The following is a 72089-nucleotide window of genomic DNA, read 5'->3' on the forward strand; positions in this document are numbered from 1 at the left end:
ATCGGTGTAGAGGATGAAAGGTTGATGGTAATCTGGGTATGCCAGAACCTCTTCTCCGGTTAGTGCCTTCTTTAGTTGTTCAAAGGAGTCTTCCCTTTCATCGTTCCACTGAAAAGGAGGGTTTCGGTTTGAAGGTTTCTTCGTCTGCCCTACCAAGGCGTCTTGCAAGGGTGCTGCCAATTTGGTAAATCCTTTTATAAATCTGCGATAGTAACCCACCAATCCCAGGAATTGCCTCACTTCTTTTGCGTTGGTAGGTCTTGGCCAATCCCTTATGGCGCTTATTTTCTCGGGATCCGGTGCTACTCCCTCCGAACTCACGATGTGTCCCAGGTACTGTACCTTTGGCTTGAGAAGGTGACATTTGGATGGCTTGATTTTCATGCCATACCTGGATAAGGCTTCAAACACTTCTGCCAGGTCTATTAAGTGTTGTTCGTAAGTCTTTGAGTAGACGATCACATCATCTAGGTACAGGAGGACGGTCTCGAAGTTCTTGTGTCCGAGGCAGCATTCCATCAGCCGCTGGAAGGTACCGGATGCGTTGCAGAGTCCGAATGGCATGCGATTAAATTCACATAGACCCATTGGTGTGGTGAATGCCGTCTTTTCCTTATCTCTCTCAGCCACAGGGACTTGCCAATACCCGCTTGTTAAGTCTAAGGTGGAAAAATAATTAGCAGATTTCAAAGCAGTCAAGGACTCTTCTATCCTAGGCAAGGGGTAGGCGTCTTTATGGGTGATGTTATTAATCCGCCGGTAGTCTACGCACATTCTCATGGTTCCGTCCTTTTTTTTGACAAGCACTAGAGGGGCCGCCCAGGGGCTACAGCTGTCTCTTATTACCCCGGCCTGTTTCATCTCCCTCAGCATATCTTTTGCACATTGATAGTGAGCGGGCGGTATGGGTCTATATCTTTCTTTTATTGGGGGATGGTCACTGGTGGGGATTGTGTGTTCTACCCCTTCTATCCGTCCGAAGTCCAGTGGGTGTTTACTGAAGACTTGTTCATATTCCGTCACTAGCCTATACACCCCTTGTTTTTGATGGGTAGGTGTTGAATTTATGCCCACGTGTAGCTGTTGACACCAATCCTCCAATTCTCCGTCTGAGCCATTGCCACCTGACAGGTGCCACCTTCCACCTGACAGGTTGGTTCTAAGGGCTCAATGGTTGTGATGGCATTGTTGTCAACAGTATATAGCTTTGCCACTGTAGCATACCTTGGCAAAGTGACCTCTTCCTCTCCACAGTTCAAAAGTCGTACCGGCATTCGTCCCCGGTGTACCTCGACTACCCCTCGTGCTGTGAGTATAGTGGGCCTGCTGTCGGTGTACACTGGTTCTATTAAGGCTTGATAATCTCGTCCCTTAGTACCAATGGCTGCTCTACACCATACCAGCATTTCTGTTTTTGGTGGGAATACAATAGATGTTGGATCACTTACCCTCACACTGCCGATTTCTCCACCTGCAACTTCTACCTGTTGCCTTAACATCAATACTTTTATTTCCCTTTGGAGAACTCTCTGCTGGCAGGATTGGGCAGTTTCAGCAATTTGCTGTAAGACAGAAATAACTTCGGAAAAGCAGTTCTCTAACACATTCATTCCTATCAATACAGTTGGTTCACAGTTCCGCCGGTCAACATCAACAACAATTATACCCTGTTTCTTCAATTCTACTTTACCAATCTTTATGGTCATCTCCCTGAATCCTAGTTTCGGTACCAACTTACCATTACTGGCCCATATATCTAGTTCAACATCAGAGGGCCCTTTATCAATATCTGCATCAGCCCAGTACCTCTTATAAAGGATATACGGTATAGATGAAATCTGGGAACCTGTGTCCAGCAAAGCGTTGAGGGGCATTCCGTCCAGCACGATAGGGATAATGGGTCGTCCTCCGATGTACCTGTCGTGCCAGGGTGTTGGGCCTTGAAAGTTCATTCCTGCGAAGCGGCCCGCATTCCCAGGGGATTCCCGTTTAAATCACAATCTCGTGCAAAGTGGCCTGGCTGCTGGCAACGGCGGCAAATGGGCTGTCCATCCGGTTGGTAGCGGTCGCGGGGTCGTCCTCTCCATGTCGGGTATCTCCGGGGTCTCATCCATGGAACATCCTCTCTACGGTTTGGGAACTCTATCTTGGGTCCTCTCATCTCCTGCATGGTTTTAGCCATTGAAGCAACAACATCAGTTAAAGAGTCAAGCTTTTGTTGAAGAACCTCATTAGTACTGGGCCCTAGGGGCTTAGCAATGGCCCCGGACATAGCTGATGTCACTGGCACTCCCTGTTGTTGAGGAGCCTCTGCCATGGGTTGCGCAGGATCCTGATCCCGAGGTGCCTCTGCCAGCTGGAGACGTATAGCGCTCTCCTTTAATTGGGCAAATGTCAATTCAGGGTTCTTAAAAACAAGCATGCTCACATGCCCCCGGTGAGAAGGGGTGTAGAGTCCCTCCATAAATTGATCTCTTAGCAGTTTATCCGCTCCGGTGTTAAAAATGGGTTCAGCCAGTGTAAGTGATTTAAGGGCTTCCTGCAGGTTTAAGGCAAAGTCTCTCACACCCTCATTAGCTTTTTGTTTGCAATTAAAGAATCGTACTTTAGCTTTGCTGCCGGCAGTGGTTTCAAATGTAGCTTTTAATCCAGCAAGTATGCGTTCAACAGTGCCTTTCAGATCAGCTGCCCATGCTGTGACTTCTCGCTTAGCATGGCCACTTAACTGCATCATCAGGAGACTAACACGCTGAACTTCACCCACGGGGAACATGTCAAAATGGGCCAGCATCTTTTCTCTGAAATCGTCAAGGGTATTAGGCTCACCTTCATACATTTGAAGCCACGGGCCACCTGGGGTATATGGCATCAGCACCGGCATGATGGGCGCCACTCCTTGCACCGCTGCGCTACCAGATGCTCTATCGACACTCTGTCTTTCAGCTGCATTAGCGCCGCCGGGTGCTGCGGCGTTTCCGTGCTGCGACATACTGTGCCCCCTTAGTTAATCCGGACCCTTCCGGTCCTCCGCTTCCGTCGGGATAGTGTAGATTCGTTCTGCTGTGCAGCAGGATTGGTTTTCCCCTTGCTCTGACGTCAGAGCGCTCAGCTTGGTGCCACCCACAATGACACGCCCCCTGCTGCTCCCGCCCGCCGCGCGCTCTGTAATGGCGGATTCTGAAGTTTTTCAGTTAGACTGGGGCTCAGGTAATGGCGTAGCTCAATTAACAGTCTCGCGCCTAACGGTTATGAGGTGATTACCTCAGGGGATGGCGGCCATCTTTACTCCATTATAACCAATGGGGAAAAGTCACTTTCAATAGTTTTTAATGGGAAATGGAACTTTCTTTAATAAAGTCAATTTTCACGATTTTTCATCCAAGTTTTCAAAGTTTTGGGCTCCAATCACGGCACACAATACCCGGTATACGGGCTGGCTAGATCCTGTTCGTGACGCCAATTGTGACGCCCAGGAGACCGGGATACCCAGCACCGGACCAATGGAGTCTGTCTCTTGAGGGGGATGTCACGGGTGGCTTGACCCGGTGCTGTGGCCTCAGGCAATGCACAGTGTAAGGGGTATCGTGAGGGGACAGGCACTTACTTGATCAGCAGCAGGTTCTCCCAGCGGCGATAATCCCGATCCTGGATAGATGGCTATTGTCCAAATGAAAGACTGAGGCACTGAAACGTTTAACCAGTTTACTTTAACATAAAAGGATTTACAACCAGTCCTGTCACCGGAGTCTGTATGGGAACGCTGAGTTACTTTGACCCTGCCGGGGTCTTTGCCTCTTATTGTGCGCAATTTCTCTGTGGCCCTGCTGCTGTATGTGAACTGGCTGCCGGCCCAATCTGTCCCCTCCGGGTCCTGGTTCGACGGGCAACCCGAGTCCTTTTATCGGCTTACCCCCTCCAGGAGTACCGCTGAACTCTGTGTCTGTTGCTGCGTCCGACCCTAGTGAAGCTGATATCACCTCACGTTTTTCCGGTTGCTGTATTATATGTAATGAATACAGCCACGGATCCGGTATCCGTCTTTGCGCCTGTTCTGGGTAGTGATTAATGCTACCCGGTTCTCACAATGTCCTTTTTCTCTATCCCTTTTCTCCTCAGGCCGGTGATTTGGGCCTGGAAACCGTCATAGGGCTGTTAGAAATTCAGCTGTATGACCTCTCACTTTCAGCTCCTTAGCCCAACTGCCCAACTGCCAGTTCTTCTCTCAGACCAGAATGGATCAAGGGGAGTCTCTGGAGCTCCCCCTTCTGGCCGGAGGAGGTAGTGCAGTCTTGCTATTTTAGTATTTGTATTCAGTGTCAGTAACTATATTTGTGGCAAATACCTCTAGGGGTGCCACAATTACCTAATGTTTAAATCATTTTTTTTGTTTTAAATTATTATTTTTTTTATAATTTTGTTTTACATTTTTTTCATATTACAGTCTGTATTGTAATCTTGCAATTCTCATACCGGCCACTGAGATTTTTTTTACACTCTAACTTCCTGTTGTTTCATGAACTGCACATGTCCATTAGCCACAATGAAAATACTTCAACCCTATCTTAGGTAGTGAAGCACCTAATGAGCGTGTGCAAAAGTTAACGTGAAAGAAGGGGAGCTGTGACATCGCCTGTTGTGGTTGGTGGGTCCTTTGTTATCAGCTGCGTATATAGGTTATCATTCATTGTAATTTTCCTTCTGATGAGGAATTTGCTGAAAACTCTGGACAGAAAGTTGAAGTCTAAAATAAAGCCCCAGTGGCCACTGTACTTGTTGGCAGATTACTAATTTGTTCTGTGTTCAGTGATATTAATTGAAGGAGCGACCTGCCTGTTATGTTATACATGGCAGCAGGGACATGGAGCATTGTTAAGAAGAAAGTGTCAGAAATCAGATCATGTACCAGAGGGCACCCAATCTGAAAGAAAGAAACAAAGAAAGTATCACTGCAGGACTAGTTGTCATGTGCACAGCAGTCTGGCAAATCTGTGTAACCCTTCCCCCACCACTGATTGGCAGCTTGACTTAGTGGGCGGTGCTATACACAGCTCAGCGTTCTGATCACTGTTACATCTACAGAAGAGAAAACTGGGATTCCAGCGAAACTGCACCAAGCAGCCCAGTTAGTCACACCGCTGGACACCGTGGTTCTGCTCCTACGTCATGCTGCTCTCAGATTCCATAGCAAAAAAACTGCTGTCAGATTCTGTTTAAGTGGAAAAGGGTAAAAAAAAAGTCCTATCAGATCTAGGTTAGAAACTGCATGGAGTTGAGTGGTTTGGAAGAGAATGTACACTGAGGAGCGGAAGGGTGACAATGTTTTGAACTCTTGACGTTCAGGCTCCATATCTCACCGTCCACTACTGCTTTGATTGTGAGACGACCATCATTTTACAGACAATCATCTTGGCTATCTGATACATAAATGTGACTTGCAGCTATTTAGCATATGGTTAGTTATACAGATTCTTGTCATGTCACTACATTGTTACTGTTTTGCTCCTAACAATATAAATTTACATTTACCATATATACTCGAGTATAATCCGACCCGAGTATAAGCCGACCCCCCTAATTTTGCCACAAAAAACTGGGAAAGCTTAATGACTCGAGTATAAGCCTAGGGTGGGAAATGCAGCAGCTACCGGTAAATGTCAAAAATAAAAATAGATACCAATAAAAGTAAAATTTATTGAGACATCAGTAGATTAAGTGTTTTTGAATATCCATATTGAATCAGGAGCCCCATATAATGCTCCATACAGTTTATGATGGGCCCCATAAGATGCTCCATAGAAAATGTGCCCCATATAATGCTGCACAAAAGTTGATTATGGCCCCATAAGATGCTCCATAGAAACATTTGCCCCATCTGCTGCTGCTGCAATTTAAACAAAAAAATAACATACTCAACACTTGTCCTGAGCAGGCGTGGACACCGGCTCTTGCTATATTCACCTGTCCCCGTTCAGGCAGAGGGTGCGCACTAAACACGTCGTCATGCCCTCTGACCTGAACGTCAAAGCCAGAGGACACGGAAGAAGGAGCACGGCGGTCTAACGAGGACAGGTGAATATAGCATGGCTCATTCTCCCCTGTCATACTCACCCCGTCCTGGCGCGGTCTCTGCTTTTCTGCAGGGACCTCGCCGGGAGCTGGTGAGTATGATGGGACAGAGAGATGGACTAGGGAGAGAGGGGAGACAGACCGGTGGGGGTGATGAGAGACAAACCGGTGGGGGTGATGAGACAAACCGGTGGTGGTGACAGGAGTCAAACCGATGGGGGTGACAAGAGTCAAACCGGTGGGGGTGACAGGAGTCAAACCGATGGGGGTGACAAGAGTCAAACCGGTGGGGGTGACAGGAGTCAAACCGATGGGGGTAACAGGAGACAGACCGGTGGGGGTGACAGGAGTCAAACCGATGGGGGTGACAAGAGTCAAACCGGTGGGGGTGATGAGAGACAAACCGGTGGGGGTGATGAGAGACAAACCGGTGGGGGTGATGAGACAAACCGGTGGTGGTGACAGGAGTCAAACCGATGGGGGTGACAAGAGTCAAACCGGTGGGGGTGACAGGAGTCAAACCGATGGGGGTGACAAGAGTCAAACCGGTGGGGGTGACAGGAGTCAAACCGGTGGGGGTAACAGGAGACAGACCGGTGGGGGTGACTCGAGTATAAGCCAAGAGGGGGACTTTCAGCCTAAAAAAATGGGCTGAAAATCTCGGCTTATACTCGAGTATATACGGTATATTATTTTGTTGGTATTTTGTAAATCCGCCTAAAACGATGGTCGTCTCACAATTGAAGCAGTAGTGGATGGTCAAATATGGAGCCTGAAAGTCAAAAGTTCAAAACACTGTTACCCTTTTGCTCATGGTGGACCCTGGTGGTTTGGCAATGGGACATCTGAAATATTCTGCCTTAGCAAAAGTATTTAAACAAGGATCTAGGAAATGGCGACAGCAGCAGAAGAGGAGTGTGCCGAATTTATTGGGAGGATCTAAAAGCACGGTGATGAGTATTTAGTCAGATGTAGTTTTTGTTTAAAAGGGATGATGACAATACTAGCAATCATCCGCCACAGAATGTTATAGTAAAAGAAGCAGGGATTCCAAGAGCACTTAAAGGGGTTGTACAGAATCAGGTTATTTAATAGGAAAAAACCCCAAACAGTGTACAGTATGAGTAGTCAGCCTATAATCTTCCATCTGTTGTCAAGTACACATGTCTGGCAGGAGATACTGTTCAAGAGCTGGCAGCTCATGCTGAGACTTCTAGTTCCTAACATCTGGAATCTTAGCAACTTCTGTTCTAATCTGTTGCATTTCTAAATAGATGTCAAAGAGAAGCAATATTATAAGATAGTTGTAAAGACGCTAATGCAAAAATAATGTTGTTTATGTGTTAATTAAGATAAATGATTGCATTCGAGCTCTTCCTAATGATCAGTGATTTCATTAGAGGAGTGTTGCAGGGATCCTGGTGAGGTGCAGTCATCCTGCCTTAATAACTATCTTCATTTTTCAACTTGCGTAACAATGTGGCATGCTGTCAGATGCGTAAGCATGGAATAACTGCAGAAAGGATCATACCGTCGCTGCAAAGACAAAGAATCAGGAGCAAATACCTGTCAAAGACGTAGGCCAAAACACTAGTATGAGCCCTGGCAGGCCGGTGGGTGAGAAGTCAACTGCTGATTGACCCGAGTCCTTGGGCTGAAGTCATTTTGGCATGGACAGTGTCACGGGGTCCTTCTCCGGTATCACACAATCAACACAGCTAGAGTATAGTAAACAATTCCAAGACCTTTATTTAGGCAAAAATATAAAAGGTCAATATACAATCCACTACACAAAGGATAAGATAGTCCAGAAGCCAAATGCAGTTCAGTAACAGGATAAAAGTCCAACAATCCAGCAGACAGAGGATAGCATAGTCCATATACTCTTCTTTCTCTCTGAAGTGCTGTGATCACATCATCATTCCACACAGGACTGACCTGTATCTCACCTCCCTGATATTTACAAGTCTCCCTCCTCATTCACAGGTCAGGAGAGGGAAGGTCTCAGGGGCTCATTGTTTCAACAAGCTAGGTCAACATGTCATTAGCATACAATACCATGCTGTGGGGGCTGATATCAGATGGCAGCAACAGCCATTCATCAATTAGCAAATAACTCCTTCTACAAGAGAACGCCATGAAAATAAGTAAAATAGAAATATACACAAAAATGATACCCACATAGCATATCACACCATCACAGACGGGATCTTCAGAACATGGATTGACAAACGGCCAACTCAGTGACATCTGACCATTTTCCAGAAGGACAGCTCCATATAACTGATGAAAGATGGTCACCCAAATAAAGTGACTTCAATATGTCCAAAGTAGAGTTAAAGGAGTTGTTCACTACTTTTATATTGATCACTAGAGATGAGCAAATCAATTCAATGCAAATTAAATTTCTGTGTGAATTGCCTAAAATAGTTGATTGCATCAGCCACATAAGGATCACATTACCTTGGCCGACTCCCCCCACAATGCCTAGCAGCTCTGACATCACATGATGTAGCACAGCCAATCAGAAGGGACAGTCATAACCTGTATAAAAGTCAAGGCTGGGAATGCAGCAGCCATTCTGCCGTGAATCTGGATCGTCAGAGGATGTGACAGCTCACAGCTTAGTCATAGGGACAGGAAAAAAGGGCCATCAAATTTGTAAGAAACTAGACAGGTAATGTGTGACAGCAGTGAAGACGATTACTGTGTGAGAAAATGAGAATAGTATCAGACAAGTTTTTCAGGTAATTAAAGGCTTTTTAATGAATCAAAAAAATTGGAAACATTCAATTTTTTGGAAAAACTTGGCAAATCTGGTGAATTTAGATGTGAAAATATTTACTAATTTACGTGTCTCAATTGGTAGTCTTGGGATAGATCAACAATATCAGATCTTGTGGGGGTTCAACCCACTGATCAGCTGTTTTCAGATTTAGCAGAACAGGAGATGAGATCCTATTCAATCCATTGGAGTTGACTTGCAGTGGCCTAGTAAATTGTGTGACGGAAATGTGGCGCCCCGCTGTGTATATTGTTCACATTCGGCCGCTGCCATAGCTGGTAGGGTGGGTGTGATGGGCGTTAAAACTTCACCGATCCGATATTGATGACTTATCCTGAGAGTATTCACGAATACTAATGGAAATCCCTTTAAAGAGACATAGTTGCACGAAAAACAAAAGGAGGTGGATAAAAATTTGGCTACACCAACTGCTTAAATGATAATCACTAGTGATGTGTGATGTCGCAGTACCATACCTGGCGTAAAACTACTTGTAATGTCACAGCAGCAACGTGATGGGAACGCACTGGTAGTGGCACAGTAGCTTATCTGAAACTCACGTGTGATGTCACCAGAAACAAACAATGGAAATGCCCTTGTGATATCACAGAAGATCATCTGACTGAAACCTCTAATGTGCCCGTCACAAGAAATGTAGCCTAAAAGCTATATGCAAATTAGCCAGGAAGTGCACCGGGGGCGTGTCCATGCACTTGGAAGAAGCAGTCTAAGTGCACTGACACACCTCTAGTGTTCCAGCCTGACTCTCTTATGGCTTCTACACTAGATTTCTCATGACTGGCAAATTGGATCTCTGCAAAAGAGGGATCATTTTGATTGGGCAAAAAGCACCTATACAGTAAAACGTACTGACAGATTTCACATGAAGCATAACTGCAGTTTTTAAAAACTTTGGACACAGAAACATGTCAGAAGTTTTGATTTGTCAGAGTTCTGAGTGCTGAGACTCTACTGATCACTATATTATAGAAGCAGAATTGTTTTGTAGCTTAAAGGGGTTTTCTGGTCTTGGAGTACAATGTGTCTATGCGACGGCAGACTTGTGAATCCTGCCCTGTGCGCCGTGAGGATTCTCCAGTGCCAACGCCAGGAGCATTGGTTATGTGACGCCTGGTATGTAATTTGCATACTTCCGGCCACATTCCAACTAGACGTGTCCAGCCTGCCTAAATGCACTTGAAGTGCTTAATACGTCTAGTTGGCATGTGATGAGATGTATGCAAATCACATACTTGCGGTCCTGTGCCTGCTGCTCCCGGCGCTGGAAAATCCTCACAGTGTGTAGTGTGTGTGCTATGATGATTCACAAGTTCGTGGTTACATAGAGTGACTAGAAACTTGCCCCCAAGGCCAGACAACCCCTTTAAGACAGACTTAGCACAAAGTGCGTGTTCAGAGTTGGAGGAATGCAGAGCTCAGCAGAACACATCTCCTCCTTCCTTTAAGTAATCTTTGGGTGTCTTAGTTTCTGGTCCTCTACCGAACCGAAATTCTGGTCTTTCTTATTAACATGTTAAAAGTGTTTTTTATATATTTAAAGTACAATTAAGCTTTAAAGGGAACCTGTCATTATGGGTTTATGTATTAAAGTCATGATATGTCTGGCTTGGACTCCTACTTCCAAGTGCAAAGACACGCCCCTAGTGCACTTCCCACCTGATTTGAATATCGTTTCTGCGCTAGATTTCTCATGACGGGAGCGTCAGTTCTCTGCAAAATGGTATTATTGTTATCAGAGGTCAAGCTCTATACAGCCATGCCACCATATGTATATGGGTACTGACAAGCTCCCTTTAAAAGCAGTTGTGATGTCACAGGATATTCCAGATGGAAAGCTACTTGGTGACACTTGTGATGTCAAAGCATTTGTCTACTTGAAAGCCAAAAGTGATGTCACAGTAATTACTTGATTGAAACTCACTTGTGATGTCATATCGGACTACCTAACACAAACACATTTGAGAAAACTACACGCGAAACGCGCGTCAGGGCAGTGCTGGTGGGATCAATTGATCGATCCCTCATTATGAGGGTCCTGATGAAAACCCTGCATTTGTTTGGCCACTTGGAGAGAGATTGGTGTTTCCCACCGGTCCCCTGATGAACCCTGCTTAATGTAGAGGGAAATTTGAACAATAGTTAGTGTGTTCATTAGGGCACTCGGAGACACCAACGTTGAGCGGGGGCGCCATATCGCTAAACATTAGAGTGCCAACCTCTGCGGCAAGATAGGGCGATTAACAGGGAATCCTACGGAATTGATAGGTTTGTTACCATGTACGCTATATCTTAATTACACCCCTATAATTTCATTTTAGCATGTGTTGATATGTGAGTCCTTTATGCTTTTAATATATTAATTGAAGTTTTCTTTTCGGGGTTTATTCTTTTGAAGCTCCATGGGAAGACTCTAAGACTCATACATCCCATATATTTTACTTAGAGATTTATATACATGTTGGGGTGGTAGAAGTCTCACATGAGCTCTGATTTTAGAAGAAACTCCTCTACCACATCATGAGATCCCCTGGCACATGGTAGGTGGAAACATGGCACAGATTTTGCATTGGGATCCAGAAGCTTAAAGTGATATTTTACCGTTGATAATACGACTTTTTTTTTTTTATCAATCGTGACCCGTTTATCAATCCATACCTTAAAATATCAGACCCCAAAAACAAGCATGCCAAAACCGATTAATCAGAAATGCTGAAACCAATGGATTGCAACTGGTCACATTTGTTTGTGGCCCAATGTTCAATTGAATGAAGGACTTACAATCAGAACATCCAGGAGACTCCAAGAAAAAGGCGAAACCTCCTGTTCTCCTGGAGGAGTTAGAACATTACCTGTGTGACATTAAAGTCTACCTTTGATTGCACCCAAGTGCACATTCAAGGGTGTGGTAATCTCGGAGGAAGAGGTGTGTCTCGAAACTCTTCTCTTGGATGGACATTCTGAGAAGTTGGCAAGTTTGCTTATAATGTTCTCAATTTTGGACTCCATCCCAGTTTTGAAACCCCTTTCCAGAAACTTCTTAAAATCTTCGATGTCTGATTTTTTAATATATACATATTTATATTTATAGTAATGACCTCAAATTATCTCGATTAAATTTGTAGAATTTCTAAGAACCTTTATTAAAGTATTTGGAATTTTCAAGAAGTACTTTTCGAATATTGCAAAAAAAAAAGCTGGGAGTTGGGTTCTAAAAAATGTATTTCTCAGTTACAATCTAATTTTCAGGAATACAGCCTTGAATTCTGTATCCTTTTTGTCTCGTGTGCGGCAGTTGTACTCATTTGATTCGAGGCTGTGCTGGCCATGTTCTCCACATGTACCGTGTCGGCTTTGTGTGCTTACAGATCACTGCCTCCAATCACTGGTTAATCCTGTACCTTGACAATGCCGTAACTCGCTGTTGAGTTAATTCTGTAGGAATGCTTCAACACAAAAGCTCACTGTAAGCTATGTGTGTCAGATAGACGGAAATCGAAAGTGATGGTTCCAGGGAAAGTAACTGCACAGCAGCTGATTCACTCTGACTGATTTTATAGTTGGTCATGATGCATACAGTATGTGATGTTCCCATCTGCACGGGTGTCTGCCCACCAGCCACTATGCCACGTTGGCAAAAGTGGCCCCGGTGCCGAGTAGGATCTGAACAGAGCTACAGATGCCTCCATTTCGACCAAATTCATTTTGACAATGTTCACATCCAGTTAGGGCCCAAAGTACTTGTAGTTGTCACTTAGGATCTAGAGTGAGGAAATAGGCCTTATACAAAAAAAAAGTGAAAAAGGATGGCCACGAGATAAATCCCCTCTAGATAAAACGTAGAGTAGAGATTTGACCCATGTTGCAATTTTGGATCTCGTGTGTTTTTCCAAGTTACTCGCTCATGCGTAGGCAACACAGTCGTCCATGTTTAGGAGAATATCATTAGAAAAGGGCCAAAGGGGTTAATTCTAGCCAAGATTTTGCCAAAAAAGTATTAAGATAAAAGTAAACAAAATAGTAAAAAAAAATAAAACAAACCAAAAGGACAAATGAAAAGTAAATAGAAAAGTAAATAAGAAAATAGATAAAATGGAAATACATAAAATAAATTGACATGAGCAAATAAAAAGTAGAGAAGCCTAAAAACGACAGTAAGAATAAATGAGCAAATAAACATAAAAGCATTTAAAAGTAAATAAATAAGAATGAATGAATACATAAAAGTAAATAACTATGAGCAAATACAAAGTAAAGAAGCACAAAAATGACAATAATAGTGAATGAGTAGATGAACACAACAAATAGATTAAAAAGTAAATAAATAAAAGTAAATACAAAGCGAATAAAAAAATATGAGCAAATAAAAAGTAAAGAAGGGTGAAAATGATAGCACAAATACATGAGAAAATAAACATAAAAAATACATTAAATAGTAAATAAATATTAAATAAATGAATTGTAAATACATAAAAATAAATACGAGCAAATGAAAAGTAAAAATGCATCAAAATGACAGTAAAATAAATGCGTAAACAAACATAAAAAATACATAAAAAATAAATATGAGTAAATAACAAGTAGATAAAAAAAAATACACGAATAAACTTATTTTTTTATGGAACTATAACAAAGAGAGTTGGGATTTTTTAAAGAAATTGGATGCTGGATTTGAACTTTATTAGGACAATATACAAAAGATCAATATTATCAATGATACGAGTAAGTAAAATAAATACAATTAAGAAATAAAAGGTAAGTAAAAAATGTAGATCGTTTAAAATAAATTAAACAAATAAAATAAAAAAATATATAAAAATAAATAAAAAATAATAAATATATAAATAAAAATTGAAAAAAAATGTGCAGTGACGACAATGTACAAAAAAAAATAAAAATAAAATATCTTTGTAAGTGGCACAGCATGAGCCTGACAAGGTTTTTCTTGCAGAAGGGATTTGTACTGCTGGCGAAACTAGATATGTACAATATATCATGTTACCTACAGTACATATACCTGTAAGGGTATTGCCCATTATATGCTTAAAAGATAAAAAAAAAAAATTCGAAGGAGGTAATAAGATAGTAATATCCCCTCAAAATACAGCAAATAACTGAATTAATGAAAAGGCTAAAAGCCTCCATTATCTTAGTAGCCAGAGGAATCAATATCTCTAATTATTAAACAAAAGCAGCTTTGAAACATTTTTTATTCCCCGCAGTAGCGGGTTGGCAGAGTTAAATGTGTCTACTTTACCCACACACCCTTGTTTTAATTTCAGCCTATTTAAATTAATTTTTCGCAGTCCCTAAGGGAGAGCAGGTAAATGGCCGACAGAAATTACAGCAAGTAACGTCTCACTGCCGGTAGCCGCGGATGCCATCAGCGCGACTGGGATAATAGCAGAGAATCTTCCAGGGTGAGAGGCAGATGAGTGAGAATCTGAGCCTCTCCTCTAATATCGCATGTGATGTGGGAAGAGTTTTCCTTGTGTGAAGATTTCGATATTTTCATGTTCTTTAATTGTCAAAGGAACATTGGTACAATGAGAATTGGAGATGGAGACTCTTACCTTCAGGCATTGGTAAAAAAAAAAAAAAAAGAAAAAAACCCTTCTGAGACATATGCCGAAAGGCATAAAAAAATAAATACAATTCTGATTAGATATATTAGAATAAGTCTAATGTCTCCCGTTACAGTACGCCCTACTGTACCCTGTGTGCCTCCGGTATCATATGGACATGGAGGATTTTATTCTGTGAGATTTTGATTATGTAGCGAATAACATATTATTAAGGTAATCTTTTCTAGAAGCAATATCCCACAGCATCAACCACAAAGTGACCCCATAAGCAGTGACATCCACACAGTACCCCTTACACCAGTGCCAACCCAACAGTGCCTCCTGTAACAATGCCAGCCATACAGTCCCCTCATTACGGGGCCCATCACTGTGTATCCCAAACTAGTGCCAGCCATACAGTCCCCTCATTACAGGGTCCATCATTGTGTATCCCATACTAGTGCCAGCCATACAGTCCCTTCACTACAGAGCCCGTCACTGTGTATCTCTTACCAGTGCCAGCCATACAATCCCCTCATAACGGGGCCCATCACTGTGTATCCCTTACCAGTGCCAGCCATACAGTCCCCTCATTACAGGGCCCATCACTGTGCATCCCATACTAGTGCCAGCCATACAGTCCCTTCACTACAGAGCCCTTCACTGTGTATCTCTTACTAGTGCCAGCCATACAGTCCCCTCATTACGGGGCCCATTACTGTGTATCCCATACTAGTGCCAGCCATACAGTCCCCTCATTACAGGGTCCATCATTGTGTATCCCATACTAGTGCCAGCCATACAGTCCCTTCACTACAGAGCCCGTCACTGTGTATCTCTTACCAGTGCCAGCCATACAATCCCCTCATAACGGGGCCCATCACTGTGTATCCCTTACCAGTGCCAGCCATACAGTCCCCTCATTACAGGGCCCATCACTGTGCATCCCATACTAGTGCCAGCCATACAGTCCCTTCACTACAGAGCCCTTCACTGTGTATCTCTTACTAGTGCCAGCCATACAGTCCCCTCATAACGGGGCCCATCACTGTGTATCCCATACTAGTGCCAGCCATACAGTCCCCTCATTACAGGGCCCGTCACTGTGTATCCCTTACTAGTGCCAGCCATAAAGTCCCCTCATTACAGGGCCCATCACTGTGTATCTCATACTAGCGCCAGCCATACAGTCCCCTGACTACAGAGCCCATCACTGTGTACACCATACTAGTGCCATCCATACAGTCCCCTCATTACAGGGCCCATCACTGTGTATCCCATACTAGTGCCAGCCATACAGTCCCCTCATTACAGGGCCCATCACTGTGTATCCCATACTAGTGCCAGCCATACAGTCCCCTCATTACAGGGCCCATCACTGTGTATCCCTTACCAGTGCCAGCCATACATTCCCCTCATTACAGGGCCCGTCACTGTGTATCCCTTACTAGTGCCAGCCATAAAGTCCCCTCATTACGGAGGCCATCACTGTGTATCCCTTACTAGTGCCAGCCATACAGTCTCCTCATTATAGGGCCCGTCACTGCACACCCCATACTATTTCTGGCCATACAGTCCCTCATAACAGTGCCCGTCGATGTGTATCCCTTACCAGTGCCAGCCATACATTCCCCTCATTACAGGGCCCATCACTGTGTATCCCATACTAGTGCCAGCCATACAGTCCCCTCACTACAGAGCCCATCACTGTGTACACCATACTAAAGCCAGCCATACAGTCCCCTTATTATTGGGCCCGTCACTGTGTACACCATACTAGTGCCAGCCATACAGTCCCCTCATTACAGGGCCCGTCACTGTGTACACCATACTAGTGCCAACCATACAGTCCCCTCACTACAGGGCCCATCACTGTGCACACCATACTAGTGCCAGCCATACAGTCCCCTCATAACGGGGCCCATCACTGTGTATCCCATACTAGTGCCAGCCATACAGTCCCCTCATTACAGCGCCCATCACTGTGTATCTCATACTAGCGCCAGCCATACAGTCCCCTGACTACAGAGCCCATCACTGTGTACACCATACTAGTGCCATCCATACAGTCCCCTCATTACAGGGCCCATCACTGTGTATCCCATACTAGTGCCAGCCATACAGTCCCCTCATTACAGGGCCCATCACTGTGTATCCCATACTAGTGCCAGCCATACAGTCCCCTCATTACAGGGCCCATCACTGTGTATCCCTTACCAATGCCAGCCATACATTCCCCTCATTACAGGGCCCGTCACTGTGTATCCCTTACTAGTGCCAGCCATAAAGTCCCCTCATTACGGAGGCCATCACTGTGTATCCCTTACTAGTGCCAGCCATATAGTCTCCTCATTATAGGGCCCGTCACTGCACACCCCATACTATTTCTGGCCATACAGTCCCTCATAACAGTGCCCGTCGCTGTGTATCCCTTACCAGTGCCAGCCATACATTCCCCTCATTACAGGGCCCATCACTGTGTATCCCTTACCATTGCCAGCCATACAGTCCCATCATTATAGGGCCCGTCACTGCACACCCCATACTAGTTCCAGCCATACAGTCCCTTCATTATAGGGCCCGTCACTGCACACCCCATACTAGTTCCGGCCGTACAGTCCCCTCATTACAGGGCCCGTCACTGTGTATCCCTTACTAGTGCCAGCCATACATTCCCCTCATTACAGGGCCCATCACTGTGTATCCCATACTAGTGCCATCCATACAGTCCCCTTATTACAGGGCCCGTCACTGTGTATCCCATACTAGTGCCAGCCATACAGTCCCCTCACTACAGAGCCCATCACTGTGTACACCATACTAAAGCCAGCCATACAGTCCCCTTATTATTGGGTCTGTCACTGTGTACACCATACTAGTGCCAGCCATACAGTCCCCTCATTACAGGGCCCGTCACTGTGTACACCATACTAGTGCCAACCATACAGTCCCCTCACTACAGGGCCCATAACTGTGTACACCATACTAGTGCCAGCCATACAGTCCCCTCATAACGGGGCCCATCACTGTGTATCCCATACTAGTGCCAGCCATACAGTCCCCTCATTACAGGGTCCATCATTGTGTATCCCATACTAGTGCCAGCCATACAGTCCCTTCACTACAGAGCCCGTCACTGTGTATCTCTTACCAGTGCCAGCCATACAATCCCCTCATAACGGGGCCCATCACTGTGTATCCCTTACCCGTGCCAGCCATACAGTCCCCTCATTACAGGGCCCATCACTGTGCATCCCATACTAGTGCCAGCCATACAGTCCCCTGACTACAGAGCCCGTCACTGTGTATCTCTTACTAGTGCCAGCCATACAGTCCCCTCATAACGGGGCCCATCACTGTGTATCCCATACTAGTGCCAGCCATACAGTCCCCTCATTACAGGGCCCATCACTGTGTATCTCATACTAGCGCCAGCCATACAGTCCCCTGACTACAGAGCCCATCACTGTGTACACCATACTAGTGCCATCCATACAGTCCCCTCATTACAGGGCCCATCACTGTGTATCCCATACTAGTGCCAGCCATACAGTCCCCTCATTACAGGGCCCATCACTGTGTATCCCATACTAGTGCCAGCCATACAGTCCCCTCATTACAGGGCCCATCACTGTGTATCCCTTACCAGTGCCAGCCATACATTCCCCTCATTACAGGGCCCGTCACTGTGTATCCCTTACTAGTGCCAGCCATAAAGTCCCCTCATTACGGAGGCCATCACTGTGTATCCCTTACTAGTGCCAGCCATACAGTCTCCTCATTATAGGGCCCGTCACTGCACACCCCATACTATTTCTGGCCATACAGTCCCTCATAACAGTGCCCGTCGCTGTGTATCCCTTACCAGTGCCAGCCATACATTCCCCTCATTACAGGGCCCATCACTGTGTATCCCTTACCATTGCCAGCCATACAGTCCCATCATTATAGGGCCCGTCACTGCACACCCCATACTAGTTCCGGCCATACAGTCCCCTCATTACAGGGCCCGTCACTGTGTATCCCTTACTAGTGCCAGCCATACATTCCCCTCATTACAGGGCCCATCACTGTGTATCCCATACTAGTGCCATCCATACAGTCCCCTTATTACAGGGCCCGTCACTGTGTATCCCATACTAGTGCCAGCCATACAGTCCCCTCACTACAGAGCCCATCACTGTGTACACCATACTAAAGCCAGCCATACAGTCCCCTTATTATTGGGCCCGTCACTGTGTACACCATACTAGTGCCAGCCATACAGTCCCCTCATTACAGGGCCCGTCACTGTGTACACCATACTAGTGCCAACCATACAGTCCCCTCACTACAGGGCCCATCACTGTGTACACCATACTAGTGCCAGCCATACAGTCCCCTCATAACGGGGCCCATCACTGTGTATCCCATACTAGTGCCAGCCATACAGTCCCCTCATTACAGGGCCCATCACTGTGTATCTCATACTAGCGCCAGCCATACAGTCCCCTGACTACAGAGCCCATCACTGTGTACACCATACTAATGCCATCCATACAGTCCCCTCATTACAGGGCCCATCACTGTGTATCCCATACTAGTGCCAGCCATACAGACCCCTCATTACAGAGCCCATCACTGTGTATCCCATACTAGTGCCAGCCATACAGTCCCCTCATTACAGGGCCCATCACTGTGTATCCCATACTAGTGCCAGCCATACAGTCCCCTCATTACAGGGCCCATCACTGTGTATCCCTTACCAATGCCAGCCATACATTCCCCTCATTACAGGGCCCGTCACTGTGTATCCCTTACTAGTGCCAGCCATAAAGTCCCCTCATTACGGAGGCCATCACTGTGTATCCCTTACTAGTGCCAGCCATACAGTCTCCTCATTATAGGGCCCGTCACTGCACACCCCATACTATTTCTGGCCATACAGTCCCTCATAACAGTGCCCGTCGCTGTGTATCCCTTACCAGTGCCAGCCATACATTCCCCTCATTACAGGGCCCATCACTGTGTATCCCTTACCATTGCCAGCCATACAGTCCCATCATTATAGGGCCCGTCACTGCACACCCCATACTAGTTCCAGCCATACAGTCCCCTCATTATAGGGCCCGTCACTGCACACCCCATACTAGTTCCGGCCGTACAGTCCCCTCATTACAGGGCCCGTCACTGTGTATCCCTTACTAGTGCCAGCCATACATTCCCCTCATTACAGGGCCCATCACTGTGTATCCCATACTAGTGCCATCCATACAGTCCCCTTATTACAGGGCCCGTCACTGTGTATCCCATACTAGTGCCAGCCATACAGTCCCCTCACTACAGAGCCCATCACTGTGTACACCATACTAAAGCCAGCCATACAGTCCCCTTATTATTGGGCCCGTCACTGTGTACACCATACTAGTGCCAGCCATACAGTCCCCTCATTACAGGGCCCGTCACTGTGTACACCATACTAGTGCCAACCATACAGTTCCCTCACTACAGGGCCCATAACTGTGTACACCATACTAGTGCCAGCCATACAGTCCCCTCATAACGGGGCCCATCACTGTGTATTCCATACTAGTGCCAGCCATACAGTCCCCTCATTACAGAGCCCGTCACTGTGTATCTCTTACCAGTGCCAGCCATACAATCCCCTCATAACGGGGCCCATCACTGTGTATCCCTTACCCGTGCCAGCCATACAGTCCCCTCATTACAGGGCCCATCACTGTGCATCCCATACTAGTGCCAGCCATACAGTCCCTTCACTACAGAGCCCGTCACTGTGTATCTCTTACTAGTGCCAGCCATACAATCCCCTCATAACGGGGCCCATCACTGTGTATCCCATACTAGTGCCAGCCATACAGTCCCCTCACTACAGAGCCCATCACTGTGTACACCATACTAAAGCCAGCCATACAGTCCCCTTATTATTGGGCCCGTCACTGTGTACACCATACTAGTGCCAGCCATACAGTCCCCTCATTACAGGGCCCATCACTGTGCATCCCATACTAGTGCCAGCCATACAGTCCCTTCACTACAGAGCCCGTCACTGTGTATCTCTTACTAGTGCCAGCCATACAGTCCCCTCATAACGGGGCCCATCACTGTGTATCCCATACTAGTGCCAGCCATACAGTCCCCTCATTACAGGGCCCATCACTGTGTATCTCATACTAGCGCCAGCCATACAGTCCCCTGACTACAGAGCCCATCACTGTGTACACCATACTAGTGCCATCCATACAGTCCCCTCATTACAGGGCCCATCACTGTGTATCCCATACTAGTGCCAGCCATACAGTCCCCTCATTACAGGGCCCATCACTGTGTATCCCATACTAGTGCCAGCCATACAGTCCCCTCATTACAGGGCCCATCACTGTGTATCCCATACTAGTGCCAGCCATACAGTCCCCTCATTACAGGGCCCATCACTGTGTATCCCTTACCAGTGCCAGCCATACATTCCCCTCATTACAGGGCCCGTCAATGTGTATCCCTTACTAGTGCCAGCCATAAAGTCCCCTCATTACGGAGGCCATCACTGTGTATCCCTTACTAGTGCCAGCCATACAGTCTCCTCATTATAGGGCCCGTCACTGCACACCCCATACTATTTCTGGCCATACAGTCCCTCATAACAGTGCCCGTCGATGTGTATCCCTTACCAGTGCCAGCCATACATTCCCCTCATTACAGGGCCCATCACTGTGTATCCCTTACTAGTGTCAGCCAGAAAGTCCCCTCATTATGGGGGCCGTCACTGTGTATCCCTTACTAGTGCCAGCCATAAAGTCCCCTCATTACAGGGCCCATCACTGTGTATCCCTTACTAGTGCCAGCCATAAAGTCCCTTCATTACGGGGGCCGTCACTGTGTATCTCTTACTAGTGCCAGCCATAAAGTCCACTCATTACAGGGCCATCACTGTGTATACCATACTAGTGCCAGCCATACAGTCCCCTCATTACGGAGCTCATCACTGTGTATCCCATACTAGTGCCAGCCATACAGTCCCCTCACTACAGAGCCCATTGCTGTGTACACCAAAGTAAAGCCAGCCATACAGTTTCCTCATTACAGGGCCCGTCACTGTGTATCCCTTACCATTGCCAGCCATACAGTCCCATCATTATAGGGCCCGTCACTGCACACCCCATACTAGTTCCGGCCATACAGTCCCCTCTTTATAGGGCCCATCACTGCACACCCCATACTAGTTCCGGCCATACAGTCCCCTCATTACAGGGCCCGTCACTGTGTATCCCTTACTAGTGCCATCCATACAGTCCCCTTATTACAGGGCCCGTCACTGTGTATCCCATACTAGTGCCAGCCATACAGTCCCCTCACTACAGAGCCCATCACTGTGTACACCATACTAAAGCCAGCCATACAGTCCCCTTATTATTGGGCCCGTCACTGTGTACACCATACTAGTGCCAGCCATACAGTCCCCTCATTACAGGGCCCATCACTGTGTACACCATACTAGTGCCAGCCATACAGTCCCCTCATTACAGGGCCCATCACTGTGTACACCATACTAGTGCCAGCCATACAGTCCCCTCATTACAGGACCATCACTGTTTAAACCATTCTACCATACTAGTGCCAGCCATTAAGTCCCCTCATTATAGGGCCCATCACTGCACACCCCATACTAATTCCAGCCATATAGTCCCCTCATTACAGGGCCCGTCACTGCATATTCCATACTAATGCCAGCCAAACAGTCCCCTTATTACAGGGCCCGCCACTGTGTACACATACTAAAGCCAGCCATACAGTCCCCTCATTACAGGGCCCACGTACTCCATACTAGTGCCAGCCACACAGTGCCCCAATAACAATGCCAGAAAAACAGTGCAATCGACACAGCACCTCTCATGTTAGTGTTAGCCTTATTGTTCGTCCCAAAAACACCTCAAGTTCAACAATTCAATCCTCAACAGTGCCACATCTACACAGTGCCCCATAACAGTGCGGGCTACACAGTGTAATCTACATTGTACCTTTCATATCAGTGCCAGCAAGACATTGTCTCCCATAACAATGCCATACACACAGTAACCACAATAACAGTGCCAGCCACACAGTCCCCTCCTTACAGTTCCCATCACTATGCATCCCATATTAGTGCCAGCCACACAGTGGCCCCAATAACAATGCCAGGAAAACAGTGTAGCTCACACAGTACCTCTCATGCCAGTGCCATTCACACTGTGCTTCCCAGTGCCACCCACACAGTACTCCCCAAAACAGTACTAGCCATCCAGTCACCTCATTACAGTGCCAGTCACAATATGCATCCCATACTAGTGGCAGTCATACATTGCAACCAATAGCAATGCCAGAAACACAGTGCCTTCTACAACAGTGCCTCCAATACTGTGCCAGCAACACTGGGCCTCCTAAAACAGTGCTAGCCACACAGTACCAGCCATATCAGTGCCAACCACACAGTGCACCCCTTGACATTGCCAGCCACACCATGCCCATCATAATAGTGCTAGCCATAATATTTTAAGCTATACAATGGACCCTATAACAGTGTCATCCACACATTGCCCTCAAACATGGCTTTCCACAAAGTACCCCATAACTGAGCCACTTTGAGTTCAACGGCTTTGTAGACCACATGTGTTCACCAAGTCAAAGTCACAAACAGTTCTAAGACAAAGTATGCCCCTAGGCAAAATTATAAAGGAGCCTCAAATTATGAGAGAGGCAATACTGATTTCTATTGCTCCCAATGGTGTAGTGTTGTGAATTCTGTGGCCAAGCTCCCTCCTGTGGTCGTGAGTGGTACTGCGGCTGGTTCTGTCTATAAGCTTCCTTTGGTGGATGAGAGTGGTACTGCGGCTTCTGAGGTTCCTTCCTCAGGTGATGAGGTTAAGTCATTAGGTGCTGCTCTATTTAACTCCACCTGGTGCTTTGATCCTGGCCTCCAGTCAATGTTCTAGTATTGGTCTTGCTTCCTCCTGGATCGTTCCTGTGGCCTGTCTATCCTGCATAAGCTAAGTTCTGCTTATGTTATTTTTGTTTGCTATATTTTCTGTCCAGCTTGCTATATTGGTTTTTCTTGCTTGCTGGAAGCTCTGAGACGCAGAGGGAGCACCTCCGTACCGTTAGTCGGTGCGGAGGGTCTTTTTGCCCCTCTGCGTGGTTGTTTGTAGGTTTTTGTGTTGACCGCAAAGCTATCTTTCCTATCCTCGGTCTATTCAGTAAGTCGGGTCTCACTTTGCTAAATCTATTTCATCTCTGTGTTTGTATTTCATCTTTACTCACAGTCATTATATGTGGGGGGCTGCCTTTTCCTTTGGGGAATTTCTCTGAGGCAAGGTAGGCTTATTTTTCTATCTTCAGGGCTAGTTAGTTTCTCAGGCTGTGCCGAGTTGCATAGGGAGCGTTAGGCGCAATCCACGGCTACCTCTAGTGTGGTGTGTTAGGATTAGGGATTGCGGTCAGCAGAGTTTCCACGCCTCAGACCTCGTCATATGTTTTTGGTAAATGTCAGGTCACTTTGTGTGCTCTGAACTTCAAGGTCCATTGTGCTTCTGAATTACCTGTTCATAACAGTGTAGTAGCTGGGGTCTTAAAAGATTTTGGACACAAGTAAATTCAAGGCAGGTGCCTCCCATTATAAGAGGTCAAAAATACTCTACCTTACCATGAATAATATTATTATCAGTACATATATTGGTAAAATTTTACCTCCATTCTCTTCTTGAACATAACACATTATACAATGTAGGTAGTAAAAATATATATGTGCCGTTTGCTACAGCAAGCTGACCTGTGCTTGATGTGCACGTGTGTCTTCAGTCGATGCCCATGCGTGGATTAGGCTTCTGAGGCCTCAAGCGTACTCATAATAGTCAAATCCAACACCTAATTTGTTTAAAAAATCCTAAAATATTTGTTATAGTTCCATTAAAAATACAAGAAAAATATTTATGCAACTGTCGCGATTTGTACTAACTCGAAACGCGTTAGAATATCACACGCTTTTCTTGTAACTGTAATGAAACAAAAACAAAATTTTTAAAAATTTTTAACCTGCCTATTGCTGTATGTGACGGCAATGGATGTGGACCCACTGCGCCACTGAGCGAGCTTACCCTGGATTAACTAAGTGACTACCTTTTCTTCTCTACAGCCTCTGATGCTGAGGATAGGTTTAGGTCTTCAGGGTAGTCATCAGGTGCTACTCCAGGGCAGTATCCAGACCTGTAGCAGCTGGTTCAAGGCTAAATAGGCAGCACAGAGGGTAAAGACAGAGATGTGGTCAGAAAGTGCAAGGTTGGGGTGTTCAGCACATGTTCAAAATACAAAGCTGGGGTCAAGAGCAGAGAGATCAGACAGAATAAGAGAACAAGCTGGGTTAATAACAGGAGAGTCAATGCAATAAAACACATAGACAGGGAACTAGAGAGAAGACTGTAACTGGAACCTAACCTCAAGCAGGGTGTGGAGGAGGAGCAGCCTATAAATACACTGCTCGCAGGGGATGTGCCGGGGAAGCCAATCTCTGCAGAACACAGTGATTTTAAATTCTTGTAGAGTTTGACCATGCCTTCCTATAGCTGGGTGGAGACTCTCCAGCAGCTGGAAGTGTTTGCATGCGGCTGCTCAGCAAGATGGTCTGACACTGGCAGTAGCAGAGCGGTGAATGCAGTGAGCGTGATGGCGCTTACCAACACTTACTAACAGTGCCAGTCATCAGCATAACACTGGATTTTAAATCTGACTATCAGGATATTTTTTCAAAGATCAATATTGTAAGTGATGCCAATATGTAAGACCCTACTAATTCTGTAACAACAATATAGTTATAATAATTCCAAAGACTGACAGTTAACGACTCCTCTGATTGCACTTTTTCAGTTTTTTTCCAGCTGTCCCAGATCTCCACGAAGACTTCTTCCAATCATTACTTGTCTCTGCAGCAGTTTCTCCATAGACATCATTGGCGCATCACAGTTTCCTCATCCTTCCTACCTTTTCCTAACCTCCACAAACTCCACATTCTTTTTATATGCCCAGGACTTCTCCATGTACCTTCATTACTTTGCCTACTGTGTGGCACAGTGTCCCCAAAAACTATACTGCAGAAATATTGATGCCACAGCCAATGTTCTCTCTGAGGCTTGTGGGCTAGGAATTTGAGAATGTGGTCATTGTTCATTGGATCTCTCTGCAGCATTCGATACTGTGGATCATCAGCTCCTTCTCACTATGCTCCACTCCATCGGCCTCAAGGACACTGTTCTCTCTTGGTTCTCCTCCTATCTCTCTGACCGATCCTTCACTGTATGTTTTGCTGGTTCCTCCTCCTCTCACCTTCCCCTTACTGTTGGGGTTCCTCAAGGATCAGTCCTAGGCCCCCTCCTCTTCTCATTGTATACTGCCCCTATTGGACAAACAATCAGTAGATTTGGTTTCCAGTACCATCTCTATGCTGATGACACCCAATTATACACTTCTGCTCCTGATATCTCGCCTGCCTTATTAGAAAACACCAGTGATTGTCTTACCGCTGTCTCTAACATCATGTCCTCCCTCTATCTGAAACTAAACCTGTCAAAAACTGAACTCCTCGTGTTCTCTCCTTCTACTAACCTACCTTTGCCTGACATTGCCATCTCTGTGTGCGGTTCCACCATTACTCCAAAGCAACATGCCCGCTGCCTTGGGGTCATCCTTGATTCTGACCTTTCATTCACCCCCCACATCCGATCACTGGCTCGCTCTTCTTATCTGCATCTCAAAAACATTTCTAGAATTCGCCCTTTTCTTACTTTCGACTCTGCAAAAACTCTTACTGTTTCACTTATTCATTCTCGTCTGGACTATTGTAACTCTTTACTAATCGGCCTCCCTCTTACCAAACTCTCCCCGCTCCAATCTGTCCTGAATGCTGCTGCCAGGATCATATTCCTCACCAACCGCTACACCGATGTCTCTAGCTTGTGCCAGTCATTACACTGGTTACCCATCCACTCCAGAATCCAGTACAAAACTACTACCCTCATCCACAAAGCGCTCCATGGCTCAGCACCACCCTACATCTCCTCCCTGGTATCAGTCTACCACCCTACCCGTGCCCTCCGCTCCACTAATGACCTCAGGTTAGCATCCTCAATAATCAGAACCTCCCACTCCCGTCTCCAAGACTTTACACGTGCCGCGCCGATTCTTTGGAATGCACTACCTAGGTTAATGCGATTAATCCCCAATCCCCACAGTTTTAAGCGTGCCCTAAAAACTCATTTGTTCAGACTGGCCTACCGCCTCAATGCGTTAACGTAACGATCCCTGTGTGGCCTATTTAAAAAAAAAAAAAAAAAAAAAAAAAATGAATGTTCTCATTCACTTTATGCAGTTAATAGCCCTCTGTGTCTGTACTGCTACATACTTAGGCAGTTAACTGGTTCATGCAGCTTTACATGAACACCTGAGCCTTACACTATGGCTGGCCCGAATAACTAAAGCAATTGTTACCATCCACCTCTCGTGTCTCCCCTTTTCCTCATAGTTTGTAGCTTGCGAGCAGCAGGGCCCTCATTCCTCCTGGTATCTGTTTTGAACTGTATTTCTGTTATGCTGTAATGTGTATTGTCTGTGCAAGTCCCCTCTATAATTTGTAAAGCGCTGCGGAATATGTTGGTGCTATATAAATAAAAATTATTATTATTATTATTATTGTTCCTTCTAAATTGGGTGATCCAACACAGCACCAATTAAATGGTAAAATCCAGAGTTTACAAAAAGAGAAGGGGTTAATGTCAGTATTTGTGGTGCTCTATGTTAGAGAAAGAGTTAATACCTGATAGTCAGTGGATTACCCAATCCTTTAGCCTCCAGATTTGTCCATGTAGCAACATCATTGCTGTAGATAGAGATTGGCTGAAATGATCACATGACTGTCCCTACCAAAATAGGAAGCTAGGAGGCAGTCAGGTGACGCAGCCTTGGTTTTGCTGGAGTTGTGCTAAACACCTGTACTCAGTATGACGTGCTCCGTATCCTTCCTCTGGGTACGTTGCCCTCTGCTGAGCTCCACGTTGTGTTTTGCAAGTTGCCCAGAGTGGATCAATGACATAATCTCCCTTGACCCATTTAATGCCCATTTAGGCATGGGATTGAGACGGTAGCCCTATGGTGTACTCCAACATCTTTTTATGTTTGTGTTTGTGCTTAAAGTTAACCCTGCTTGGTTCCACTTCCTCCATCCTTCTGTTCCTAGGATTCCTGATATTACCAAGTAATCACTGCCCATGTGCCTTCCTGCTTGTTGCATCAACACCATCCCTCACCAGGTGAGTCTAAAAAGTTGGAAGGAAATACAGGGGCATCACACAAAATTAGAATATCATCAAAAAGTTAATTTATTTCAGTTCATCAACAACAAAAGTGAATCTTATATATTACTAGCTATTGAACCCGTTCTACGCCCGGGTGGCGAGCATTTATATTGGTATATGGTCTCCATCATGTGCTGCTGTCATCCTGCGCCTGTTCTGTCATGTGCTGCTCCCATCCTCCGCCCCCGTTCTGTCATGCGCTGCTGCCATCCTGCGCCCGTTCTGTCATGTGCTGCTCCCATCCTGCTGCCATCCTGCGCCCGTTATGTCATGCGCTGCTGCCATCCTGCCCCCGTTCTGTCATGTGCTGCTGCCATCCTGCACCCATTCTGTCATGTGCTGCTCCCATCCTGCGCCCCCGTTCTGTCATGCGCTGCTGTCATCCTGCGCCCGTTCTGTCATGTGCTGCTCCCATCCTGCTGCCATCCTGTGCCCGTTATGTCATGCGCTGCTGCCATCCTGCGCCCGTTCTGTCATGTGCTGCTGCCATCCTGCGCCCGTTCTGTCATGTGCTGCTGCCATCCTGCGCCCGTTCTGTCATGTGCTGCTGCCATCCTGCGCCCGTTCTGTCATGTGCTGCTGCCATCCTGCACCCGTTCTGTCATGCGCTGCTGCCATCCTGCGCCCGTTCTGTCATGTGCTGCTGCCATCCTGCGCCCGTTCTGTCATGTGCTGCTCCCATCCTGCGCCACTATTGTATTATATGCCCCCGTATGCTGCTGCCATATAAAAAAAAAAAATACCATACTCACCTATCGTCCGGCTCCACTGCAGGTGTGTGTTCAAGAAAATGGCGCCGGAAAGCGCGGACTGCGCAGGCGCCGATTCCCGCAGCAGGAATCGGCGCCTGCGCAGTCCGCGCTTTCCGGCGTCATTTTCTTGAAGACACACCTGCAGTGGAGCCGGAGTGTGTCTTCAAGAAAATGGCGCCGGAAAGCGCGGACTGCGCAGGCGCCGATTCCGGCAGCAGGAATCGGTGCCTGCGCAGTCCGCGCTTTCCGGTGCAATTTTCTTGAACACACACTCCGGCTCCTCTGCCTGTGACTGGACTCTGTCACAGCAGAGGAGCCGGAGACGGAGCCGCACGCAGCGCTGGAACGGAGGACAGGTGACTATACTTACCCTCCCTCCTGGCGCGTCCACGGTCCCTGACTCTCCGGTGGAGATCGCGGTATGCGTTCAGTGCTTACGCATACCGCGATCTCCTGGGAGCGTCACTCTGTGGGGGCCAGACTGCGCCGGCGCTTGCGCCTGCGCAGTCTATAAAGGCTTCGGACAGAGTGACGCTCCCAGCGTGATATTATAGATATATAGTCATTACAGAGTGATCTATTTCAAGTGTTTATTTCTGTTAATGTTGATGATTATGGCTTACAGTGAATGAAAACCCCAAAGTTATTATCTCAGTAAATTAGAATACTTTATAACACCAGCTTGAAAAAATGATTTTAAAATCCGAAATGTTTGCCTACTGAAATGTATGTTCAGTAAATGCACTGAGTATTTGGTCGGGGCTCCTTTTGCAGCAATTACTGCATCAATGCGGCGTGGCATGGAGGCGATCAGCCTGTGGCACTGCTGAGGAGTTATGGAAGCCCAGGTTGCTTTGATACCAGCCTTCGGTACATAGGGGGCAGTATTATAGTAGTTATATTCTTGTACATAGGAGCAGTATGTTGTGAATTCTGCTTTTGGGCTCCCTCCGGTGGTTGTAGGTGGTAATGCAGTTGTCTCTGGGCTGCAGTCCTGGACAGGTGTATCTACTGATTGCAGTTCTGACTGGAGTATTTAGGTTTGCAGGACTCATTAGTCCTTCCCAGTTGTCAATGTTTCTTGGGAAGGATTTGATCTCTGTCTTGCTTCTCTGTTGTGAATTCTGTTGTCGGGCTCCCTCCTGTGGTCATGAATGGTACTTCGGCTGGTTCTGTCCATGGACTTCCTCTGGTGGGTGTTTCTGAGTTTCCTTCCTCAGGTGACGAGGTTAATTCGTTAGCTGGCTGCTCTATTTAACTCCACTTAGATCTTTGCTCCATGCCACCTATCAATGTTCCAGTATTGGTCTAGTTCACTCCTGGATCGTTCTTGTGACCTGTCTTCCCAGCAGAAGCTAAGTTCCAGCTTGTATTTCTTTGGTTTGCTATTTTTCTGTCCAGCTTGCTATCTTTATTGTTGTCTTGCTTGCTGGAAGCTCTGGGACGCAGAGGGAGCGCCTCCGCACCGTGAGTCGGTGCGGAGGGTCTTTTTGCGCCCTCTGCGTGGTCTTTTTGTAGGTTTTTGTGCTGACCGCAAAGTAACCTTTCCTATCCTCGGTCTGTTCAGTAAGTCGGGCCTCACTTTGCTAAATCTATTTCATCTCTGTGTTTGTATTTTCATCTTTACTCACAGTCATTATATGTGGGGAGCTGCCTTTTCCTTTGGGGAATTTCTCTGAGGCAAGGTAGGCTTTATTTTTCTATCTTCAGGGCTAGCTAGTTCCTTAGGCTGTGCCGAGTTGCATAGGGAGCGTTAAGCGCAATCTACGGCTATTTCTAGTGTGTTTGATAGGATTAGGGATTGCGGTCAGCAGAGTTCCCACGTCCCAGAGCTCGTCCTTTATTATCAGTAACTATCAGGTCATTCCGTGTGCTCTTAACCACCAGGTCCATTATTGTCCTGACCACCAGGTCATAACACTTCTCCTGCTTAGCTGCCAATTCAGAAAAGATAAGTGTCTGTTTCTTTTTCTATGGCACACGAGCTGTGTGCTTGTTTTTGATTGTATTCCTGCTCTGAGTTTAGTAGTCTCTGGAGTTGCAGATATGCGTTACACGTCTTTAGTTAGATGGAGGAATTTTTGTATAATCTGCTGTGGATATTTTTGGAAGGGTTTTGGATGGGTTTTAATACTGACCACACAGAACTCTGTCCTATCCTTTTCTATTTTAGCTAGAGCGGCCTCTTGTGCTAAATCCTGTTTTCTGACTGTGTGTGTCTTTCCTCTCCTACTCACAGCCAATATTTGTGGGGGGCTGCCTATCCTTTGGGGTTCTGCTCTGAGGCAAGATAGTATTCCTATTTCCTTCTTTAGGGGTATTTAGTCCTCCGGCTGTGACGAGGTGTCTAGGGCTTGTTAGGTACACCCCACGGCTACTTCTAGTTGTGGTGTTAAGATCAGGATTTGCGGTCAGTATAGTTACCACCTGCTCCAGTGAAAGTTTTCATGCTGCTCCAAGGTCACCAGATCATAACACAGTATTATAGTAGTTATATTCTTGTACATAGGAGCAGTATTATAGTAGTTATATTCTTGTATATAGGGGCAGTATTATAACAGTTATACTCTTGGACATAGGGGGCAGAATTATAGCAGTTATATTCTTGTACATAGAGGCAGTATTATAGCAGATATATTCTTGTACATAGGAGGCAGTATTATAGTAGTTATATTCTTGTACATAGGGCGCAGTATTATAGTAGATATATTATTGTACATAGGAGGCAGTATTATAGTAATTATATTCTTGTACATAGGGGCAGTATTATAGTAGATATATTCTTTTACATAGTAGGCAGTATTATAGTAGTTATATTCTTGTACATAGGGGCAGTATTATAGTAGATATATTCTTGTACATAGGAGGCAGTATTATAGTAGTTATATTCTTGTACATAGGGGCAGTATTATAGCAGATATATTCTTGTACATAGGAGGCAGTATTATAGTAGTTATATTCTTGTACATAGGGGGCAGTATTATAATAGTTATAGTCTTGTACATAGGAGGCAGTATTATAGTAGTTATATTCTTGTATATAGGAGCCGTATTATAGTAGTTATATTCTTGTACATAGGAGCAGCATTATAGTAGTTATATTCTTGTACATAGGGCGCAGTAATATAGTAGATATATTATTGTACATAGGAGGCAGTATTATAGTAATTATATTCTTGTACATAGGAGCAGCATTATAGTAGTTATATTCTTGTACATAGGGGCAGTATTATAGTTGTTATATTCTTGTACATAGGAGAAGTATTATAGTAGTTATATTCTATACATAGGGGCAGTATTATAGTAGTTATATTCTTGTACATAGGGCGCAGTAATATAGTAGATATATTATTGTACATAGGAGGCAGTATTATAGTAATTATATTCTTGTACATAGGGGCAGTATTATAGTAGATATATTCTTTTACATAGTAGGCAGTATTATAGTAGTTATATTCTTGTACATAGGGGCAGTATTATAGTAGATATATTCCGATCACTGGCTCGCTCTTCTTACCTGCATCTCAAAAACATTTCTAGAATTCTCCCTTTTCTTACTTTCGACTCTGCAAAAACTCTTACTTGTTTCACTTATTCATTCTCGTCTGAACTATTGTAACTCTCTACTAATTGGCCTCCCTCTTACCAAACTTTCCCCGCTCCAATCGGTCCTGAATGCTGCTGCCAGGATCATATTCCTCACCAACCGTTACACCGATGCCTCTACCTTGTGCCAGTCATTACACTGGCTACCCATCCACTCCAGAATCCAGTACAAAACTACTACCCTCATCCACAAAGCACTCCATGGCTCTGCACCGCCCTACATCTCCTCCCTGGTATCAGTCTACCACCCTACCCGTGCCCTCCGCTCCGCTAATGACCTCAGGTTAGCATCCTCAATAATCAGAACCTCCCACTCCCGTCTCCAAGACTTTACACGTGCTGCGCCGATTCTTTGGAATGCACTACCCAGGTTAATACGATTAATCCCCAATCCCCACAGTTTTAAGCGTGCCCTAAAAACTCATTTGTTCAGACTGGCCTAGCGCCTCAATGCATTAACCTAACGATCCCTGTGTGGCCTATTTATAAAAAAAAAAAAACAATCCGGTTCCTCGCATCATGTTCTCATACACTTTATGCAGTTAATAGCCCTCTGTGTCTGTACTGCTACATACTTAGGCAGTTAACTGGTTCATGCAGCTTTACATGAACACCCGAGCCTTACACTATGGCTGGTCCGAATAACTAAAGCAATTGTTACCATCCACCTCTCGTGTCTCCCCTTTTCCTCATAGTTTGTAAGCTTGCGAGCAGCAGGGCCCTCATTCCTCCTGGTATCTGTTTTGACCTGTATTTCTGTTATGCTGTAATGTCTATTGTCTGTACAAGTCCCCTCTATAATTTGTAAAGCGCTGCGGAATATGTTGGCGCTAAATAAATAAAAATTATTATTATTATTATATATTCTTGTACATAGGAGGCAGTATTATAGTAGTTATATTCTTGTACATAGGGGGCAGTATTATAGTAGTTATAGTCTTGTGCATAGGGGCAGTATTATAGTAGTTATATTCTTGTACATAGGGTGCAGTAATATAGTAGATATATTCTTATACTTAGGAGGCAGTATTATAGTAGCTATATTCTTGTATATAGGAGCAGTATTATAGTAGTTATATTCTTGTACATATGAGCAGTATTATAGTAGTTATATTCTTGTACATAGGAGCAGTATTATAGTAGTTATATTCTTGTACATAGGAGCAGTATTATAGTAGTTATATTCTTGTACATAGGAGCAGTATTATAGTAGTTATATTCTTGTACATAGGGGCAGTATTATAGTTGTTATATTCTTGTACATAGGAGAAGTATTATAGTAGTTATATTCTTGTACATAGGAGCAGTATTATAGTAGTTATATTCTTGTACATAGGAGCAGTATTATAGTAGTTATATTCTTGTACATAGGAGCAGTATTATAGTAGTTATATTCTTGTACATAGGGGGCTGTATTATAATAGTTATATTCTTGTCATAGGAGCAATATTATAGTAGTTGTAAACTTGTACACAGGGGCAGTATTATACTAGTTATATTCTTGTTCATAGGGGCAGTATTATAGTAATTATATTCTTGTACATAGGGGCAGTATTATAGTAGTTATATTCTTCTACATAGGAGCAGTATTATAGTAGTTATATTCTTGTACATAGGGGCAGTATTATAGTAGTTATATTCTTGTACATAGGAGCAGTATTATAGTAGTTATATTCTTGTACATAGGGGGCTGTATTATAATAGTTATATTCTTGTCATAGGAGCAATATTATAGTAGTTGTAAACTTGTACATAGGGGCAGTATTATACTAGTTATATTCTTGTACATAGGGGCAGTATTATAGTAGTTATATTCTTGTACATAGGGGCAGTATTATAGTAGTTATATTCTTGTACATAGGAGCAGTATTATAGTAGTTATATTCTTGTACATAGGAGCAGTATTATAGTAGTTATATTCTTGTACATAGGAGCAGTATTATAGTAGTTATATTCTTGTACATAGAAGCAGTTTTATAGTGGTTATATTTTTGTACATGGAGGGTAATATAATAGCAATTGCATTAGAGATAATTATGGTATATTGGTGTACAGATTTTTATCAGTTGAAATTATAATCTTTGGAGCAGTATTATAGCAATTAGTGCTAAGTACTAGTGATGAGCGAGTATTCTCATTGTTCAGGTTTTCCGAGCACGCTCAGGTAGTCTCCGAGTATTTGGATGTGTTCAGAGATTTAGTTTTCCTCCCCGCAGCTGCATGATTTGCGGCTTCTAGACAGCTTGAATAATGAGGGGATTCCCTAGCAACCCCCACATGTTTTCAGGCTGGCTAGCAGTAAATCATGCAGCTGTGTCAATAAAAACTAAATCTCCGAACAGTCACAAATACTCCGAGACCCCCGAGCGTGCTCAGGAAAACCAGAGTAACGAGTATACTCGCTCATCACTACTAAGTACATGTTCTTAGAAGGTTATATACAGAGTGTGAGTAGAGGGATAAGAGGTAAATAGAATGGTAAACCTAGGGACATACAATAAATGAATGGAATTTGGGATGAAAAACTATTAAGATGTATTGCACTAATTAAAATTTGAGGATTACTATAAACACGTTCTTATCCACCCACCTACGAGGTGTTACTCATCACTGGGAAATTCCATGGCAACTTTTCCAGTTTTACCTTAGGCAACTTTAGTAACCTCAGAAAAATGTGTCATCCTGTGAGAAATGATTAATTAGAGCTTAAATATTTCATTATAAAACAGCAAAATGCCACAACTATAAACGTGTTACGCAATAGGCCCAGATCAATTAGGAATTCACTCTAATAGTCTCGCTCTTATAGGACCATTTACATGAAGCCAATATGTTCTAATTTGAACAACTAAATACATTTGTGAATGAATCAGAACTATATGATGTCCTAGAGGGGCACCATCAAGGTGGCATAAAAGGCAATTTTACCAGGGGCACGAATAAGGATCCTAAACTTACCTTGTGTTGGCACCTCCTTGCTTCCCATCACATCCTTCATGACAACTCTTCTGGCACTGTTTCCCGCCTGTTGAAGCATCAGAGAGTGGGCTAACGTCATTTTTTTTGCCATTAGTGATGAGAGACCATGCTTTGATATAGCGTTTTCCGAGCATGCTCGGGTGTTATTCGAGTATCGCGATGGCCCAAGTAATCTGTTCGAGTCCCCGCGGCTACATGATTCTCGGCTGTTAGACATTCGCAACACATGCAGGGTTTCCTGTTTGTTAGGCAATCACCCCATGTGTTGTGACTGTCTAACAGCCACGAATCATGCAGGTGCGGGGACTCGAATGTATTTCTCAAGCCCCCGCGATACTCGAATAACACCATAGTTGGGTTGGGGCGCAGAATTCCAGATGATGAAGAAATGCTTGGGAGAAGTCTTGGAGATGATTTGGTGAGGAACCCACAAGAGCAGAGAAGAGAAGAGGTCTTATGAAGACCAGGGATTTCATGTGAGAAGATGGATTGTTAGTAGTTTTAACTGGATTCTTTGGGGAAGTGGAAGTCAATGGATGGATCGGCAGAAGGGAGAGGAGAAAGAAAAGTGAAGGGAGATGTGGACTAATTGGGCAGCAGAGTTAAAGACGGGCTGGATAGAAGTGAGATTGTTAGTAGGAAGGCCATATAGGAAGATATTGCATTAGTTGAGAAGGGAGATGATGAGGGCATGAATTAACATTTTATCAGATGCAGGATTGAGAAAGGGACAATTTATGGAAATAGTTTTGAATTGAAGAAGTCAGGAAATGGTAAGAGCTTGGATGTGTGGTTTGAAGAAAAGGGCATAATCAAGGGTTACCCATAAGCAGCTGACTTGTGATACAGAGGAAAGCGTGATGTCATTTTTAGTGATAGATAGATCAGGTAGGGGGATGAGTAAGATGGAGGAAAGTTGAATAGTTTGTTTTTGGCTTTTATAACATAATGTTACAGTGGGGCAAAAAAGTATTTAGTCAGTCAGCAATAGTGCAAGTTCCACCACTTAAAAAGATGAGAGGCGTCTGTAATATACATCATAGGTAGACCTCAACTATGGGAGACAAACTGAGAAAAAAAAATCCAGAAAATCACATTGTCTGTTTTTTTAACAATTTATTTGCATATTATGGTGGAAAATAAGTATTTGGTCAGAAACAAAATTTCATCTCAATACTTTGTAATATATCTTTGTTGGCAATGACAGAGGTCAAACGTTTTCTGTAAGTCTTCACAAGGTTGCCACACACTGTTGTTGGTATGTTGGCCCATTCCTCCATGCAGATCTCCTCTAGAGCAGTGATGTTTTTGGCTTTTCGCTTGGCAACACCCTCCAAAGGTTTTCTATAGGGTTGAGATCTGGAGTCTGGCTAGGCCACTCCAGGACCTTGAAATGCTTCTTACGAAGCCACTCCTTTGTTGCCCTGGCGGTGTGCTTTGGATCATTGTCATGTTGAAAGACCCAGCCACGTTTCATCTTCAATGCCCTTGCTGATGGAAGGAGGTTTGCACTCAAAATCTCATGATACATGGCCCCATTCATTCTTTCATGTACCCGGATCAGTCGTCCTGGCCCCTTTGCAGAGAAACAGCCCCAAAGCATGATGTTTCCACCACCATGCTTTACAGTAGGTATGGTGTTTGATGGATGCAACTCGGTATTCTTTTTCCTCCAAACACGACAAGTTGTGTTTCTACCAAACAGTTCCAGTTTGGTTTCATCAGACCATAGGACATTCTCCCAAAACTCCTCTAGATCATCCAAATGCTCTCTAGCAAACTTCAGACGGGCCCGGACATGTACTGGCTTAAGCAGTGGGACACGTCTGGCACTGCAGGATCTGAGTCCATGGTGGCGTAGTGTGTTACTTATGGTAGGCCTTGTTACATTCGTCCCAGCTCTCTGTAGTTCATTCACTAGGTCCCTCCGCATAGTTCTGGGATTTTTGCTAACCGTTCTTGTGATCATTCTGACCCCACGGGGTGGGATTTTGCGTGGAGCCCCAGATCGAGGGAGATTATCAGTGGTCTTGTATGTCTTCCATTTTCTAATTATTGCTCCCACTGTTGATTTCTTCACTCCAAGCTGGTTGGCTATTGCAGATTCAGTCTTCCCAGCCTGGTGCAGGGCTACAATTTTGTTTCTGGTGTCCTTTGACAGCTCTTTGGTCTTCACCATAGTGGAGTTTGGAGTCAGACTGTTTGAGGGTGTGCACAGGTGTCTTTTTATACTGATAACAAGTTTAAACAGGTGCCATTACTACAGGTAATAAGTGGAGGAAAGAGGAGACTCTTAAAGAAGAAGTTACAGGTCTGTGAGAGCCAGAAATCTTGATTGTTTGTTTCTGACCAAATACTTATTTTCCACCATAATATGCACATAAATTGTTAAAAAAACAGACAATGTGATTTTCTGGATTTTTTTTTCTCAGTTTGTCTCCCATAGTTGAGGTCTACCTATGATATAAATTACAGACACCTCTCATCTTTTTAAGTGGTGGAACTTGCACTATTGCTGACTGACTAAATACTTTTTTGCACCACTGTATGTTTTTATAACTAAAATGCTAATACATCTTGCTCTTTTGAAGGGTTAAAACTTTTGAGGGGGCTTTCCCAAGATTGAAAAGTATATCATATCCTTTGGAAAGGAATGACTTACTGATCGCTTGGTGTCCTAGTCCCATCTGAATGGATCGGAGGTGGAACATGCACACTTTTGTCATTTATTCTTTAGGGGTTGATGGAGTCCCAGCCGTTGAAGCCTCAACAATCAAAAAATCATAGGCTAATGAAAAACTTTCAACTTTGCTGGTGCCCCTATAAGTGTGGTCACAGCAATATCAATGCACATTAATAATGAAGTCCTCCATTGGTCAAGTTAATCTTCTTCCCATTCTGCCAAATGGTGCGGATCCCAGAAGTTGGACAATGATGGATTAATAAGGATCGATCTTTGGCTGATTTCACACATCAGTTTTTTGCCGTGAATTATTTAAAAAAAGGATCCGGCAAAAATTGCCGCCGGATCCGTTTTTCTCTCATAGACTTGTATTAGTGACGGATTCTGCCAGATGGCCTCACATTTCCTCCATTTTTTGCCAGATCCGTCACTGTCCACAAAAAAAATGGACATAGTAACGTTTTTAGTGTCCGTCGAAAAAACGGACAGCAACGGATCCGTCGCTGTCCGTCATTTGCTATAATGGAACCCTATGGTGCCGGATCCGTCAAATGATGGAATCCAAGTAGAGTAGGTATTGGGGTGTGCTCAAAGTCACTGTAGAAGTGAGGTGCTGGTAGAACGGACCGTGGTGATTCCTGAAATAAGTAGCAAAAATTCACCGCACACTCTAATGGAATGATTTGCAACCTTCTGTGGAATTTTATTTTAGACAAAGAAAAAAAGTGCCAAGTTACAAAAATTGGTCCAAAACCCAGTAAAGTAGAGACACCCGACGTTTCGACCCTCCTGGGTCTTAATCACGGGGTTTACTTGGGTTCAAAAGGAATGGGAGCCAGGGTTAGGGAGTAGCCGTATATAAGTTTCCATGCAGATAGTGGTAGGCTGTGATTTAATGGTAACCTTTGGAGGATATGAAATGTACCAGGTAATGATAGTAGGTGTTAGGACTGGCGGAACGCACCAAGAAAGATGATATGGATGCATTCGCAGTCCGGGGTCCACCGTGCAGGTAAAACCTGCTGCTAGTAAATGGCAGACTATATGACGGTACTCAAAAGTATACACACGTGGGTTAACCTCACCCAGTGTGAAGAAAGCGATCCTGTTGCGTCACAGGACCGCGGTACCGCACATAGAGCGCGAGCAAGTGGTCAGCGAACTTAACCCCAACTGGGATTGAAGTCCGATTAGACCCTTGCTGGCACAACACCAAAACTGGGTGTGTAAAGAACCTTCTTAATGTTCTATGAGCACAAGAGTGTGTGCGAAGCTGCACTGACGGACGCCACTATCCACCCAGGCTTGGGTATGGAAAGCGCAAGGCAAGCGCATGGCGCCGTACTGGCGGACACAGCCACAGGACGCTGAGAAGTGTGTAACGTGCAGATGGTTAGTCGGGCGCTAGATAGCTACCATCATCCGCGAGCAGACAACAACACTAGGGAGGGATACTTAGGAGCTTTCATCCTTCGACATACATCCATCTACACACACACAATATAATTGTACACTAGCGCATGGCCGTGCGTAGGTCAGAGGTGACCTTAAGAGGCTTTCAATGGAGGCCTGGTAGAGTCCTGTGCAAAAAAAAGCATATCTAGGACGGTTCTACAGCCTCACGACACCGTTACCACCATTGGCCACCAATGATTGGCACTATTCTGACTATAAGTACGAAACAATACGTATATCTTACAAGATACGGAAAATATATCACATACAAAAAGCAACGCTTTTTATTGCACAGGACTCTACCAGGCCTCCATTCAAAGCTTCTTAAAGTCATCTCTGACCTACTATCATTACCTGGTACATTTCATATCCTCCAAAGGTTACCATTTATTTACAGCCTACCACTATCCGCATGGAAGCTTATATACGGCTATTCCCTAACCCTGGCTCCCATTCCTTTTGAACCCAAGTAAACCCCGTGATTAAGACCCGGGAGGGTCGAAACGTCGAGTGTCTCTACTTTACTGGGTTTTGGACCAATTTTTGTAACTTGCCACTTTTTTTCTTTGTCTAAACTAAAATTCTACAGATGGTTGCAAATCATTCCATTAGAGTGTGGAGTGAATTTTTGCTATTTAAATGATGGAATCCGTCCACGGATTCCGTTTTTTTAACCTAAGCATGCATTTCTCTCTCTCTCTCCGGACCAGCTATTCGGCTCTGGACCGGATAAGCAAGTCAGATGCAGTGAAAAAATGGATCCGTCACATCAGTTTTTCACAATTTGCCATGGATCCGTTTTTTTCAAAATTTGCCGAATTGAGCCTGACAGCAAAGACCCGATGTGTGAAAGCAGCCTTAAGGATAGGTGATAAATTGTTTTCACCTGACAACATTAATATTCAAAATTGTGAATATTGATTCTTCAGATTCCATTTATTTGTTTATGTTTTTGGACGTTTTCCATACTTTCTTTTATTCTAATTTATGTGGAGTAATTGCTTACAAATTTTTCCTCCAACTCAGTTCACTTTCAGGAAAGTTTTAACTTGAGACCTGATCCTTTCGGAGATATTAACCATTATGATAATGAAACAACTTGCCCTTCACGAAAATCACATAAAGCGCGTGCTCTCGACAGGCTCTTAACTAACTGCTTAGACATTCCTCAGACATATCAAGAAGCCAAGTTACATATTAAACATGGTGTAAGGAAATTTTCTTTTCTACTTCTAAGTCTCTGAGACATTCACATGTAGACAGTGCTGGGATACACGTGGAAAACTTTTTTTATTTTTTTACTCTGCTGTAGGGGTTGAAGGAATGGTGTATGTACCTGTCAGATTGGTTACCGTACATTTTGTTGGAGGGTGATATTTTAGGTTTTGTTTTTTTTAGATGTATATGAAACATTTAGGAAATCTATTTTAGCCATTCATCAAAGCTAATCCTTTTCATTTCCTGTATTGAAGGGGTACATGTAATTTGTCTGTAGTTGATACCCTAAAGAATGCAGCATCATTTTTGACAATCATTTTTCTGATCTCCCAATTTTCTTGCAGTCAGTGGCATAACTTGAGCTTCATGGGCCTCATTGCAAAATTTGGATCTGGCCTTCCTTCCTTCGCATGTTAGTCAAATGTAAGGGTTCTTGTAGTATTCTAAATCCTATAAGGACATACATTCTGTTCCCTTCCCCCATTATGTAAAAACTTCCCCTATCCTGTGCTAATGTAACTCATCCTGGGCCCCTACCATGTATATAAAAAAGGATATTGGGGTATGTCAAAAGGAAAATAAAAGTCAAAGATGCTCTAGGATATTTACATGATACAAAGGGAGAAGTGGTAAAAAATTATGTTGAGAAGGCCGAACTTTTAAATTCCTATTTTTCATCTGTGTTTTCTAAGAAAGCAATTGGAACATCAACTGATCTTCATGGTCCACACTCTCTATTAACAGAGAATTTAAATTGCCTGGTCCAAATGAATTACGTCTTAGGGTACTAAGAGTTAGAGGAAATTGCAGAACCACTAGTCAGAATATTTGAAAACTCCTGAAGAACAGGAGAACTCCCAGATAATTGGAGAAAAACAAATGTTTTCCCTATCCACAAAGAAGACAGAGCCAGGAAATTACAGGTCAGTGAGTCTTACTTCTATACCAGGAAAGATGTTTGAACAAATCATTAAACAGCATGTATGTAAGTACTTGGATAAGAATACAGTAAATAACCAAAGCTAGCATGGGTTTGTAGCAAACAAGTCATGCCAGACTAATCTAATTTCTTTCTATGATGGAATCCCTAACTGGGTGGATCAGGGAAATGCGGTAGATATAGTAAATCTCAACTTCAGCAAAAGCATTTTATAAAGTATCTCATACTCTCCTTATTGAAACAATGACCAAGTATGGGATTGACAATACTGTGGTTAGGTGGATTCATAACTAGCTCAGTGATCGTACTCAAAGAGTGGTAATAAATAGTTGCACATCCAATTGGCTGGTTACAAGTGTGGTACCACAAGGCTTTGTTGGTGCTCCAGTTTTATTCAACATTTTTATAAATGATCTAGATAAGAGAACTGAAGGAAAATTTGCAGACGATGCAAAGCTAGGAAGACAGAGAAAGGATTCATGAGGATCTTGATAAGCTTGAACAAAGAGCAGTGACTAATAGAATGGTATTTAACAAGGAGGAATCCAAGATTCTACATCTGGGCAAGAAAAACTAAAATTACATCTACAGAATAGGAGGAATAGAACTATGGTTCGGACAAAATATTTTGGTGCCCTAGGCAGATGAAGCCAGTGGTGCCTGCCCCCCCCAAAGCAAAGGAATGGTTCAGAGACTAAGGCAACAGGATCACTCATTTATTATGCTTTCCTTATATAGCGCTATCTTATTCAGCAGCGATTTACAGATATTATCATTGCTGTCCCCATTGGGGCTCACAATCTAAATTCCCTATCGGTAAGTCTTTGGAGTGTGGGAAGAAACTGGAGAAAAACCATGCAAACAGAGGGAGAACATACAACCTTCTTGCAGATGTTGTCTTTGGTCGGATTTGAACTCAGGACCTGAGAGCTGCAAAGCTGCAGTGCTAACGACTGAGCCACCATGCTGCTCTTATGCCCCTAATGCACATCTCCCCCTCCGATGGGTTAGGTAGAAAACTATGTTGACCACTTTTATTACAATTTATACTTTTTTCACCAAAAAATGTTATCAAAAGTAAAAAAGAAGTGGTGCACTTTAGGGATGTGACTTATCAAGGAGTGCAATTTCAAAGTTAGATACTGTTAGGACTGGCGGAACGCACCAAGTATAAGATGTAATGGTATTAGGTGCGTTCGCCGTCCGAGGTCCACCGTGCAGGTGAAAACCCTGCTGCTAGTAGAGACGGACGATATGGCGGTACAATATGAATACACACTTGGGTTAACTTCACCCATGTGAAGGAAGCGAACCCTGTTGAGTCACAGGGCCGCGGTACCGCACCAAGAGAATATATTTAGAGGCACGAGAGTGCGTGCGGTGCCGCACTGGCGGATGCCACTAACCACCCAGGCTTGGGTCAGGAAAGCGCAGAGAAAGCGCACAGCGACGCACTGGCGGTCACAGCAACTGGACGCTGTTATGTGTGTTTCGTGCTGATGGCTAGTCGGGCGCTAGATAGCTACCATCATCCGCAAACAGTCAACAACACTAGGGAGGGATATTTAGGAGCTTTCATCCTTCGACATACATCCATCTACACACACACATAATATCAAAGACAATACTAGCACATGGCCGTGCGGCCATGCGAGGCTTAAATAGCTGCAGCATGTTTAGGACCTTTCAAAGAAGGACCAATGGAGTGCTGCAGCACCTGAGCATGTGACCCTGGATCTCCACTGAGAGATCTCGCCCTGGGCATGCTCAGAGTGCAAAGCAGGATTTAGTCCTAGCAGCTACAAGGACCTTAGCTGCAGTATCTGATCATGTGACCCTCGATCTCCACTGAGAGATCTTACTCTGGGCATGCTCAGAATGTGAATAGCAGGACTTAGCCCCAGAAGCATCCGCTCGCCGCTGCCCAGCACTGACTTCAATGGGAGAAGCAGGAAACACAGCAGTAACTCTTAGCACAGAGTCAGACTGAGCAAGACGCTGGGATCGACGTCTCCGCTGAGCAAGCTCCACTGCGGCAGGAGAAGAAAGGGAGACCGCAGCGGAGATGGCCCGAGATTCCCCCTGTGCAGAGGCAGGATCTCGACCCCTAACAGATACATAATCAATAATTTTTTCTGACCATTTACATAATACAGGTGAAAAAATAGTGATATTCACCCCTGATGTCCTATATATTAAATGTAGAACCCAAGGATAGTTATGTAAACTAATAAAGTATGACCTGAATTGGGGCAGTTTGGATTCAATTAAGGTATCAAGTATTTGGTAAAAATTAACAGCCCCAATTATAAATATTTATTATAAATAAAGGAATCCGTCTAACGGTTTTTGCATCCATCATGCGACAGGTACAGCTTGCACGAAACTGATAGTGGTTCTTGTGACATATGCATGTAGTGATGGTTGTTCTGGTGCTGTATTCATGTACTGAAGGTAATTCAGGTGATATGTTCATCACCAGAACCATCATCAGTGCATGAATTTGAAGCCAAAATCATCATCAGCACATAATTAGAGCACCAGAGTCATCAGTAGTACATCAATATGTCACTAGAAACATCATTAATATATAATCACAGCTCTAGAACCACAATCAGTACATGTGTGTCACCAAAATCATATCATTACATGAATATGTTATCATAACTAACATCAGTACATGAATATGTCAGCTGAACCACCGTTAATACATGAATACATCAACATCATTAGTACTTGACTACATTACCAAAACCACTATCAGTGAATTAATACGTTACCAGAACCTCCATCAGTATATGAATACATCACCAGAACCACCATAAATACATTATTGCATTACCAGATCCAAGAGTACTTGAATACAAGAACTAAACTTAGTAAAACTATCAATTGTAATATCAAGTCAGACTCAGCACCATAAACAATTGTTTTGCATGAACTTACAACCGTACAACTCCCAGTATATCCTTAACAATGGTAAGGAGATACTGGGAGTTGTTATTAGCAGCCATCATCAGACTACAGACCATACAGGAACCACAGTACTGGTGAGAATTAGTCAGTATGACAAATAAACATTTAAATCGAGGTACCTCATAGATTACATCTTACAGTCATCTCTTTTTTGTAATCTCCATCTTGTCTAGATGCCATGATGACTTTTCACACTCACAGCTGTTCTCTGCAGACCTCCCTATTCTACGGTCTTTTGCATCACACCCCGAAAAAGTGCCCTTAAAAATAAGAATGTTATTAAAATGACTTCTGCATAAAAATATGTGCCCATATTATGGCCCTAAATAAGCCTCCTATGATATATGACTTCCACACTGTCTACCATTATCTGCTATAACCACCACACAATCCACCCTAATGAACCACTGCCTATACCATGGCTGTCCCCTCTCTAATTTTCCATGACACTTTCTATATCTCCACACTGTTCCCCCACTATGCTAACCACTCTCCATATTGTGCCTCCATTTCACACTGTCCCCTCTCCATATCCATTCTGTGCCCCTTTTCACACTTTGCCCTCCTACTGCTCACCATGCTTCCCTCTTCAAATTGCAACCACTCCTTACACTGTCCCTCTACACTGCATAATGGTCACCACATCCACCCATACGGTATGATTTTCACTGCAACCCCCAAATACATAGTATGGTCACCACCACAGCCCCCCATTCATAAGATGATGTCCATCACAGACCCCCATAAATAGTATGATGTCCAAACCAGCTCCCATGTATACTATGATGATCTCGACAACACCCCATATAATATTATGGCCAACAAACAACACCCCAAGCAGTATGATAATCACCACAGCACCCTACTTAGCATGGTCACCGCATCCCCTAGTATAGTTCCATATACAGTATGGTCACCACAGCTCCTCATATACTTTGCTGTCTCCCCTTCCCAGCCCCTCATTTCATGGCCCAAACGTGCATCCCTCCTTTTATGGCCCCCGTACAGGTCCTCATTTTATGGCACCCACGCAAAGCCTCTCATATATCCCCCTTCACTGCCCCTCATTTTATGCCCCCCTGCAATGCCCCTCATTTCATTCATCCCTTCTGCACAGCCCCTCAGCTTATTCCCCATCTGCACAGCCTGTCAGTTTATTGACCCCCATCTGCCCATCCCCTAACTTTATTCTCCCATTTACACAGCCCCTCAGTTTATTACACCATCTGTACAGACCCACATTTTATCCCTCCTCTGCACAGCCCATCGGTTTATTTTTCCCATCTGCACAGACCCTAAGCTTACTCCCCCATCTGCACAGCCCCTCGGTTTACTAACCCCATCTGCATACCCTCATTTTATTCCCCCTCTGCACAGCCCCTCAGTTTACTCCCCCATCTGCACAGCCCCTCAGTTTACTCCCCCCATCTGCACACCCTCATTTTATTCCCCCTTTGCACAGCCCCTCAGTTTACTCCCCCATCTGCACAGACCTTCAGTTTACTCCCCCATCTGCACACCCTTATTTCATTTCCCCATGCACAGCCCCTCATTTTATTCACCCCTTCTGCACAGCCCCTCAGCTTATTCCTCATCTGCACAGCCTGTCAGTTTAGTGACCCCATCTGCCCATCCCCTAATTTTATTCCCATCTGCACAGCCCCTCATTTTATTCCCCCAATCTGCACAGAACCTTATTTTATTTCCCGATATACACAGCACCTCATCTTATCTTATAGCCCCTCAGCTTATTCCCCTCATCTGCACAGCACCTCATTTTCTCCACAACTGCACAACCTATCAGTTTATTCTCCCCATCTGCACAGCACTTCTGTTTATTCACCCACATTGGCACTGCACCTTCATTTTATGACCGCTCTGCCCAGCCCCTCAGCTTATTCCTCCATCTGCACAGTCCCTCAGTTTATTCCACCCTCTTCACAGCCCTCCAGTTTATTGCCACCATCTGCAAAGCCCTTCAGATTATTCCCCAGCTGCATATCCCATCATTTTATCCCTCCCTCTGCCAAGCCCCTCAGTTTATTCCTCATCTACACAACCCCTTGTTTTATCCCCCTCTACACAGCCCCTCACCGTATTCCCCATCTGCAAAGCCCATCAGTTAATTTTTCCCATCTGCACAGCCCGTTAGTTTATTACCCCATCTCCACAGTCCTACATTTTATCCCTCCATCAGCACAACTCCTCATCTCATTTTATTCCCTCATCAGCACAGCCTTTCTCTTTATTTTATCTCCCATCAGCACAAACCCTCCCTCATTTTATTCCCCCATCAGCACAGCCCCTCCACTCATTGTATTCCTCCCCACAGCACAGTGCCTCCACTCATTTTATTCCCCCCAAAAGTACAGCCCCTAGACTCATTTTATTCACCCCATCAGCACAGCCCCTCCAATAATTTTATTCCCCCTCATCAGTACAGACCGTCCCCTCATTTTATCCCCCAATCCGCACAGCCCCTTGGCTATACTAATAGATCACAGACTGCACATGAGTCAACAGTGTGATGCAGCAGCAAAAAAGGTAAACCATTATGGGATGTATTAAGAAAAGAGAACAAGCCGACCATAAAGTCCAAAATGTAACACAATAAAAAAAGTCAATAATTTTATTAATGGTTGATAGGTAAAAATTAACAAAAGAACATAACGGTGTACACAAAATTGAATTAAAAACAAGGTCGAATACCCAGTGATCACAGTCAATGAAGCAAATCCAAGATAAAATAAGGAGTGCCAATCAATATGGAATAGATATGTAAAAAAATCACAGTGACGATGGTATAAATAAGTTATTTAAATACAATAATACGATGTATATATCATTATATATAAATTGTATATTTATAAAGTGCAAGTGCGGAACAACTCAAAGAATGTCACCATATATACATAAGATGTTAATGTATGTGATACTGCAAAAAGATGTTGCAAAAAGACCGGCACAATATAATAGCAATAGCTATGGATATCAAAGACAGAACATGAGTAAACATGTATAAAGCATATCCAACAATGGAGAAAGTAATACTCACTAAGATTTTAGACGTCTCCCTTTCCTGGAGGCCTTCCTCCCCAACGCTGATGCCTTCGTCAGTGCACTTGCATTTCATGAATATACAATAATTTGCTTTATAATAATTCCCCCGTGGCTCCTTTAATAATGTCCCTCCTTAACCTTTTATAATTACCCTGTACTTCCTTATGATAATAAAAAATATCCCCTGTGCTTTCTTATATTAATAATTAATAATGACTCCATGCTTCCCCTAAAATTATAACAATCCCCCATTGTGCCTTGTTAAAATTATGACCCTCAGTGCCTCTTTATTGTAGTAAGGCTCCGGGAGCGTATATCGATATAACCGGCGCCCAATAGAAAAAGTCCTATCACTTCTCAGTCAAAGAAAAGTATGTCTCCCAAATTTTTAAGAAGTGTAAAAGGAAATGTATGGCAGCAGTTATACAGTTATTTTGCCCCTACTAAAGACCATAAGTGGTTTCACTCACTATGATAGTCCTTTCATGACCCCCGTAGAGTATTATTCCCCCACAAAATATGATGACCCCTCACAGTATGATTTCCCCACAAACCTTACACAAAGAATGATGCCCCACAGCATCCCACACAGTAAGATTGTCACCACAGCCTCCCATACAATATGGTAAACACCACAGCCCCCAATATACAGTATGAGAGGCAACAGAGACCCCCACACAGTATGATGGCCACCACGGGCACCTATATAAAGTGTGATGTTCATGAAAGCCCCCTGAACAGTATGAGGACCCACAGCCCATACAGTACGATGTCCCCAATAAGCATCCCATACAGTATTATGGTCAACACAGCCCCCAACAAAATATAATGTGCCCCATAGACCTCCAGACAGTAAAATGTCCACCAAAACCACTCTACACAGTAACATGGTCCCCCACAGCCACCCCACACATTATGATAGGCCCCCCATACACCCTGAAGATCCTCATAGCCCCAATACTGTATGATGGTCCCCCCATAGTCCCCTATATAGTATGATGTTCCACATCACAGTCCCCTATGTGGTATGATGGTCCACCTCACAGTCTCCATATAGTATGATGGTCTCTCCAACAGCCCCCTATATAGTATTATGGCCCCCCAATACACCCCCATATAGTATGATGGTACACCTCACAGCCCCTATATAGTATGTTTCACATCATAGCCCCATATATAGTATGATGGTCCACATCACAGCCCCCTATACAGTATGATGGTCTCCCCAACACACCCCCATTTAGTATGATGATACACCCAACAGCTCCTTATATATTTTGATGGTACCCCTCACAGCCCCATATAGTATGATTGGTCACCTCAAAGCACCCTATATAGTATGACAGTCCACCTCAAAGTCCCCCATATTATATGATGGTTCTCTCAACAGTCACTAATGTAGTATGATGATCCCAATAGTACACTATATAGTATGGTTGTCCATCCCACAGCCCCTTATATCCTCTGATGGTCCAACTTACAGAGCACTATATAGAGTGATGGTCCCCCACAACCACTCCAAAAATAAAAAGTTCCTATACTCACCTAATCCAGACATCTCATCCTCTGCAGCATCTGACTCCCCTTTTATCCACTTTTGCAGGGGATGCTGGAGGCGAGATGCAGTGACGTCATTGCACTGGCGACGTCCCCTGTTGGGGCTGGTCTGCTGGTGTAAGTGACGGAGACATCGATTTTGTGCTCCATTACAACTGTTAATAGTATGGGCATCTTGATTATGCAGATTCTGATAACAATGTAGCAGACAAGGCGGCCCATGACCAGGCAGGCCCTTCTGGTATTTGCCAGAATTGACAGTTGGCCAGTCCGATCCTGTGTGTCCCTCACTGTTGGACTATCCTAATATCTCATATGTACCCCTTCCTGGTATATATGTCCCACCTCCTGCTATAGATGTCCCCCATCCTTGGACGCAAATTCAGCTGAAATATGCACTGGTGTTAGTGGACCCACCTCCTGCACAGGCCCAGCCATGATCGCACACTCTGTGATCATGATCGTTATGCCCCTGTTTGTAGTAGTTGTTACTTCCCTTCCCCAATGCATCTCATTAAGGAGAGAGAGTAACTAAGTGAAAACACACAAAGAACAATGAAAGTATGAGATCTGAATTCATGATGCCAATGATAGTAAAATAAGTATTTAGAATTACCTGCGGTTTCTTAATCCTTTTCCCGTAGCTAGAAACATCTTTTAAGATGTATGATTTATTAAAATGATAAAGACTTTTCTGAAAACATTTCTGTGAATCTATGCCAGCCAACTTTGACGTCTTTCTGTTCCTCCAAGATGTAGTCAGTAACAGCAGCCATTTCAGTAGCTATGGATCTCTTACATGCAGTGGCGCATCCATAATAATAGGTGCAAGGGTAGCATTTGCACCCAAGCTCTGGAGCCTAGGGAGCCCACAAAGGTCCTGTTGGCCCATATGAAAAGACTATTAATATTAGAGACCTGTTGTTATGGGACCTGCTGGAAATTTTGCATTGTGGACCACCAGCTTCAACTTACGTGATTGTTTATATGATTACAAGGTCACCTTCTCCCTTTTTTACCTACCTTCTCCATGTGATGTCTCCTGTTAGGAATTTACATAAAATTTAATGTAGCCTGTACACAGAGATGATCGATTCTTTTGAAATTTGAAATTTTCCTGTATTGTTGAGTGTTTCAAAGAAGTGTCAATCGGTCTCTTCAACATCCGTAGTTACAAGCGGACCACCTTGCTGAGTCATCACCATCTGACCATGCCGCTTGGCATCTGCTCTTTTGGACTGAGGAAGGTTTTGAGGATCCACCTCAGCAGGTGAGATATAACAGAAATGATAATTTTCTGAGTATGTTATAGTTATTAGTACAGTAAGGAAAATAACACAATGATTTAAAGAAAAAATTAAATGACATATTTTCTAGTAACTCTAGTAATTTCCCCAACAAGGTAGATACGTGTCTCGATAAGCCTCACCCTCGCACACTCGGAGCTGGAGAATCACTTTGATGTCATTTCTCGCCTCAGCCAGTGTGATCTACTGCCAAAATCTCTGAATACTTGTTTTTATATTTCTGTCCATTCTGACAGAACGACTCACATGAATCTTACACATATATTGTTTATGAAGATCCGATGATACTGATCTGAGAGCGCGTACGCTGGAAGCGATCCAAACACACTCAATCTAAATAACGATAATTAAGACCACTGCATTGATCTCCAGCCAAACTCCACTGTATCAAGATGACTATTTTATTATTTCAGCTTTATAAATTGAATTATGTAAATTGCTTCTTATCTCAAATTTCCAATAAAATGATGAAGAGTTAAAGTCTACTTAAAGAGTCTTTTTTTTTTTAGCAAATTTTGCAGTCCAAACAGTTTTTATTATTAGAAATTTGGAAATGTTTTTTTTCCAAACTCTAAAAATAATTAGAAAGGAGTAAAGCTCTAACAGATTAATGAAATGCTAAAATTTGATTTGTGGTTTAACTAATTAGTTCACAATGCATTTATTAATTAGAAGATATTTCTCAGGATCAACTGATCGCCACATGATCAGTTGACATCTCCGTAGGGATTTCCCGCACAGTGGCCAATGCTGGGGAATTGTTGTATTACATAATGCTAGAGATGAGATAATATATTTGAGTGGAATTGAATTCTGCTTGAATCTTACAAAAATAATAGCAAAAGCCCAAAATGGAAAAAAAAATCTGGTTTTTTCCAACATGCTCACAACCCAGTGGGGGAGCCTCCAAGGGAGAAATTATCTAGAAAGTACACGTAGGATACTCCCGCAAACTAGATACATAGAAAAAATACTGGAGTATATGTCCATATTTAAACAAGTTACAAGTTTATTATGTCATAATTCACAAAACATAAATATATACAAATTAGTTCATATACTGTAAATACACAAGATAACAACTAATTCAGTCAAGGAAAAACTGGGTAGCACAGACTAAAAGGCAGTGTGGGTCACACCCAATGCCGTAACCAGATAACAATAAAGTGCCTAGTGCAAATATGGGCAGACAGAAACACGGGGGTATATTTAATCCATGTGAAAAGGTCACTTGGCCCTATATAGAGGCTCAAAAAATCTAAGGAGAGACAATCATTCCCACCCCGAGTTCTTACCCATACACTGGCATCAAGGAGGATCCACACCGTAGCCCCAACGCGCGTTTCGCGTCAGCTTCTAATGATAGAAATGTTCCAATATATTTGAGTGGAATTGAATTCTGCTTGAATCTTACAAAAAGCATCGTCCGCCAAAATGCAGTTTCCTAGTCATTTGCTTCCTAGCGGATTCAGCAAAATGGCATCCACTGGTCACCATTTTTTGTAAAGGGCCATCATAAGCTTAAAAAAAAAATCCTTGTGCTCACTTTTCCACTCACTTCTCCAGCTCTTCTGCTTCTCACCATCACCTGATTGGTCCACCTTCTGATTGCCGCGGCTCGTGCTGAATCCCCCCGCGCAAGGTAATCGAGCATGACATGACCTTACGAGAGCTTGTTCTACCTCCAGTTGCTGATTTCTATCCCTTCTAATAAGGAGTAATAGTCTACTTATACATTCATCATACCGCCATCCCCATGCGATGCAAGTTCTGATGGGTTTTTATGGCAGCATAGGGCATTACTGAAAGCCCCCATTACTGCCATGTTGGTACCCTCATTACATGCCTGGGCTTTCTTAGACATCAGTAATCTCTAGTGTTGAGCGATACCTTCCGATATCGGAAAGTATCGGTATCGGTTTGGATCGGCCGATATTCAAAAAATATCGGATATCGCCGATACCGATACCCGATCCCAATGCAAGTCAATGGGACCAAAATATCGGAATTAAAATAAACCCTTTCTTTCCTTGTAGGTTCATTCTACCTGAAGGAAAACAACTAAGAATAATGTAGGATGTATGGGGGAGGTGGCGGAGACATTAAAGGCAATGAGGATTAGTCCAATCAAATAGAATAGCATGTTTTTTTTTTTTTTTTAAAGAAGTTCGGATTGAAAAAGATATTGAGTATGTAAATTTTTTTTATTTTGTCAGATATTGATGTTTCACTATTCCACGCCCTTCCCCTTCTTTTTTTTCTTTTTTTTTTTTTTCTTTTCCCACACTTTCATCTTCATCATCATCAGCATCCTTGACATCAACTTCTTCACCTTATTCATCTTCTTCTTCATCTTCTACCTATTTTTTTTTTTATTACATTCTTCATATTCATTTTCTTCAACTATTATTATTCTTCCTATTCTACATATTCTTTTTATTCCACTGTTATTATTCTTCCTATTCTACTTCTTCATCATATTCTCATTTGTGACAGGCATTCCCGTAGTTGTTATCTATAAAAGTTGGAAGATTACACCTTCCGTTCTGCCAGTCACAAAAGTTACATTTGTCCGCGTTCAGTTTGGCCTGCAGCATCAGGCTTTATCCAGGGGCACCACGAGGAGGAACGGACTCACCCCCATACACTGCTTAGTCTTCTTCTGCATATAATTTAGATAATATCTTTTGCTCTGATATTAAGTCTTATGCTTAATGTTCTTCTGCTCTTTGTTCTGCAGCCTCTTGTTCTTCTGCTTCTCGGTCTTCCATGTTGTCGTCTCCAGGGTCTTCGTCTCCAGTGTCGTCATCTCCGCCGTCGTCGTCTCAGCCGTCGTCGTCTCCGCCGTCGTCGTCGTCGTCATCGGGGTGGTCTTCCGGGTCGTCGTCATCGGGGTGGTCTTCCGGGTTGTCGACGTTAGGGTCTTCAACTTGGAAATGTAGCAGAAGGTACAAGAAGGCTGAGAAAATGCCAAGAACCAGCTGATGGAACTGGAACTCGGATGGCTACCCGAAGGTTCAAGAGCCTATGGAACTACCGAGGACCAGCTGACGTTACTGGAACCCGGTTACTAAGCAGGAGGTACCCGTGCTAAAAAGCACTACCAAGGACCGCCTGACGTTGGCGGAACTCGGATACCCAGAAGGAGGCACCTAAGCCAAAGGCTCTGCCCGGAACCAGATGACGTTACTGGAACCAGGATGGGGAGCAGAAGGTACAAGAGCAAAAGACACTGCCGAGAACCAGCTGACGGTACTGGAACCCGGATGGGTAGCCGAATGTCCAAGAGCCAATGGAACTACCAAGGACCAGCTGACGTTACTGGAACCCGGTTACTAAGCAGGAGGTACCCGTGCCTGAAAGCACTACCAAGGACCACCTGACATTGGTGGAACTTGGATACCCAGAAGGAGGCACCTAAGCCAAAGGCTCTGCCCGGAACCAGCTGACGGTACTGGAACCAGGATGGGGAGCAGAAGGTACAAGAGCAAAAGACACTGCCGAGAACCAGCTGACGGTGCTGGAACCAGGTGGTGGACCCCAAGGCCCACAGGAGAGGAGAGAACAGCTAGGCCGCGAGGCAGCCGCAGTTACCGAACCCCAACAGTCCTACAGGGGGAGCTGGGCCTACTGGCACTACAGAACCAGCCTTGACTACCAGTTCACGCAGCCCACATAGGAAGCTCCTAAACTGGAGGCACCCTGGAGTTGGCTAACTCGACCGCCCCACGACGGGGCAAGCATAGGCGTCTCAGTGAAGTTGACACAACCCGGAAACAGCTGACGGTGCTGAAACCAGGCTTGGCACGAGGGAGTACCTGTGACAAGAACACTGCCGAGAACCAGCTGGCGGTGCTGGAACCCGGATGCGTTGCCCCAGTGTGCAAGAGCCAATGGCACGACCGAGGACCAGCTGACGGTGCTGGAACCCGGTTACTAAGCTGTAGGTGCCCGCGCTTAAAAGCACTACCAAGGACCGCCTGGCGTTGGCGGAACTCGGATACCCAGGAGGAGGCACCTTAGCCAAAGGCTCGGCCCGGAACCAGCTGACGGTGCTGGAACCAGGTGGTGGACCCCAAGGCCCACAGGAGAGGAGAGAACAGCTAGGCCGCGAGGCAGCCGCAGTTACCGAACCCCAACAGTCCTACAGGGGGAGCTGGGCCTACTGGCACTACAGAACCAGCCTTGACTACCAGTTCACGCAGCCCACATAGAAAGCTCCTAAACTGGAGGCACCCTGGAGTTGGCTAACTCGACCGCCCCACGACGGGGCAAGCATAGGCGTCTCAGTGAAGTTGACACAACCCGGAAACAGCTGACGGTGCTGAAACCAGGCTTGGCACGAGGGAGTACCTGTGACAAGAACACTGCCGAGAACCAGCTGGCGGTGCTGGAACCCGGATGCGTTGCCCCAGTGTGCAAGAGCCAATGGCACGACCGAGGACCAGCTGACGGTGCTGGAACCCGGTTACTAAGCTGTAGGTGCCCGCGCTTAAAAGCACTACCAAGGACCGCCTGGCGTTGGCGGAACTCGGATACCCAGGAGGAGGCACCTAAGCCAAAGGCTCGGCCCGGAACCAGCTGACGGTGCTGGAACCAGGTGGTGGACCCCAAGGCCCACAGGAGAGGAGAGAACAGCTAGGCCGCGAGGCAGCCGCAGTTACCGAACCCCAACAGTCCTACAGGGGGAGCTGGGCCTACTGGCACTACAGAACCAGCCTTGACTACCAGTTCACGCAGCCCACATAGGAAGCTCCTAAACTGGAGGCACCCTGGAGTTGGCTAACTCGACCGCCCCACGACGGGGCAAGCATAGGCGTCTCAGTGAAGTTGACACAACCCGGAAACAGCTGACGGTGCTGAAACCAGGCTTGGCACGAGGGAGTACCTGTGACAAGAACACTGCCGAGAACCAGCTGGCGGTGCTGGAACCCGGATGCGTTGCCCCAGTGTGCAAGAGCCAATGGCACGACCGAGGACCAGCTGACGGTGCTGGAACCCGGTTACTAAGCTGTAGGTGCCCGCGCTTAAAAGCACTACCAAGGACCGCCTGGCGTTGGCGGAACTCGGATACCCAGGAGGAGGCACCTAAGCCAAAGGCTCGGCCCGGAACCAGCTGACGGTGCTGGAACCAGGTGGTGGACCCGAAGGCCCACAGGAGAGGAGAGAACAGCTAGGCCGCGAGGCAGCCGCAGTTACCGAACCCCAACAGTCCTACAGGGGGAGCTGGGCCTACTGGCACTACAGAACCAGCCTTGACTACCAGTTCACGCAGCCCACATAGGAAGCTCCTAAACTGGAGGCACCCTGGAGTTGGCTAACTCGACCGCCCCACGACGGGGCAAGCATAGGCGTCTCAGTGAAGTTGACACAACCCGGAAACAGCTGACGGTGCTGAAACCAGGCTTGGCACGAGGGAGTACCTGTGACAAGAACACTGCCGAGAACCAGCTGGCGGTGCTGGAACCCGGATGCGTTGCCCCAGTGTGCAAGAGCCAATGGCACGACCGAGGACCAGCTGACGGTGCTGGAACCCGGTTACTAAGCTGTAGGTGCCCGCGCTTAAAAGCACTACCAAGGACCGCCTGGCGTTGGCGGAACTCGGATACCCAGGAGGAGGCAACTAAGCCAAAGGCTCGGCCCGGAACCAGCTGACGGTGCTGGAACCAGGTGGTGGACCCGAAGGCCCACAGGAGAGGAGAGAACAGCTAGGCCGCGAGGCAGCCGCAGTTACCGAACCCCAACAGTCCTACAGGGGGAGCTGGGCCTACTGGCACTACAGAACCAGCCTTGACTACCAGTTCACGCAGCCCACATAGGAAGCTCCTAAACTGGAGGCACCCTGGAGTTGGCTAACTCGACCGCCCCACGACGGGGCAAGCATAGGCGTCTCAGTGAAGTTGACACAACCCGGAAACAGCTGACGGTGCTGAAACCAGGCTTGGCACGAGGGAGTACCTGTGACAAGAACACTGCCGAGAACCAGCTGGCGGTGCTGGAACCCGGATGCGTTGCCCCAGTGTGCAAGAGCCAATGGCACGACCGAGGACCAGCTGACGGTGCTGGAACCCGGTTACTAAGCTGTAGGTGCCCGCGCTTAAAAGCACTACCAAGGACCGCCTGGCGTTGGCGGAACTCGGATACCCAGGAGGAGGCACCTTAGCCAAAGGCTCGGCCCGGAACCAGCTGACGGTGCTGGAACCAGGTGGTGGACCCCAAGGCCCACAGGAGAGGAGAGAACAGCTAGGCCGCGAGGCAGCCGCAGTTACCGAACCCCAACAGTCCTACAGGGGGAGCTGGGCCTACTGGCACTACAGAACCAGCCTTGACTACCAGTTCACGCAGCCCACATAGGAAGCTCCTAAACTGGAGGCACCCTGGAGTTGGCTAACTCGACCGCCCCACGACGGGGCAAGCATAGGCGTCTCAGTGAAGTTGACACAACCCAGAAACAGCTGACGGTGCTGAAACCAGGCTTGGCACGAGGGAGTACCTGTGACAAGAACACTGCCGAGAACCAGCTGGCGGTGCTGGAACCCGGATGCGTTGCCCCAGTGTGCAAGAGCCAATGGCACGACCGAGGACCAGCTGACGGTGCTGGAACCCGGTTACTAAGCTGTAGGTGCCCGCGCTTAAAAGCACTACCAAGGACCGCCTGGCGTTGGCGGAACTCGGATACCCAGGAGGAGGCACCTTAGCCAAAGGCTCGGCCCGGAACCAGCTGACGGTGCTGGAACCAGGTGGTGGACCCCAAGGCCCACAGGAGAGGAGAGAACAGCTAGGCCGCGAGGCAGCCGCAGTTACCGAACCCCAACAGTCCTACAGGGGGAGCTGGGCCTACTGGCACTACAGAACCAGCCTTGACTACCAGTTCACGCAGCCCACATAGGAAGCTCCTAAACTGGAGGCACCCTGGAGTTGGCTAACTCGACCGCCCCACGACGGGGCAAGCATAGGCGTCTCAGTGAAGTTGACACAACCCGGAAACAGCTGACGGTGCTGAAACCAGGCTTGGCACGAGGGAGTACCTGTGACAAGAACACTGCCGAGAACCAGCTGGCGGTGCTGGAACCCGGATGCGTTGCCCCAGTGTGCAAGAGCCAATGGCACGACCGAGGACCAGCTGACGGTGCTGGAACCCGGTTACTAAGCTGTAGGTGCCCGCGCTTAAAAGCACTACCAAGGACCGCCTGGCGTTGGCGGAACTCGGATACCCAGGAGGAGGCACCTTAGCCAAAGGCTCGGCCCGGAACCAGCTGACGGTGCTGGAACCAGGTGGTGGACCCCAAGGCCCACAGGAGAGGAGAGAACAGCTAGGCCGCGAGGCAGCCGCAGTTACCGAACCCCAACAGTCCTACAGGGGGAGCTGGGCCTACTGGCACTACAGAACCAGCCTTGACTACCAGTTCACGCAGCCCACATAGGAAGCTCCTAAACTGGAGGCACCCTGGAGTTGGCTAACTCGACCGCCCCACGACGGGGCAAGCATAGGCGTCTCAGTGAAGTTGACACAACCCGGAAACAGCTGACGGTGCTGAAACCAGGCTTGGCACGAGGGAGTACCTGTGACAAGAACACTGCCGAGAACCAGCTGGCGGTGCTGGAACCCGGATGCGTTGCCCCAGTGTGCAAGAGCCAATGGCACGACCGAGGACCAGCTGACGGTGCTGGAACCCGGTTACTAAGCTGTAGGTGCCCGCGCTTAAAAGCACTACCAAGGACCGCCTGGCGTTGGCGGAACTCGGATACCCAGGAGGAGGCACCTTAGCCAAAGGCTCAGCCCGGAACCAGCTGACGGTGCTGGAACCAGGTGGTGGACCCCAAGGCCCACAGGAGAGGAGAGAACAGCTAGGCCGCGAGGCAGCCGCAGTTACCGAACCCCAACAGTCCTACAGGGGGAGCTGGGCCTACTGGCACTACAGAACCAGCCTTGACTACCAGTTCACGCAGCCCACATAGGAAGCTCCTAAACTGGAGGCACCCTGGAGTTGGCTAACTCGACCGCCCCACGACGGGGCAAGCATAGGCGTCTCAGTGAAGTTGACACAACCCGGAAACAGCTGACGGTGCTGAAACCAGGCTTGGCACGAGGGAGTACCTGTGACAAGAACACTGCCGAGAACCAGCTGGCGGTGCTGGAACCCGGATGCGTTGCCTTGCCTATTAAAGATTGTCTTCCTAGAGCCCCAACTAGCGGTGTTGGAGCAAAGGGTAAGCAGGGGGAGATGAGTGTAGGCCGAAGCCTGCACTGGAGGCAGCTTTGTGTCTGCGTTGCGTTTGCAGGACACTTTGCCGGCTACACACTGGGGGAACAGCTGGCGTTGCTGAACCCCACTAACACAATGGCGTGTGTTTTTATCTGTGCAGCTAGCACTTGCGGGCAAAAACTTGCGATGTTAGAGCCCGTGTTGAAGCAGGAGGAGGAGGAGAGGAGCAGAGTGTAGGCCGAAGCCTAGTTGAACCAATTTCAAAGGAAACCTTTAACCCCCCCCTCAGGTGTTACAAAGTACAAGAGACACACCTTGTGCAGTATTAATGCTGCACAAGTGAAAGGTTGCTCTATTAATTTGTCTACTTGCACACGCTGAATGAAAGACATACACAATTTACCCCATTCTACAGTCAAACTGTAGTGGATGCGTGACTTGGTTTTTTGATGAGACGCAGCACAGGTGTCCAAAATAACGCCTTGGTGCTTGGCGCAGCTTCCTGAGCGTTGTTATTTGCTGTACAGGAGTCTGCGCTCTTGTGTTATCCCTTGGCAATGCCCTGTTAGCGCTGCCCATCTTATGACATCATTTCATGTTGGCCGGTGCGGTTAACGATGGCCATAAATCCCAGACCCACAGTGTCTTTTCATAAAGCCACACTGCGGTGCTGGGATTCGTGGCCTTGAGCAGTAAATATTTTGGCCGCTCACACACGTCCTTACACCTGCTTCAGACTGGGCGGCCTCTGCTGATCCCTTCTCGCATGCCGCGGCCATGAGGCTGCACAGTCTGAAGAAGGCGGAAGGAGATGAGTTAAGACAGGCGAAGATATGCACTGCTCGTGCCCATCAATCACACCCTCGCAGTCAAAATAATTAAGACAACGAGGAGCATTTTATTCAGGCAGGGCGGACGAACAGGCGCAAGTAGCCAACCAATGATGTCAGAAGACGGGAAGCGCTACCAAGGGGGGTGCTGCGTATCATTAGAAAGGAAAGTCACACCTCAGGGACAGTGGAATGGTCTCAAAGAGACACATTTTGTACGTGTTGAGTTCCACGTGGGCAAGGAGAAAACGTCAGCCACCTTGTACAAATGCAGCAGTACTGCTGTACAAGGTGGCTGTTATACATAGAAACACCTGGGGGTGGTGGCCAGGCTCCCTTCAATTTCAGTTCATGTGCCTGCGTGGCGTTTGCAGGTCACGTTGCAAGCTGCACAGCAGGGGAACAGCTGGCGGTGCTGAACCCCACTAACACATTGGCTGGTGTTTTTCTCTGTGCAGCTAGCATGTCCGGGCAGAAACTGGCGTTGTTTGAGCCCAGGGTCAGCAGGAGGAGGAGAGGAGCAAAGTGTAGGCCGAAGCCTGCACTGGTGGCAGCTTTTGTTCTGTTGTGCCAGCGTGGCTTGTGCTGGACACGTTGCCGACTACACAGCAGGGGAACAGCTGGCGGTGCTGAACCCCACTAACACATTGGCTGGTGTTTTTCTCTGTGCAGCTAGCATTTCCGGGCAAAAACTAGCGGTGTTTGAGCCCAGGGTCAGCAGGAGGAGTAGAGGAGCAGAGTGTTGGCCAAAGCCTAGTTGAACCAATTTCAAAGGTTACCTTTAACCCCCCCCTCAGGTGTTGCAAGGTACAAGAGCCACACCTTGAACAGCATTATTGATGCACAAGTCAAAGGTTGCTCTATTTAATTTTGCTCCTTGCACACGCTGAATTAAACACGTACACTATTTAGCCCATTATACTGTCAAACAGTAGTGGAGGCGTGACTACTAGTCTTTTTAAGGAGACGCAGCACAGGTGTACAAATTTACACCTAGGTGCTGTGCGCAGATTCCTTACCGTTGTTATTTGCAGTACAGGAAACTGCGCTCTTGTGTTATCCCTTGGCAATACCCTGTTAGTGCAGGCCGTCTCATGACCTCATTTCATGTTGGCCGGTGCGGTTAACGATGGCCATAAATCCCAGACCCACAGTGGCTTTTCCTAAAGTCACACTGCGGTGCTGGGATTCGTGGCCTTGTGCAGTAAATATGTTCGCCGCTCACACATGTCCTTACACCTGCTTCAGACTGGGCGGCCTCAGCTGATCCCTTATCGCATGCCGCGGCCATGAGGCCGCACAGTCAGAAGAAGGCGGAAGGAGGGGAGTGAAAACAGGGGAACATATGCACTGCTCGTGCCCATCAATCACACCCTCGCAGTCAAAATATATGAGACAACGGGGGGCGTTGTGTCGGGCAGGGGGGACGCACAGGCACAGCCAGCCAACCAATGATGTCAGGAGACGGGCAGCGCTAACAATGGGGGTGCTGCGTGTCATTAAAAAGGAAAGTCACACCTCAGGGACATTGTAATGGTCTGTAATGAGACACATTTTGTACTTGTTGAGTTCCACGTGTGCAAGGAGAAAAAGTCAGCCACCTTGTACAAATGCAGCAGTACTGCTGTACAAGGTGGCTGTTATACATAGAAACACCTGGGGGGGTGGGGGGCAGGCTCCCTTCAATTTCAGTTCATGTGCCTGCGTGGCGTTTGCAGGTCACGTTGCAAGCTACACAGCAGGGGAACAGCTGGCGTTGCTGAACCCCACTGACACATTGACTGGTGTTTTTCTCTGTGCAGATTGCATGTCCGGGCAAAAACTAGCGGTGTTAGAGCCCAGGGTCAGCAGGAGGAGGAGGAGAGGAGCAAAGTGTAGGCCGAAGCCTGCACTGGTGGCAGCTTTTGGTCGGTTGTGCCAGCGTGGCTTGTGCTGGACACGATGCCGGCTACACAGCGGGGGAACAGCTGGCGGTGCTGAACCCCACTAACACATTGGCTGGTGTTTTTCTCTGTGCAGCTAGCATGTCCGGGCAGAAACTGGCGTTGTTTGAGCCCAGGGTCAGCAGGAGGAGGAGAGGAGCAAAGTGTAGGCCGAAGCCTGCACTGGTGGCAGCTTTTGTTCTGTTGTGCCAGCGTGGCTTGTGCTGGACACGTTGCCGACTACACAGCAGGGGAACAGCTGGCGGTGCTGAACCCCACTAACACATTGGCTGGTGTTTTTCTCTGTGCAGCTAGCATTTCCGGGCAAAAAATAGCGGTGTTTGAGCCCAGGGTCAGCAGGAGGAGTAGAGGAGCAGAGTGTAGGCCGAAGCCTAGTTGAACCAATTTCAAAGGTTACCTTTAACCCCCCCCTCAGGTGTTGCAAGGTACAAGAGCCACACCTTGAACAGCATTAATGATGCACAAGTCAAAGGTTGCTCTATTTAATTTTGCTCCTTGCACACGCTGAATTAAACACGTACACTATTTAGCCCATTATACTGTCAAACAGTTGTGGAGGCGTGACTTGTCTTTTTAACGAGACGCAGCACAGGTGTCAAAATTTGCACCTAGGTACTGGGCGCAGATTCCTGAGCGTTGTTATTTGCTGTACAGGAGTCTGCGCTCTTGTGTTATCCCTTGGCAATACCCTGTTAGTGCAGGCCGTCTCATGACCTCATTTCATGTTGGCCGGTGCGGTTAACGATGGCCATAAATCCCAGACCCACAGTGGCTTTTCCTAAAGTCACACTGCGGTGCTGGGATTCGTGGCCTTGTGCAGTAAATATGTTCGCCGCTCACACATGTCCTTACACCTGCTTCAGACTGGGCGGCCTCAGCTGATCCCTTATCGCATGCCGCGGCCATGAGGCCGCACAGTCAGAAGAAGGCAGAAGGAGGGGAGTGAAAACAGGGGAACATATGCACTGCTCGTGCCCATCAATCACACCCTCGCAGTCAAAATATATGAGACAACGGGGGGCGTTGTGTCGGGCAGGGGGGACGCACAGGCACAGCCAGCCAACCAATGATGTCAGGAGACGGGCAGCGCTAACAATGGGGGTGCTGCGTGTCATTAAAAAGGAAAGTCACACCTCAGGGACATTGTAATGGTCTGTAATGAGACACATTTTGTACTTGTTGAGTTCCACGTGTGCAAGGAGAAAAAGTCAGCCACCTTGTACAAATGCAGCAGTACTGCTGTACAAGGTGGCTGTTATACATAGAAACACCTGGGGGGGGTGGGGGGCAGGCTCCCTTCAATTTCAGTTCATGTGCCTGCGTGGCGTTTGCAGGTCACGTTGCAAGCTACACAGCAGGGGAACAGCTGGCGTTGCTGAACCCCACTGACACATTGACTGGTGTTTTTCTCTGTGCAGATTGCATGTCCGGGCAAAAACTAGCGGTGTTAGAGCCCAGGGTCAGCAGGAGGAGGAGGAGAGGAGCAAAGTGTAGGCCGAAGCCTGCACTGGTGGCAGCTTTTGGTCGGTTGTGCCAGCGTGGCTTGTGCTGGACACGATGCCGGCTACACAGCGGGGGAACAGCTGGCGGTGCTGAACCCCACTAGCACATTGGCTGGTGTTTTTCTCTGTGCAGCTAGCATGTCCGGGCAGAAACTGGCGTTGTTTGAGCCCAGGGTCAGCAGGAGGAGGAGAGGAGCAAAGTGTAGGCCGAAGCCTGCACTGGTGGCAGCTTTTGTTCTGTTGTGCCAGCGTGGCTTGTGCTGGACACGTTGCCGACTACACAGCAGGGGAACAGCTGGCGGTGCTGAACCCCACTAACACATTGGCTGGTGTTTTTCTCTGTGCAGCTAGCATTTCCGGGCAAAAAATAGCGGTGTTTGAGCCCAGGGTCAGCAGGAGGAGTAGAGGAGCAGAGTGTAGGCCGAAGCCTAGTTGAACCAATTTCAAAGGTTACCTTTAACCCCCCCCTCAGGTGTTGCAAGGTACAAGAGCCACACCTTGAACAGCATTAATGATGCACAAGTCAAAGGTTGCTCTATTTAATTTTGCTCCTTGCACACGCTGAATTAAACACGTACACTATTTAGCCCATTATACTGTCAAACAGTTGTGGAGGCGTGACTTGTCTTTTTAACGAGACGCAGCACAGGTGTCAAAATTTGCACCTAGGTACTGGGCGCAGATTCCTGAGCGTTGTTATTTGCTGTACAGGAGTCTGCGCTATTGTGATCCCTTGGCCATGCGCTGTGAGCGCTTCCTGTCTTCTGACCTCATTTCATGTCGGCCGTTGCGGTTAGCGATGGACATGAATCCCAGACCCACAGTGTGTTTTTAAAAAATCACACTGCGGTGCTGGGATTTGTGCCCTGGTGCACTAAATATGTTTGCCGCTCACACATGTCCTTACACCTGCTTCAGACTGGGCGGCCTCATCTGATCCCTTATCGCCTGCCGCGGCCATGAGGACACCCAGTCTGAAGAAGGCGGAAGGAGATGAGTGAACACAGGCAAACATATGCACTGCACATGCCCATCACTCACACCCTCGCTGTCCAAAAAAATAAGACACCGAGGGCCGTTGTTTCGAGCAGGGGAGATGCACAGGCGCAGCCAGCTAACCAATGATGTCAAAAGACGGGCAGCGCTAACAAGGGTGGTGCTGCGTGTCATTACAAAGGAAAGTCACACCTCAGGGACATTGTAATGGTCTCTAATGAGACACATTTTGTACGTGTTGAGTTCCACGTGGGCAAGGAGAAAAAGTCAGCCACCTCATAGTAACATAGTAACATAGTAACATAGTTAGTAAGGCCGAAAAAAGACATTTGTCCATCCAGTTCAGCCTATATTCCATCATAATAAATCCCCAGATCTACGTCCTTCTACAGAACCTAATAATTGTATGATACAATATTGTTCTGCTCCAGGAAGACATCCAGGCCTCTCTTGAACCCCTCGACTGAGTTCGCCATCACCACCTCCTCAGGCAAGCAATTCCAGATTCTCACTGCCCTAACAGTAAAGAATCCTCTTCTATGTTGGTGGAAAAACCTTCTCTCCTCCAGACGCAAAGAATGCCCCCTTGTGCCCGTCACCTTCCTTGGTATAAACAGATCCTCAGCGAGATATTTGTATTGTCCCCTTATATACTTATACATGGTTATTAGATCGCCCCTCAGTCGTCTTTTTTCTAGACTAAATAATCCTAATTTCGCTAATCTATCTGGGTATTGTAGTTCTCCCATCCCCTTTATTAATTTTGTTGCCCTCCTTTGTACTCTCTCTAGTTCCATTATATCCTTCCTGAGCACCGGTGCCCAAAACTGGACACAGTACTCCATGTGCGGTCTAACTAGGGATTTGTACAGAGGCAGTATAATGCTCTCATCATGTGTATCCAGACCTCTTTTAATGCACCCCATGATCCTGTTTGCCTTGGCAGCTGCTGCCTGGCACTGGCTGCTCCAGGTAAGTTTATCATTAACTAGGATCCCCAAGTCCTTCTCCCTGTCAGATTTACCCAGTGGTTTCCCGTTCAGTGTGTAATGGTGATATTGATTCCCTCTTCCCATGTGTATAACCTTACATTTATCATTGTTAAACCTCATCTGCCACCTTTCAGCCCAAGTTTCCAACTTATCCAGATCCATCTGTAGCAGAATACTATCTTCTCTTGTATTAACTGCTTTACATAGTTTTGTATCATCTGCAAATATCGATATTTTACTGTGTAAACCTTCTACCAGATCATTAATGAATATGTTGAAGAGAACAGGTCCCAATACTGACCCCTGCGGTACCCCACTGGTCACAGCGACCCAGTTAGAGACTATACCATTTATAACCACCCTCTGCTTTCTATCACTAAGCCAGTTACTAACCCATTTACACACATTTTCCCCCAGACCAAGCATTCTCATTTTGTGTACCAACCTCTTGTGCGGCACGGTATCAAACGCTTTGGAAAAATCGAGATATACCACGTCCAATGACTCACCGTGGTCCAGCCTATAGCTTACCTCTTCATAAAAACTGATTAGATTGGTTTGACAGGAGCGATTTCTCATAAACCCATGCTGATATGGAGTTAAACAGTTATTCTCATTGAGATAATCCAGAATAACATCCCTCAGAAACCCTTCAAATATTTTACCAACAATAGAGGTTAGACTTACTGGCCTATAATTTCCAGGTTCACTTTTAGAGCCCTTTTTGAATATTGGCACCACATTTGCTATGCGCCAGTCCTGCGGAACAGACCCTGTCGCTATAGAGTCACTAAAAATAAGAAATAATGGTTTATCTATTACATTACTTAGTTCTCTTAGTACTCGTGGGTGTATGCCATCCGGACCCGGAGATTTATCTATTTTAATCTTATTTAGCCGGTTTCGCACCTCTTCTTGGGTTAGATTGGTGACCCTTAATATAGGGTTTTCATTGTTTCTTGGGATTTCACCTAGCATTTCATTTTCCACCGTGAATACCGTGGAGAAGAAGGTGTTTAATATGTTAGCTTTTTCCTCGTCATCTACAACCATTCTTTCCTCACTATTTTTTAAGGGGCCTACATTTTCAGTTTTTATTCTTTTACTATTGATATAGTTGAAGAACAGTTTGGGATTAGTTTTACTCTCCTTAGCAATGTGCTTCTCTGTTTCCTTTTTGGCAGCTTTAATTAGTTTTTTAGATAAAGTATTTTTCTCCCTATAGTTTTTTAGAGCTTCAATGGTGCCATCCTGCTTTAGTAGTGCAAATGCTTTCTTTTTACTGTTAATTGCCTGTCTTACTTCTTTGTTTAGCCACATTGGGTTTTTCCTATTTCTAGTCCTTTTATTCCCACAAGGTATAAACCGCTTACACTGCCTATTTAGGATGTTCTTAAACATTTCCCATTTATTATCTGTATTCTTATTTCTGAGGATATTGTCCCAGTCTACCAGATTAAGGGCATCTCTAAGCTGTTCAAACTTTGCCTTCCTAAAGTTCAGTGTTTTTGTGACTCCCTGACAAGTCCCCCTAGTGAAAGACAGGTGAAACTGCACAATATTGTGGTCGCTATTTCCTAAATGCCCAACCACCTGCAGATTTGTTATTCTGTCAGGTCTATTAGATAGTATTAGGTCTAAAAGTGCTGCTCCTCTGGTTGGATTCTGCACCAATTGTGAAAGATAATTTTTCTTGGTTATTAGCAGAAACCTGTTGCCTTTATGGGTTTCACAGGTTTCTGTTTCCCAGTTAATATCCGGGTAGTTAAAGTCCCCCATAACCAGGACCTCATTATGGGTTGCAGCTTCATCTATCTGCTTTAGAAGTAGACTTTCCATGCTTTCTGTTATATTTGGGGGTTTGTAACAGACCCCAATAAGAATTTTGTTACCATTTTTCCCTCCATGAATTTCAACCCATATGGACTCGACATCCTCATTCCCTTCGCTAATATCCTCCCTTAAAGTGGACTTTAGACAAGACTTTACATAGAGACAAACCCCTCCTCCTCTCCGATTTTTACGATCCTTTCTAAACAGACTGTAACCCTGTAAGTTAACTGCCCAGTCATAGCTTTCATCTAACCATGTCTCGGTTATTCCCACTATGTCAAAGTTACCTGTAGATATTTCTGCTTCTAGTTCTTCCATCTTGTTTGTCAGGCTTCTGGCGTTTGCGAGCATGCAGTTTAGAGGATTTTGTTTTGTTCCAATCTCCTCGCTGTGGATTGTTTTAGAAATGTTCTTACCTCCCTTCTGAGTATGTTTTCCTGGATTTCCTTTGTTCAAGTCTAATGTTTTTCTTCCCGTCCCCTCTTCTTCTAGTTTAACGCCCTCCTGATGAGTGTAGCGAGTCTTCTGGCGAATGTGTGTTTCCCAGGTTTGTTGAGGTGTAGTCCGTCTCTGGCGAGGAGTCCATCATACCAGTAATTCACACCGTGGTCCAGGAATCCAAATCCTTGTTGTCTGCACCATCGTCTTAGCCAGTTGTTTGCATCAAGGATCCTGTTCCATCTCCTGGTGCCATGCCCGTCTACTGGAAGGATAGAAGAAAAAACTACCTGTGCATCCAGTTCCTTTACTTTCTTCCCCAACTCTTCAAAGTCTTTGCAGATTGTCGGTAGGTCCTTCCTTGCCGTGTCATTGGTGCCAACATGTATCAGAAGAAATGGGTGGACGTCCTTGGAGCTGAAGAGCTTTGGTATCCTATCGGTCACATCCTTGATCATCGCACCTGGAAGGCAGCATACTTCTCTTGCAGTTATGTCCGGTCTGCAGATGGCTGCTTCGGTGCCTCTCAGTAGTGAGTCTCCCACCACCACCACTCTTCGTTGCTTCTTGGCTGTACTTTTTGCTGTCACTTGTTGCTGTGTGCCCTTTTCTTTTTTGCTTGCTGGTATTGCTTCATCCTTAGGTGTGCCATCTTCATCCTCTACAAAGATTTGATATCGGTTCTTCAGTTGTGTGGTTGGTGATTTCTCCATGGTCTTCTTGCTTCTTTTGGTCACATGCTTCCACTCATCTGCTTTTGGAGGTTCTCTGACACTTTTTGCACCTTCTGTGACCAGTAGAGATGCTTCTGTTCTGTCTAGAAAGTCTTCATTCTCTTTGATGAGTTTCAAAGTTGCTATTCTTTCTTCCAGACCCCGCACCTTTTCTTCTAAAAGGGCCACTAGTCTACACTTCTGACAGGTGAAATTTGATTCTTCTTCTGGTCGATCTGTGAACATGTAGCACATGCTGCAGCTCACCATGTAGGTTGTCACATCTGCCATGTTGCTCCTAGATCCTGCTGACTTGCTGTGTGTTTTCCTTCTTGTGTAATCTACTCAGCCAAGCTCTCTTGCAATAATGTCCTACAGGCAAAAATTCCCCAACGATCTTCTAGCTTAGGGAGACTTCGCTTCTCCCAGAAGGCACCTGGAATATGCAAATTAGCCTCCTGAAGCTTGAATCCCTGGTTTGGTGATGCTTTCGAAGCAGCTGGTCCCGGCTGTACCCAACGATCTTCTAGCTTAGGGAGACTTCGCTTCTCCCAGAAGGCACCTGGAATATGCAAATTAGCCTCCTGAAGCTTGAATCCCTGGTTTGGTGATGCTTTCGAAGCAGCTGGTCCCGGCTGTACCCAACGATCTTCTAGCTTAGGGAGACTTCGCTTCTCCCAGAAGGCACCTGGAATATGCAAATTAGCCTCCTGAAGCTTGAATCCCTGGTTTGGTGATGCTTTCGAAGCAGCTGGTCCCGGCTGTACCCAACGATCTTCTAGCTTAGGGAGACTTCGCTTCTCCCAGAAGGCACCTGGAATATGCAAATTAGCCTCCTGAAGCTTGAATCCCTGGTTTCAAATCCCTGGTTGAATACCTCGTACAAATGCAGCAGTACTGCTGTACAAGGTGGCTGATATACATAGAAACACCTGTGGGTGGGGGGCAGGCTCCCTTCAATTTCAGTTCATGTGCCTGCGTGGCGTTTGCAGGTCACGTTGCAAGCTACACAGCAGGGGAACAGCTGGCGTTGCTGAACCCCACTGACACATTGACTGGTGTTTTTCTCTGTGCAGATTGCATGTCCGGGCAAAAACTAGCGGTGTTAGAGCCCAGGGTCAGCAGGAGGAGGAGGAGAGGAGCAAAGTGTAGGCCGAAGCCTGCACTGGTGGCAGCTTTTGGTCGGTTGTGCCAGCGTGGCTTGTGCTGGACACGATGCCGGCTACACAGCGGGGGAACAGCAGGCGGTGCTGAACCCCACTAACACATTGGCTGGTGTTTTTCTCTGTGCAGCTAGCATGTCCGGGCAGAAACTGGCGTTGTTTGAGCCCAGGGTCAGCAGGAGGAGGAGAGGAGCAAAGTGTAGGCCGAAGCCTGCACTGGTGGCAGCTTTTGTTCTGTTGTGCCAGCGTGGCTTGTGCTGGACACGTTGCCGACTACACAGCAGGGGAACAGCTGGCGGTGCTGAACCCCACTAACACATTGGCTGGTGTTTTTCTCTGTGCAGCTAGCATTTCCGGGCAAAAAATAGCGGTGTTTGAGCCCAGGGTCAGCAGGAGGAGTAGAGGAGCAGAGTGTAGGCCGAAGCCTAGTTGAACCAATTTCAAAGGTTACCTTTAACCCCCCCCTCAGGTGTTGCAAGGTACAAGAGCCACACCTTGTGCAGCATTAATGCTGCACAAGTAAAAGGTTGCTCTATTTGTTTTGCTCCTTGCACACGCTGACTAAAACACGTACACTATTTAGCCCATTATACTGTCAAACAGTTGTGGAGGCGTGACTTGTCTTTTTAACGAGACGCAGCACAGGTGTCAAAATTTGCACCTAGGTACTGGGCGCAGATTCCTGAGCGTTGTTATTTGCTGTACAGGAGTCTGCGCTATTGTGATCCCTTGGCCATGCGCTGTGAGCGCTTCCTGTCTTCTGACCTCATTTCATGTCGGCCGTTGCGGTTAGCGACGGACATGAATCCCAGACCCACAGTGTGTTTTCAAAAAATCACACTGCGTGGCTGGGATTCGTGGCCTTGTGCAGTAAATAGGTTTGCCGCTTACACATGTCCTTACACCTGCTCCAGACTGGGCGGCCTCAGCTGATCCCTTATCGCCTACCACGGCCAGGAGGCCGCACAGTCTGAAGAAGGCGGAAGGAGATGAGTGAACACAGGCGAACATATGCACTGCTCGTGCCCATAAACCACACCCTCGCTGACAAAATAAATATGACAACGAGGGGCGTTGTTTCTAGCAGGGCGGATGCACAGGCGCAGCCAGCTAACCATGATGACAAAAGACGGGAAACGCTACCAAGGGGGGTGCTGCGTATCATTACAAAGGAAAGTCACACCTCAGGGACAGTGGAATGGTCTCAATGAGACACATTTTGTACGTGTTGAGTTCCACGTGGGCAAGGAGAAAAAGTCAGCCACCTTGTACAAATGCAGCAGTACTGCTGTACTAGGTGGCTGTTATACATAGAAACACCTGGGGGGGTGGGGCCAGGTTCCCTTTTAATTTCAGTTCCTGTGCCTGCATGGCGTTTGCAGGTCACGTTGCCGGCTACACAGCAGGGGAACAGCTGGCGTTGCTGAACCCCACTAACACATTGGCTGGTGTTTTTCTCTGTGCAGCTAGCACTTCCGGGCAAAAACTAGCGGTGTTTGAGCCCAGGGTCAGCAGGAGGAGGAGAGGAGCAGAGTGTAGGCCGAAGCCTGCACTGGTGGCAGCTTTTGTTCTGTTGTGCCAGCGTGGCTTGTGCTGGACACGTTGCCGACTACACAGCAGGGGAACAGCTGGCGGTGCTGAACCCCACTGACACATCACCTAGTGTTTTTTTCTGTGTAGACAACACTTCCAGGTGGCAACTGACAGTGTTGAAACCCAGGGAATCAAAGAGGAGCAGAGTGTAGGCCGAAGCCTGCAGTGGAGCAAGTTGAAAGGGAACCTTTAACCCCCCCCCCAGGCATTTGTTGCTGAAAGAGCCATCTTGTACAGCAGTAATACTGCACATGGAAAATGGTGGCTCCGAAAATTATGCTCCTTGCAAACGCTGAAGTACACACTCATATAATGTGTCCCCTCACACCGTCAAACCATCCCGGAAGTGGGACTTTCCTTTGTAATGTGACACAGCACAGCCGTCATTCCAACCCCCTTGGTGCCGGGCACCACCTCCTCAACGTTGTTTGGTTCTGTCACGGAGCCCGCACTGTAATGTTATCCCTTGGCCATGCACAGTTAGCGGTGCCCGTCTTCTGACATCATGTAGGTGTCAGGCTGGCAGTGCCTGTGCGTCCAAGCTGCCCGAGATCCAACCTTGCAGTGTCATCTAATGTAGTCCCACTGCGGGCCAGGGATCCATGGGCATGCGCAGTGCATATCATCGCCTCTCACTCACCTCCTTCCTGCTTCTTCAGACTGTGCGGCGTCACGGCCGTGGCATGCTATTAGGGATCAGCTGACGCCGCCTAGTCTGAAGAAGCGTGAAGAAGGGGAGTGAGAGGCTAGTATATGCACTGCGCATGGCCATGGATACCAGGCCCACTGTGGGATCACATTAGACGACACTGCGAGGTGTGATTTCGGGCAGCGTGGACGCACAGGCGCAGCCAGGACGACAACAAATGATGTCAGAGGACGGGCAGCGCAAACTGTGCATGGCCAAGGGATAACATAACAGCGCAGGGTCCATGACGGAATCAAACAACGCTAAGGAGGCAGCGCACGGTGCCAAGGGGGTAGCAATGACGGCTGTGCTGCGTCACATTACAAAGGAAAGTCCCACCTCCGGGACGGTTGGACGGTGTGAGGGGACACATTACATGAGTGTGTAGTTCAGCGTTTGCAAGGAGCATAATTTCAAGAGCGACCTTTCCCTTGTGCAGTATTAGTGCTGCACATGGTGGCTCTTTCAGTAACAAACGCCTAGGGGGGGGGGGGACAGGTCCCCTTACATTTTAGTTGTGCCAGCGTGGCGGTCGCATGACACGTTGCCGGATACACAGCTGGGGATCAGCTGACGTTACTGAACCCCAATAACAGAGGAGCGACTGTTGACTGTGCACACAGCACTTCCAGGCACCAACTGGCGGTGTTAGAGCCCAGGGACAGCAGGAGGAGCAGATTGGAGGTATTGCCGCACACACAGCTGGGGATCAGCTGACGTTACTGAACCCCAATAACAGAGGAGCGACTGTTGACTGTGCACACAGCACTTCCAGGCACCAACTGGCGGTGTTAGAGCCCAGGGACAGCAGGAGGAGCAGATTGGAGGTATTGCCGCACACACAGCTGGGGATCAG

The sequence above is a fragment of the Ranitomeya imitator genome, chromosome 5, assembly GCF_032444005.1.
Source record: "Ranitomeya imitator isolate aRanImi1 chromosome 5, aRanImi1.pri, whole genome shotgun sequence".
NCBI lineage: Eukaryota > Metazoa > Chordata > Amphibia > Anura > Dendrobatidae > Ranitomeya > Ranitomeya imitator.